The sequence below is a fragment of the Sciurus vulgaris genome (genome assembly GCF_902686455.1).
Source record: "Sciurus vulgaris genome assembly, chromosome: 8".
Classification (NCBI taxonomy): Eukaryota; Metazoa; Chordata; class Mammalia; order Rodentia; family Sciuridae; genus Sciurus; species Sciurus vulgaris.
This window is the reverse complement of record NC_136468.1, coordinates 6,864,188-6,928,334: the sequence shown is the minus strand read 5'-3', so window position 1 is coordinate 6,928,334 and position 64,147 is coordinate 6,864,188. Positions and strand designations below refer to the sequence as shown.

Sequence of the window (64,147 nt, the reverse complement as noted above, 5' to 3'; positions counted from 1 at the left end):
ACAGCACACAGATCAAATGCTACAGTTCCACCCACAAGGAAGGATGACCTCTCCCTTGCATTCCTGGAGCACAGATTCTTATTGACCCTGCTGAATTTAGCTCTGTTCAACCTTGACTGGAAAAGGAAAGTCATATAAGGGAAAATAGACACTTGGGAACTGCCCAGGGCTGATCATCAAAATATTTAAAAATTAGTATGGCAATACACAAAATGTTTAAAATATAAACTATATTTGCTTTATTTTTATTTAAAATTTTGAGTTGGGACTAAAGCATATGTGTGTGTGTGCGCGCGCGCACATGTGTGTATGTGTGTGTGTGTGTGTGTGTGTGTATGAAAGCACATGAAACATAAGCGTATAATTTAGTGAATAATTGTAAAGCAATCATCCAGGTCTGGAAACAGAAAACTTCTCACACCGGAAGCCCTCCCACATCTCTTCTCGACCATACCTGCTTCCCTCTGCCCTAAAGTTAATGTTATTGAGAACTTTATGATACAAAAGTCCCTCTTTATCCAGTTTTACTTTCTGCCATTTAGGCTACCTAAGGTCAATCACAGTCCACAAATATTAAATGGAAAATTCCAGGAATAAACTATTTATAGGTTTTATCTTGTGTTCCTCTCTGAGTAGTGTGATAAAATCTTGCACTCTCTCCATCCAACCCAGGACATCAGTCATCCCTTTGTGCAGCATATCCACGCTGTATATGTTACCCACTCATCAGTCACTTACTAGCCACCTGTTATCAGAGCAACTGTCCGGTTACCACAGTGCTTGTGCTCACATGACTTTTATGTTATAACCTAATGCTGTCACAATGCCTGTATCATTCACCCCGCTTCATCTCGACACATATCATCTCACATCACAAGGATGAGTACAGAACACTGAGATATTTTGAGAAAGAGAAAGAGATCACATTCACATGAAATTCATTAAATTATATTGTTATAATTGTTTTATTTTATTATTTGTTGTTATTGTTAATCTCTTACCATGCCTAATTTAATAATGAACTTCATTACAGGTATGTTACACACAGTATATGTAGGGTTTGGTACCGTCCACAGCTTCAGGCACCCTCTAGGGGTCTGAGACCATATTCCTATGGATAAGGGCAGCTACTATAATCACATACTTACTTTCTGTAGTTTTACTTCTGTGTATACATGTCACCTTCGTAAAGTCACAGGGGAGCTTTATGAAGTGATTATATCTAATTTCACTGGTGGAACCAAGCATGATGGCACACGTTGTAATCCAACAACTCAGGAGGCTGAGGCAGTACCAAACACTAAATAAATAACACATAATAAGAAGGTCGGGAATGCTGCTCAGTAGTAAAAGCTCCCAGGGTTAAATTTCCTGGTACCAAAAAAAGTGGGGTGCTAATTCAGCTGGTGGCTACATGGTATATATATAAAAATACATTGGGGTATGCACTTTACTGTACATGATTTTGCTATTATCATTATAGATATTACATTATAATCTAAATAATAAATTTTTAATCATTTATGTAATTGTATTCTGTTATGGTTCAGATGTGGTGTCCCCCAAAAGATTACGTGGGGGACAATGCAAGAAAGCTCAGAGAAGAAATGATTGGATTAGGAGAGCCTTAACCCAATCAGTGAATTAGTTCCCTGATGGGATTAACAGAGTGGTGACTGGAGGCAGGTGGGTGTGGCTGGAGGAGGCGGGGCGGAGCTATGGGTATATATTTTGTTTCTGGAGAGCAGGTCTCCTGCTTCCCAATCACCAAGTAAGCGCTTCCCTCTAACACACTCATCCACCATGATGTTCAGCCTCACCTGAGCCCCCCAGGAATGGAGCGGATCTTCTATGGACTAAGACCTCTGAAACTGTGAGGCCCCAAATAAGCGTTGCCTCCCCTAAAATTGTTCTGGTCAGATCTTTAAGTCACAGCAACTAAATAGCTGATTAAAACAATGTCTTTTAAAGAAGACGAGAGAAGTGAAGAAGTGTATATTTATAGAGTTCAGTTTTTTGTCTTTTTTTTTTTTTTTTTTTAAGTACCAGGGATTGAAGCCAGGGGAACGTAACCATTGAGTCATATCCCTGCCACCCTCCCCACACACACACACTTTTTTTTGTATTTTATTTTGAGACAGGGTCTCACTGGGTTGCTTAGGGTCTCACTAAGTTGCTGAGGCTGGCCTCGAAATTAGGATTTTCCTGCCTCAGCCTCCCAAACCACTGGGATTAGAGGACTGTGCCATCACGCCTGGCAGTCTTTTGTGATGAGGGAAGTCCATTTGCACTGCTGTAACAAAATACTCCAGACTGGGTAATTTATAAATAACAGAAATTTATCCTCACAGTTCAAGATCAAAGTACCAGTAGGTTCTATGCTGACAGGGTCTAGTCCCTGATTCTAAAATGGCATCTGGATGCTGCATACTCAGCATGCTGAGAGAGATAGATGGGCAAAAGGACAAACAAGTTCCCTTGAACCCCTGCATAAGAGCTCTAATCTATCATGAGGGTGCAGTGCAGGCCCACCCTCTTAATACTATTGCTTAAGGGATTAAGTTTCCAACATGAATTTTTGGAGGGACACACACATTTAAACCACAGCATTTTCCCCTAGCCCCTCTGTCGTCATAAATGGGATCATTGCACCTGTAAAAGAGGCATAAGAGACCTGTCCATCCCTTCTGCCATGTAAGGATACAGCAAGAGGTGCCATCTTGGAAGCAGTCCTCACCAGACCCCAGATCTGCCAGCTTCTTGATCTGGTCTGAGTGAAAATAAATTTATGCTCTATAAGTTTTCCAGTATAGGGCGCTTTATATGTTTCATTAAGGTTATATTGTGTTATAGTTGAAGAGAATGTATAATGTGATGAGGGAAATCCTGGCTGAAGCATTCATTCCTTGAGCAGCTATTTACTGACACTGACTGCAGGTCAGCAAGCCTGGACAGGAGACCCTAGAACAGCGGGTGATTGCGGCACTCAGGACTCGGTGATCACACATCCCTTGAGCTGCGTACATTTGGCCACAGTACCAAATGCTTTGTTATAACAGCAGGAACGGACTAAGGCATCTTCTCTCTTCTGGTCTCTTCCCTTTTAAATCCATCCTCTGGCTGGAGATATAGCTGATGGTAGAGTGCGTGCCTCACGTACACAAGGCCCTGGGTTCAACCCCCTGCACCACAAAAAATAAAATAAAATAAATCCATCCTCTATTTTGCAATAGGACTGATTAACCTAACTTTGCCAACACAGTTCGCCAGCTTAAAACTCACTTCAAACTCCTTAAGGCAGTACACAACAGCTTCCACATCTTCCCTGTGCATCTCCCCAGCACCATTTCCTATCACTTTCTGTTTTACACACTACCTTCTACCTTCCTGGCTATAGTTTTTTGCACCCAATTGCTCTTTCTCATAATACCATTCTTCCCTTCCTGTTTTAGTTTGTTCTAGCAAACTAAACAGAATACCAGAGGCTAGGTGACTTAAACATCAGGCATTTATTTTCTCGTGGTTCAGGAGGCTGAAAGAAATCAGGTTGCCAGCACAGTTGGGTTCTGGCCCAGGCTGTCTTCCTGGCTTACAGATCACCTTCTCCCTGGGTCCAGACATGATGGAGAAAGAGCAAGCTCTCTGGTGTTGCTTCCCTTAAGTATTGGCATCAGATCTCCCATTTTGCTGTCCCTGTATTCTGCCCCCTCAACACACCATTTTAAAACCCAGATTGTTAGCCCATGAACATCCTAGTCAGTCATTGGTCCAGATGGGTAGCCTGGAATTTCTTAGTTCATCATTGTTCCAATTGTTATTATCCCAAAAAATTCCACTACTTAAGAATAACTCCACCACAATTCTCTCTCTCCCTTTCTCTCTCTCTCTCTCTCTCTCTCTCTCTCTCTCTCTCTCTCTCTCTCTCTCTCTCTCTCTTTCGCTGGGCATACCCTCTTCCTGTCAGTTTTCTGGAGTGGTTTTCTGGGTGCTTTCAATAAGGACACTAATCCCAGCATGAGGACCCCATCCTCATGATGACCTCTAAATCTAATTATCTCCCAAAGGCCTCATCTTCACATACTATCATATGACAATTGGAGATCTCCAACATGTATATCTGGAGGAGGGATATAATTCCTTCCATTGCACCTCCTTTACCTAACTCCTATCTCTTATTTTAATTCTGTCAGGCACCACTTCCCCAGGGAATCCTTGACCCTATCCCATATCCCCCTACACCTCACCCTAAGGTAAAAAAGTGTGCCCTTTCATGGTACTCGTCACTTATTTTGTAACTCTTGACTGAGTTCCTAGAAGTTAGGACTTTGTCTCACTCTACTGCGTACTCCCCAAAAGTAGCACAATGCCTGGCACATGGCAGACGGCCAATGATGCTTTTAAAAACATATGAAATTTGCCAGATTATATTGTTATATTGTGTGTATGTTCAAATGCGTAAAAAAAAAAAAAAAAAAGTATGTAACGAAAAGTATTGCCTCCTGATTCAATAAAACCTGGAATCTTCAAAGCTGACGTTGGCACAGTCCAATCAGGGCGCTCTGCCCTTACTGCTTGGTCCACACTCGGCCCCTGCGACGTTGCCTAGTAACCATCGTCCAGGGAGGCGAGAAAGGCCGAAAGGAGCGCTCGAAGTCCAATGAGGACCCTGCATTCCGAGAGCCAATCGCAGCTTCGACAGTCCGTCAGCCAGGCCGGACTACGCTTCCCGTGATGCCCCGCCGCCTTGCTGCCGTAAAGCTATTCGTTCGCACGACGCTGGTCCCAGCTCAGCGCCTCTCCGCGCTCCGCGCGCGCTACCGCCCCCCGACGTGCCCGCGCGAAGTTCGCGGCCGCGCTCCCTCCGCTCCAGGGCGCCCTCCCCCTCCGGCAGCCCGGGTCCCCAAGTGGGTCGCGGCGCTGCATCCTCAGGCCGGGCCGCGGGGGGAGGGGGCGGCCTGGAGGCAGCGGCGGGGTCAGCACGGGCCGCGCCGGCGGGGCCATGGAGCCCAGGGAGTCTGGGAAGGTAGGACTGGAAGGGCCCGGGGCGCCCACTCCCTTCCCGCGGACCCCTGCCTAGGCGCTGGCTGGGCGGGACGGTGCGGGAGAAGTGCCCGCAGACGAGCCAGCCCTGCAGGGCTCGCCCGCCCGCGCTTCCTCCGCACCTCGGCGGCCGCCTCTGGGATGGATGCTGCCCCTCGGGGTCTTGCATCTTCCCGCTCCGCTGCTCTCGGCTGTCCAGCCGCCCTCCGGCCAAGTGACCGCTCTGCTGACGCCGGGTTGGGGGACCGGCCAAGTGCAGCCATGGGAAAGTGCTACGTGTCTCCGCTCACCGTCGTTGCGGTCTTGAGGAGGCCCAGCTTGTTTTAAGGCTTTGGGGCTGGTTAAGACGCCAGTGGGAGCCAAAGGGTGGGGATCGAGAGGCAGGAGGAGAGCCCGGCCCTGCCTACATCCTGCTTCCCAAGAAAGAGCTGAAGAGGGAGGGCATCTGGCATGTTTCTTGCCCACTTCTCTTTCTAGGTTATCTACTTCGTGGAGCATCTGAGCTTTGCTTAGACGCATATGCCACAAACTTGCTTGAGGCTTTGGGCAAGAGGATCTTTGAGTTGGAAGAGGTGGGAGAAAGTCTTGGAAACAGTTAAGGATTGCTGGAGCTCCCAGGCAGTGTCATCCTCAGCGTCAGTAAAAGACCCCTGTGATTGTAGGCACATTGACTTGGAGACAGTGGCAGTCTATTAGGATTAAGATCTTTCTGGATGTTCTTTGCAGTCACTTCCTTTTTTGGAGCGGGGGAGCTCAGGCATGCTAGGCAAATGCTCTACCACTGAGGTTCATCCCCAGACCTTGCAGCCAGTTCTTGGGAATATTTTTTGTTTTGTTTTGTTTTGTTTTGGCACAGGGAATTCAGCAAACATTTTCAAGTGCTTACTTTGAGTCGCTTTCTTAAAAGGAAAAAAAAAAAAAGTGTCCGTTTAATAAACACTTATGCATTGAGCAAGATGCTTGAAGGAGCCCTCCTGCAGCACTCACCTCAGGAACTCAGACAAGCCTGGGAAGTTTGCCCACACACCCCAGAGAGAAGGAATAGGAGGATATTCAGGAAAAACTATCCCTGGAAAGATAGGAAGGCTTCTGACTTATAAAAACACTCCTTGCTTAAGCACCTCTTCCACAGGCTACAATGATGTATTTTTCACACCAAGCCACCTACAGAGTCTCCGGCCAAGACAATAAAACTCAATAGGACCTAAAGAAAGATTGAAAAGAACTATGCGCCAGCATTTTGTTAAGCTTACTGGGGAATATAAAAAAGTAAAAGGAAATGCCCTTACCCTTAGATAACACCCCCAGATTAGTTTAGATTGAAACTGAATTTGGATAAGGAGAGCAAATTTCCTGGAAAGAAGGGTTAAAAAAAAAAAAAAAAAAAAAAGTTGGCAAGCAGAACAAACCTGTAGTCCCTGCACTCAGGAAGCTCAGGCCGGAGTTAGAGACCAGGCTGAGTGACATAGTGAGACCACTGAGGCCCTGTCTGGAAAAGAAAAAAAAAAAAAAAAAAAGGAAAGAAAGAAAGAAAAAGAAAGGGTATTGAATTGGAATTAGTGAATTGAGGTTGATTTCTAAACCCTTCTGGTCAATGGTAGGCTTTCTTAGCCTTTAACAGAAAGAGAGGAACACATTTTGGGAAATGGAGTAGGAATTTGATGTCCTCTTGGAATCCAACCACTAATTTCACCCTTGATTCTAATTCCCTGCCCCCCGTCCTGAGAATTGATGATACCTAGGAGCTTCTGCATACTAGGCAAACGCTTTCCCAATAAGTTTTTTTATTTATTTTGAGGTAGGATCTCAGTAAGTTGCCCAGGCTGACCTTGAACTTGGGATCCTCCTGCCTCAGCCTTCAGAGTAGCTGGGATTACTGGTGTGACCACCATACCCATCTATTCTTAATTCTAATCTTTGATTGCAAGACATCTCAAAAAGATGCTTACCCTTCCTAAGTATGTTTGTTCTCTACCCTATGAAATAAGAATATTACCCACAAATGAAATAAATTGATTATAAAACCAACTGGCAATGTGAGATGTGCTGCAAATGAATGACAAGATGATGGCCTGCATAGACTGAATTTGGGAGGCTCAAAGCTGGTAGCCAGGAGTCCTCTTGAGGTGGTGGCTTGGTCTATTACTAGAATCTTCTGTAGGTGCTATTTTGTGACATCAATTAACTAAAAGCAGACTTGGGCAATTGGATGGCATGTGGGATATCTTACTGTTGTTGGTGGAATGATGGATAGAAGTCACCCAGCACTTTTGTCCCATTATCCTTATTTATTCTCTTCCCAGTCTTGCCACTAAACAGAATTCTCACATTTATTTATGTTTGTTGACTTTACTCTCTGCAGTATCCCCAAGTAGAACAGTAGACCAGTAATTTGGCATTTAATAGGTTCTTAGCAAGTATGTTTTTTTAAAAATGGTTCATAAAATAGCATTGTTATAGGAGCCCTTCTGATGCAAGGTGTGGAACACTGCAGTCCAGCGCCTCCTGGGAGGCCATGTTGGTGCTGCTGTCTGTGTAGGAGTCCGTACACATACTTCTTGCTTATGCATTTATTGCCTCAACATCTCTGATTTCTAGCCCCCTCTCTCTTTTCCACAGAAGTCATTGCTCCCTTCTCGTTTTTTGTTTTGTTTTGTTTTTGTTTTTGAACCAAGTTCACTCTTGTACCTATAGTGTAGTTGTCTGTCACTGCCTGACAGATTTTAATCTCTTTTCATATCTTTGGGTCACCACACAGCAAGCACATAGAAACACTTAAATAAGCCAGGCATGGGGCTGCACAACTGTAATCCCAGCAGGTTGGAGCCTGAGGCAGGAGGATTGGAAGTTCAAAGCCAGCTTCAGCAACTTGGTGAGATCCCGTTTCAAACTTTTAATAAATGAAAAGGGCTGGGGATGTAGCTCAGTAGTTAAGTGCCCCTGGGTTCAATTCGTGATACTAAAAAAAAAAAAAAACCTTAATAAATGTATGCTGACTGAAAAAATAATTAAATGCCTATAAAATTCTTTCTGCATAATGAGATAGCAGAGAGTGGGGTGCTGGTGAAGGAAGTTATAGAATAAGCCAGTCAGCATTGGTTTTCTGAGTGCCACACACTAGAAAGAGAAATAAAGCATTCCCAGCTCAGGGGAAGGAGCAATGGCTGGGACTAGGTGGTTTGGAAATCCTTCATGAAACATGGGTTGAATAGAACTTTGATGGGCAGGTTGGCCCTAAGTAGTGGAAGGAAGTGGCCAGTCATGGAATCTAAAGATGGGTGTGTGGAGAGGAAAGGTGCAAGGTCAGCCGAATGAGTGCAGTGGTACTCATCTGGCTGGAGGGAAGAACCGGTGGGGTGAGACAGCTGAAGTGAAGCAATGGTGAGATGTAGATTGATGCTCTTTGGTACCAAGCTGAGAAGTGAGAGCTTCATCCTATAGATGGTGGGAACCACTAAGAGAATTTCCAGAGCTACTTCTTATATTCTATAGATCAGGAATTCCTCTTATTTAAGCAGATTTGTTTTCTTTGCATTGCAGTCATCCAGAAGCAGAAGGCTCTTGCCATAATGTTGCTTAAAAGAGGGATGCCAGGTTTTAGTGGAATCACTCTCACTGGGACGACACCTCTGTCATCCAGTCAGTCCTAACCACACTCTGGTTGTACAGCCACGATGATGCACCTACTGGCCCTCATTATGCCCACCAGTTAGCCCTGGGGGAAAATGTGAATAGGGAGCCCTGCTTGTCCTTGGTCACAATTGTTTTAACCTGCCTCAGTAGGAGCTGGGAGGACTCTGGTCCTGGTGTGCAGCAGGCATCCTGGGATCTGCCTTCCACGCGATCTCAGGGTCCTCTCCTCTCCCTCCCTGCGGTGGACCTCCTCCAGCTGTCCTTGTGTTCAGTGGCCTGTTCCTGTGTGCCTCCTTGTGTGCAGCCCATTCTGCAGTAGCTTTTAGAAACCTAGTCATATTCTGCTTTGGAAGACTTTCTCTATACAATCGTTATTTAAAGCATACATTTTACAGTATAATTCCATTTCTGTTTTTAAACATGTATTCATAGACAAAATAATACCAAATGTTAACAGTGATTCTGTTTCAGTAATTGGAATGTGGGTGTTCTTAAAACATGTTTTTCTGCTTATTTTCTACATTTTCTTTAGTGAACATGTCTTGACTCCTAAGAAAAATGCTTAAATTTTTTAAAAATTTTATTAGTAATTGACTAGAATTACCCGTATAGTTTTTCTCAACAAGCATATTCCATGTGAGTTAAAATAGATATTTCACTTATTTTAAATGCCAACTGCCATTTCCCAAAATATTTTTCTCTGGGTTTCCTGTGCCTGAGCCTTTTAGGATTTAGTAGTAGGGCTGAGTTGTCTCAGCTTTGCCCTCCACCAAGTAAGGATTGCATTTTCTTGGATCTGCCCAGTTACTACTGTTTTGTCTGCTTTTCACTTTCTGAAATTGTGTTGCTCTTATGTCCATTGTGTTCCCCACCCCAGAACCTGTTTTTTGTTTTGCTTGAGATGGGAGTGTCCTTTTCAATACATAGGGAAGGAACAATCAGATGTGCTTGTTAAAGGGCCATCTTAATGTGGAATTCCCCTAACCCAGAGCTCCTCTGAGAGCCAGACAGATACCCGATCCAGCTCCATCTCAGCTCTGAAGCTTTGGCTGACTTGACCTTCAACTTCATTCAGACACAGTTCTTTCAACTACTCTAGAAATCTGATACATCTTCCCAAGTGTAAACTTACCACGTTCAAGATTTTATAAAAGAGTGTGCCATAAATTGTTGCTGAGCCCTTGTCAGACAGGTAATGGGGAGTGTGGGGAAGCGGGCAGGAGCTGTGTCATGAAATTCCTCGGTCAGCTTTCTTTATAGCTCTATTTCAGTTCAGTGAATGGCACTTTATAGAACAATGAGACTCATTTTCACTGTGATTTGCACCGAGGTGGTGAGAGAGATGGGGTATATAAATTGTGCCTCCCACCACCAACCCCAAACCTGGTAAATTCCCAGAGCAGGGGTACTTCAGGTGGTTGTGAACACTCTGTGGGAGGCAGATCTCAGGAAGAAGCTGGTACTTCACAGGTGTCATTTTTCCTTTCAGGCTCCTGTGACGTTTGATGACATCACAGTGTACTTGCTTCAGGAGGAATGGATGCTGTTGAGTCAGCAGCAGAAGGACTTCTATGGTTCTGACAAGCTGGTGGCACCACTGGGTATGGATTCCTACATGTCTCCACCACTGTCAGTGTAGATCAGTGTCCCCAACCAGGCCAGGACATATTGGAGGATTTTCTGGGGGCATTTTACTACTGAGCTACATCCCCAGCCCTTTTAATTTTTTATTTTAATTTGAGACAGGGTCTCCCCAAATTGCTGAGGGTCTTGCTAAGTTACTGCAGCTGGCCTCAAACTTTTAATCTTGCTGCCTTAGCCCCCCCTAGTCGATGGGATTACAAATGAGCCCCTTTTGTAGGCATTATTACATGACCCATCTGGCTCAGTCTCACACCTAACTTACTTGGCCGCAAACTACATACCACCCTTTCCCTTCTTCCCTTAAATTGAGGAGGAAAGGGAAATCTGGCTTGCCAGTCTTACCTTGAGGTCTACTTCCTGGATGCCCCAGAATAACCCCCCCATGTTAGGTAGAAAGCCTAGTCTGTGGATCTGTGAAGGCAATAAGGCCCTGTGGGTAGTAATCAGTGGTGGGAAGAGCAGCAGACCGTGTGAAATCTGGTCTCTCTCCCAGCTCTTCCACTGGATACTGGCATCCTTTTGCCTTTTTAAGCATTGATTTATTTCTTCTTAGGATTGACTAGAGATTTAATGAGATTAAACAGTTTAAAACTTTGTACAAATATAGGTATCTTTCATCTCTATTTTTTGAATGCTCTTTTCTCTGCTTCAGTAGGTAGACTTTCTGTACCAAGGAAAGAGGTAGTTGTACCTCAAACTGTGTATGCACGTATGTATTGTGTAGCTTGAGAATTCCTAATCCCAAAATCCAAAATGTGAAATGCCTCAAAGTCTGGAACTTTTTAAGAGTCATCTACACTCAAAAGATTTTGGATTTCATGCCAGGTGCAGTGGCACATTCCTATAATCCCAGTGATTTGGGAGGCTGAAGCCGAAGGATCACAAATTCAAGGCCAGCCTGAGCAACTTAACAAGACCCTGTCTCAAAATAAAAATTAAAATAAGAAAAGAACTAGGAATGTAGCTCAGTGGTAGAGCACCTCTAGGTTCAGTCCCCAGCACTGGAAAAAGAAAGAAAACGTTTTGGATTCCACTGCAGTTTGGATTTTGAATTTTCAGATTAGGGGTGTTCAACCAGTAAAGTGAAAACGTTCCAAAATCTGAAACACTTCAGACCCCAAGCTTTTCAGGTAAGGTGAGTCAACCTGTATTCCCTCTCTGCAGTTGGATGACTGTCTCCCATGCCTTTATCTTCTTCCAAAACATAAGAATGAAGACACGGCAAGAGCACACAGCTTCTGCTGGGGAGAGGTTGCATCTGGGCAGGTCTCTCTGTACCTGCTAAAGGCACAGGAAAACCATGGATTCTTCTAAGCCAGAAGTTGCATAGTAGCAGCTCAGATTGGACTCAGATCATACTTGTTTTGTTTGCTTTGCTTTTTTATTTTTTATTTCTTGCTTTTACTGCTTTTGTCTTAAAACTATTTAAGTAAGTTACTAATACTTAGCCATTGAGAATTATTATTATATTTTTTTTTAGAAAAGCCAGCATAAAGCACTTTTATTGCAGTAGTAAAACTTGAAACTTATATGTGGTGCGGGGGAAGCAGGGGACAAAGCAACAATTTCTCTCACCAAATCACACACAGGATAGCAAAGGGTAAGAAGGGGCTGAGGGACAAAAAGCCAGGAAACTCCAAGATCAGCAGAGAGCCAAGCATCAAATACAGGTGATGCTGAAGCTACAACAACCAACAGCATTTTCTGAGAGAACACTCAAGGATGTGTCATGGTAGCCCGGCTTTCGCTGGGTGTTGAAGTCTACAAACACCTTCAATTTAAACTTTCAATTAAAGTTCTTAAAATTTACGAAGTGGAACTTGAATAGCTTTGATATTACAAAAGTTCTGAAAATCCATGAGAAAAACCACAAGATGGAAGAAAGAAAGGAAGGAAATTAAGGGGGGAAAAAAAATCCAAAACCAAAACCAGCCAGGTCACAAAGGCGGCTTCAGAGGTCCCTGCTGGCCCAGCAACAAACACCTATAGTGTCCAACATCACAGTGAAAGAGATCTGCTTTCAAAAGGCAGAGAAAGGTTCAGGTGAGGGTGGTCCGGGCTAGTAGAGGCAAAGGCTCTCCCCCTCCCCGCTTCAGTTTTGGGTGGGCTTTTAATTTAACCCAAGGACATTTCTCATATTGGAGAATAATTCAGCCCTCAACAGCATCTCAAATCTGCTATGGCTTTGCAGCACAGCAACAAGAAAGTTCAATACATAATAGATAAAAATTCTATCTAAAAAATAAATAAATAAATAAAGATTCTTGCAAAGCCCACCCCCCAACACCAATTCTTGTTCTAAAGTTAATCCATCACTAGTGCTGTTAATACCTGTCAAGATTCTTGAATGGAAACCTAGATCCAAGACTGAAACAATCTTCACCCCAAAATGAAAACAAAACCACCAACTTGAGGTTTATGGCATACAGTTTAGGCAACACACATACCAGGAGAAAGGGGACAAGGAGTGGAGGAGTCAGAAGCAAAGCCGAGTGACAGAGCACATCCGGTTGGGCAGATGCTTGTGCAGGGTGCGGTGGACCCAGGAGACGACACGCATGGACTCTCACGCGTCTGGGTAGGTGCTTGTGCAGGGTGCAGCGGACCCAGGGAACACCACGCGTGGACTCTGCACGCGTCTGGAGGCACCGGCTCCCTCCGCGGCAGATCCAAGAACGGCTGAGGAGGTGCCTCTCCCGTTGTTCCAGTTTTAGAAGCTCCATGTGGAAGACAGGAGTAGCGTGTAGTGGGATGACGCCGGAGCCCAGGGGCACCATCGGCTGGTCTGGGAGACGGTCAGTGTGGCTCTCTGCCCACCCTGGCCCGGGCCACCCCTTCTTCCCAGCCTCAGGTCACCTCCAGCTCACCCAGCCTAAACACGAAGGGCCTGTTTCTGTCCTGAGAAGAATCAAATTTCTTTCCATCTTCAAGCATCCCAGTGTAGTGCACCACACAGGTCTGGCCACACTTCGGGAAGGTCGGCCCTTCTCCTGGGGAGATGGTCTCCACCTCCACTCCCATGGCAGTGGTGGCAGATGCTGGGCGGAGCATTGCGACTGGCGGCAAAGGACCTGGCAGCAGTTCCGCGCTCGGGAATTTTCATATCCTAATAGGGACGCCTGACTTCTCTTAATGAATGGGACCTGTAGCGGTTCTGAGCCTGCATTCCATGCGGTAGCCCTGCAGAGTTGAGTAACCACTGCCCGCTTCTGCAAGGTCACGTCCTCTAGGCTGCCACAACCCCCAGGCCCAGTCAGGTTTCCTCGGTTGGAGTACCAGGCTCCTCTCACCACTGGGGTCTGAGAGCCTCCCCTGGACCATCACATGTCACAGCCTTAGCCCTTCCTTGCTTTTGCCTGCACGCCCCGTTCTCTCAGGCTCTCTCAGATAGCAGAGTTTCCAGACCACTGTGCTAAACCACCCACTCCTACTTTCCTGGTCTAAAACGCCAAGAGAACACAACATGTGTTATAACACCAAGGAGTGTCCCCAAACAGAGCCCTCCTTAGTGTTGTGACCTAGAGCCACATCCTCACAGTGCTCTTCTCTCTTCCCAACTCAGGTCCGACCATTGCCAGCCCTGAGCTGTTCAATAATTTGGGGCAAGTGTCCAAGCCATGGCCAGGCCATATCCAGGGCCAGAGGAGTCTCCTGGACCATCACCCCCGTGAGTGGCCTGTGCCCAGAGGCAGTCCTCACTGGAGGGAATAGAGAGGGAGCACCAGGACCAGTCTCCTCAGGACGCAAGTGCTGTTCTTCCCTAGTTGTCACCTTGTCTGAATATGCTCACCTCTCCAGTTCTTCTCTGCCCTCTTAGCTCCCTATCTTTGATTTCTACCCTGAAGTATATGTTTATTTATGTTTTAAGTTCCCAGAAGGTGTGGCTCTCTCATTCCCAGGGCCCAGAACAATGCCTAGCACACAGTGCATACACCACAGGTAATCACCAAATGAGGGAAGAGTGAAGGAATAAAGGAACAGCCATCTGCTAAGTCCTAGAGATTTCTCTTTTCTTTCCTCTTTGATAAGCTTCTCAGCAGTTGGCTTAGCTAGAGACAGGCCAGATGGCATCTTGTTATGCAAGATGAGAGTTAACCCAGCCCCTCCTATGGAGAAGGAGGTGGGGAATAAGAGCCTACGTGAGTTGAATTACAGAAGTTTGCTCTGGCTGTGGTTTCTCTCGGGTGGGCGAGAAGCAGCACTAGACTGCTTCGTGACCCTGTAAAGAATCAGAAGCCAGGTGTGGTGACGGCCACCCGTAATCCCGGCTGTTCCTGTCTACTTGGGAGGCTGAGGCAGGAGGATTGCAAGTTCAAGACTAGCCTGGGCAACTGTCTCAAAATAAAATAAAAACATCTGGGGCTATACTCAGTGGTAGAGCTCTGCTGAGCTCTGTCCCAAGTATCACCAAAAAAAAAAAAAAAAAAAAAAAAAGAATCACAGAGACTCATTCATTTTGTTTGATTTCATGTTTAGAGCCTGCTGACTGTTAACACCTTTGAGCTCTTGGGGTCAGCTACTATTTTATAGACAGGTCCATTAGGTTGGAGCAAAAAAATGCTTTGTTCTTGACCACTGGCCATCTAAACTTATTTTGATGCAAAAGAATGGGCTTAGGGTGTTAGAGTTGTCTAAGGTGCATTTCATGGAAGGAGTAAAAAAAGAAACTTCTAGTTCAGCTCGAAGAAGAAAAATCCTCATGAGATTATGAGAGTTTTCACCTCTTTGAAGAGAGGAAGTTGAGTTTTGCTTGAGCCCTGGATCAGCATTACCAGGTAGAAGGGCAGTAGTCCCCTTATCCATGGTGTCAGTCCCCGCCATTTCAGATACTGCAGCCAGCCATGGTCAGTATAAAGCAGTGAAGTACTCTGAAGGAGAGAGAGACACATTCACATAACTTTTATTATATTAACATTGTTCTACTTTATTATTGTTTTCAGTCTCTTATTGTGCCTAGTTTGTAAATTAAACTTTATCCCATGCATGTATAGATAGGAAAAAAACATAGAATATATAGTTTGGTCTCCATGGGTCAGGCATCCATGGGGGCCTTGGAATGTACTCACTGCAGACAACAGAGACTACTGTGCTCAGAGATGGATCATGGCTTAGGGAACACTATCTGGGAACAAAATTGTGTCCAGGAGATAAGTAGCTCTCTTGTCCTAAAGGTACTAGATAGTGATGCCTCTGTGTTAGGCCTACCACAGTAGGAGGTTCTTGGAGAGCAAGGAGTCATGTTACATGGCTTTAATGATTGAGTTTAACCCTGTGTTGTCTTACATCCATGTTCTTATCCATAAGTTCTGAGACCTGGGGGTGTGGCTTAGTGATAGAGCACATACTTCACTGTGCCCAGGCCTCTGGGTTTGATCCCCAGTACCAAAAAAAATAAGTAAATAAGTAAGTTCTGAACCCCTGAAGACTACACTGCTATCTTAGCTTGTATTGATCAAAGTGCAAAGATCTCCCTTTGGCCAGGTGTATGTGTCCTTTAAACTTTTTAGAGGGGGGTTCACTTAAAACCTGCCTCTGATTTTCTCCTGGATTGGGCAAGGAGGACCTCTCTTGCCTAGTAGTAGTCCAGAGAACTGTAAGTAGAGAATTCAAGTATAGGAGACTTCCTAGAAGAGCACAGGCTGTGTCACTTTGGACTGTGCACATGCTTTCCACCTTTTGTAGCAGATCCACTATAAGTTGTGGTGGCTCTGATCAGAATTTCAAAGCCAATTTCTTTTGTCTCTTTAAAGGAAAAGATCAGATGGGCTACATGGGAGAAACAGATGTGCAGGGTGCCACCAGGGAGGATGGACTATACCGGCCACCTCAGAAGAAAGCCTGCCTTGGCCACTGCCATGTGGAGAGCGGCACCATTGAGGGAGACTGGACAGGGAGAAGCAAGAAGCCTGTGAAGCCCCGATCTATCCAGAAGTCGTGGTTTGCACAGTTTCCATGGTTGATCATGAACGAGGAACAGACAGCTCTGTTTTGCTGTGCCTGCAGAGAATACCCATCTGTCAGGGACAAACGGTCAAGATTAATAGAAGGTTACACAGGACCATTCAAGGTGGAAACTCTCAAGTACCATGCCAAGAGCAAAGCCCATATGTTCTGTGTCAATGCCCTGGCCACCAGAGACCCCATCTGGGCAGCCCGTTTCCAGAGCATCAGAGATAGTTCTTCAGATGTCCTGGCCAGCTCTGAGCACCTCTTCACTACAGATTATCCCATGTTCTACCCCCCGGGGCCTCTGGGAGACTTTGATAGTATGGCCAACCTCCTGCCAAGCTCAAGAGCTGAACTAGAGGACCCTGGAGGGAGCACAGCAAACCCCGCATTGTATCTAGACTACATTTCAGATTTGAGACAAAAAGAAATCACCAGTGGCATCCACAGCTCCTCAGACATTGACATCTTATGTAACAACGCTATTGAATTCTGCAGTCAGGTAATACATTCATAATGATCATTTGTCTTATAAAGAGAAGGGTTCCACATTGAATACAACACGTATCACATGAAAATGAAAAAAGACTAGTAGCAATACTTAGTGCTAACATCACACTTTAGCATGAGCTCACATAGTGTATCTGGTCTTGTTTTAAGTGCTTTACAGACAAACAGTCTATTATTATTAGCTCCTTTCTGCAGATACATAACTAGTGGACAGAACATGTAACTTCTGATATAAGGAACAATAATCTTTATCCAGAATCCACAACAACGACAAAAGTCAAGAAATAATTCACAATCACACAATGACCCTAGAGCTCTTAAATAATCAGTGTTTTTAAAATTTCAACTCCAACCTGGGAGTGATATAGCACTTTTAAACTCTGCAGAGTTTTTTCAAAGGTGCTGTGTGATAGAGTGTGTCTAATGTTGTTACAGGACAGTAGAGCTGGCATAGGTAACTCGCCGTGTCAGGTGAGCCTCAGGAGGAGGTCTTGTAAATGCTGGACTCTGCCCAGAGCCCTGACCACCAGCTCCTGCTTACTTCTGCTTCCTGCAGTGCTCCTTGGGTCCCAAACGACTCTAGCACTCACCTTGTTTATTTCGAATTATATAATTTTCTGGAAAGTGGGTCTCTAAGGAAGCCATGTTCATTGGAATTTTCCCCATTTCTCAACTGTTGCACATACGTAAGATTTTACTATCAGCCATTGTTAGTGCTCCCTTTGGGAGTCCAGCAAGAGTAGCTCAGGGCTGGGGAGATAGCTCAGTCTTGAATGCACAAGCTTGCCTTGAATGCACAAGGCCCTGGGTTTGATCCCCAGCACTGCAAAAAAAAAAAAAAAGAAAGAGTAGCTCAGGTATTCCTCACAGCTCACACCGTAAGGAACCCAGCTGAAGTTAGTGAACTTGAATTTTTCCAGAATCCCAAAAAACAGCAAAGCTCATTTCTCTTCATGTTCTCTTCCAGCTTTTTTTCTGTATTGGAAGCTAATAAACAGGTCTCACCTTTATAATCTGAATTCCTTTCGCAGTAAGACACATGTGAGCCCAGTCACTGATTGTAAGCATCCGTAGTTCTTTTTGATGTCTTTCTTCAAGTCCTATCAGGAAAGCCTAGCCGATGCTCCCAAAGGAAGGCAGTCCCCTCTGTGGTCATGGAAGAGTAGAGGGCACCCCTCTGCGGACTCTAGAAGACAGGGTGCAGTCAGAGGCTCTGCTGGAACTCCTCTTTTGCTGGCGTGTTTTTGTTTTCTCCCAGGAGACCCTAGGATCTGACTGAGGCCTATTTGATCTTACCTAATAATTATAGGCCTCACAAATTTGATTCTTTGACTTCCAGTGAAGAAATTAATTCCTCAGCATGCATCTGGGTCTCTTGGTGGGCTTCTCAGGAGAAAGAGTCTTCAAAGGCTGCTGGAAGTGACGTGTGTGTCTGACTCCAGAGGTGAGTTGAGCAGTGCCGCTCTCTGTTGCAGGACCCTCCTGAAGAGGGGCTGCTGGAGGTTCCTGTGGCATCTGGGGAGCTCCCGGCAGTGTTTGAGGATGTGGCCGTGTATTTCACTCGGGAAGAGTGGGGCCTGCTGGACAAGTGGCAGAAGGAGCTGTACAGAGACGTGATGTGGATGAACTATGAGCTGCTGGCCTCCCTGGGTAAAGCTTCCGTAGTCTCTCTCTCTCTTTTTCTTTCTCCCCCATTACTGGGAATTAAGTCCAGGGTCGTGCAGGTGCTCTACCACTGACTACATCCCCAGCACTTTTTATTTTCTGAGACAGAATCTTGCTAAGTTGCTGAGGCTGTGCTTGAATTTGGGATCCTCCTCCCTCAGCCTCCTGAGTTGCTGGGATTACAGGCATGCACCACCATATCTGCCTTCCTATAGTCTTTTATATGCCAACATCAATTGGCTTAAGAACCCACATGGGCATCTATGGCTTGTTGGCCCTCTTCCCATTTCTGCCCTTTCCTTGTGGACAGAGAGAACTCTGTTGTGTCCCTCAGAACTCTTCCTGCTTTGGAATACTGTACTTTGTCTCCTCTTCATCCATCTACCAGTTCATCCATCTGTCTATCCTCCACCAAACATTTATGGAGTAACTTCTACATGCCAATGAACAAGCATAAACCAAGGCCTCTGATTTTAAGGGGCTTATTTGAGAAACTGTCAAATGATACAAGCTTTCATAAGAACTTCTAGAAAGAGTGCCCTGAGGCCACTGAAGTAGGGCCATGTTAATCTGGGTGTGGGAGGGATGGATCAAGGTCTCTTCTCAGGGAAGACCTGTTTTAAGAGTTAAAACCAGGTGCACGGGAAGAAGGAAGGACATCTAGCATGACAGAGGCTGGGGACAGCAGGAGTGAAGTGAAGGCTAGAGGTAAAAGGGCCTCTCGGGAAGTCCCATGCTGCCCGTCTGCAGCAGCGCTGAGGCTCCTCCATCTCGCCAGGTGCCAACACAGGTCGGCAGCCTCGGAATTGGTTCACTAGTAAGGGTGTGCAGCGTGGAGAGTTGTGGAGGTAGGGGTAGCTACTGCATCCTCTCCTGCATCTGTTTCTTCTTCACTTTGCTTCTTTCCTGCAGACACCCACGGTTCCTATGCAGCATCAAGACGGGAAGACAGCTTTTCATCTTCCAGAGCTTGTATTTTGTTCTTTATTTTACCAAACTGTATCCAGAAGCTTGCAGAGCAGGCTGCTGTGTTCACTTAGGAATGCAGCGATCACCCATGTCAGGCTTCTGCAGATTTAGAAGTAAGGATATTATGACTTCATTGATGCCATGCCCCTTTGTTATGCTGCAGCTAAGATCTGGATTATTTTCTAAATATTATTGCCCTGTGTATTTGTTTTTAATCATTGCTCACCAATCTTTCTGGGTTTTTTTTTGGGGGGGGGGGTGCTGGGGATCGAACCCAGGGCCTTGTGCTTACAAGGCAAGCACTCTACCGACTGAGCTATCTCCCCAGCCCCACCAATCTTTCTTTATAGTGTTAGTGATCAAACCGAGGTTTGCACATGCTAGGCAAGTGTACCTAAGTCACATCCACAATTGTTACTAATTTGTAAATGGCTTCCCAAACATTCAGAAATGGCTTAAGTAATGGTTTATTTTATGGTGACAGAAGCTTTGTATTTGTGTCCAGGGCACTTGAATGTAATGAACCTTCAAAGACCATTGCTACCCTGCTGTGCCGAGAAGCAGTGAGAACCAGGGGAAATCCATGTATAAAATTACACGCCCACTGACAAAAGCTGGGTCTTCCCTTAATGTAACAGGCAGCAGCAGCACGGGAGCTCCTGTGGACAGTAGTGAAAGCAATGACGATGTCATTGTCCTGTGGACAGTACGGTGGGTGCTGACTCCATCTCGCTTAGGCCGTACTTGATCCCGCGGGTTTTGTATTTTGACAGCATGAGCTAAGCATTATAAATTTTCTTTTTTTATTTACATAAGTTAGGAAGTGGGGAAATATTAGCTAAGTGGGAAATCGGGGTATAGTTTAGTCTTGGTTAAGTTTTGTTTGATAAGCAAACAATATAATCAGAAGAAGGAGAGGTAATTCTGCTTGTGGGTTGGGTCAGGAATGAGGAAGGCTTTATGGAGAGTGGCTTTGTCCTCTTGCACTGTCCTGAGATGAAAGCAGTGTCTCGCCCTGGGTCTGAATTGCACCGTGGCATCCCTGTGAGTTACTTCAGCTTGGTGTCCAGCCAGTCGCTCTTCACTCTCCCCCAGTTTAAATAATTTCTCATGTTTGAGAATAAAAGCATGTTAAGGAGCCTGGGAATTATAAACAGGGCCAGGCATATGTGAGTTGTACATTTAAAAGTCACCTTTTAAAAAGCACCAGGTCAATAATTAGGATAGAAAATAGTGTTGAAACAGTGGACAGTCTCTAATCATTGTTTTTCCTTTGAATTGTTTTAGTCTCCTACACTGGAATTCCCTGTGACAAACGCTTTAAGAGTTGAAACCAAGTAGTCTTTTGCATTCTTTTAATTATTTTTTGGCAAATAGAACTTCTTCTTGAAATGAACTCATTTTTTGACTGCTTCTTATCAGAGTTTACAACTGAAAAGACAATTAGTTTCAACTGAAAAAGTTATTTTAGATTTTAAAATTATTGAACCTATTTTTAAACAGATAGTCTCAATTTGATGCAGACAATGTTGATATTAATTTCTTTTTCTTTTCTTTTCTTTTTTGATCCTGGGGATTGAACTCAGAGGTACTTAATCACTGAGCTACAGCCCAACCCTTTTTTTTTTTTTTTTTTCATTTAATTTAATTTTATTTATTTTGGTACCAGGGATTGAACCAAGGGTCATTTAACCACTGAGCCATCTCTACAGTGTCTGACTGTCCTTTCACTTCCATACTTTAAAGTCTGGTTTGACTTTGACTATATTGGATAAGGGAGAATAAGAGTCCCCCCAAAAGAGAAAAATATCAACTATATTCTGCTAATAAGAAACTAACTGCCAATAACAGAAACAGCCAGGCTAACCTAGGAACACCACAGGTAGCCCTTGTTTTTTATTAGCACAGGTTCGTCACATGCCAAGTGACCAAGTTATTTATGTGAGGTAGACAGCCCTGTAACTGCAGCTCGACCTCATATAGCTAGGAAGGAGGTTGTGTCACTGAACAGAAACCAAACTGAGTGGAGAGTTGGAATTGCTCGGATGACATCCAGGAGGCCAGCTTCTCCTTGGCAGGTCCTGGACTGTGCCTCCAAGTGGGAGCGAGAGGGAGGAGAAACGAGCTGGGCTGAGTGGCCCTCTTCCACCTGAGCTGTGGTGGAAGAGCTGTGCTCTGCCAGCCACGCCCTTCCATGAGGTTCATAGAGTGTGTCGGTGTGTGCTCCTGCTCTCACAGTGGCTGGTCCCCTCGGCCTCTTTTCATCACTAGAGCTTAGGAAGTCTGGAGATTCCCTTCTGTGTCACTTGTTCTGAAGGAAACAAAAGGTTTTGATTACCTTGGGGCCAGGGTGCTGGTGGCAGTCAAAGGTGGACAGTCCCCAAGGGAAATATAATCTGAGGCAAAGAGATTTGTGGATATTTGTTTGACTGTTTTCAATTATTCTTTTAAAATATTTCTTCATAATTATGTTTTTAATCAAAATAGTTCCAGTAAGACTTAGCATGCAAATATGACAGTCCCCTGTCCTACCTTGATCCTGAGTCCTCCTCCTCAAAGTCATTGAACTGTTTTCCTGTGAGTTCTGTCCCAATTTCTAAATACTCTGTTGGCCTTTATTCTACAAAGAGTGGCTTCAGTAGAATGTGCTCGGGAAATACTTCAATCTCTCTCGTCACCACAGGGGCATGCTGGTCCTAGGGGGATCTCCTTTCTCACCTCTGGGACAAATCTAGGGCAGGGCCTGTGACTTTTTCTTGTCAAACCCAGATAGCAGAACATCCTCTAGGTAACAAGTGAAATGTCTAGTGCAGCACTCTCTAGAAATGTCCTGGTCAAGAGCGTAAAGGAAGGCTGACAGGCCTTTCCAAACTAAAGGAGGCTAAAAGGTGTGGCCTCCACACGCCAGACACGCCAGTTAGATGCTGGACTAGCAAAAACAGGAGATAGCCATAGAGGACATTTTGGGGACAACCAGAGGAATGTAGTTGTGGGGTATGGATTAGATACTAGTATCATATCAATGTTTAATATTCTGGTTTGGATCATATGCTTTAATTGTATAGGACACACATTGCTATATAAAAAGTCCTGCAAACTCATTCACTGTCTTGCAGCTGTGTAGGTCAGAGTCCAGTGCCACAGCGGGCTCTCTGGCCAGAATTAAGATGCTGGCCGAGGAGTCTCCCCAGAGGCTCTGGGGAAGAATGGCTCACTTAGGTTGGTGACAGATCCTGCTCCTTACAGTTACAGAACCAAGGCCCTGGTGTTCTTTCTGACTGTCACCCAGGGATCTCTCTCAGCTCCTGGTGGCTACTTGCAGGCCCTTTCCACGTGGCCACATCTCTCCTCAGGCCAGCCACAGTGTGCAGAGTTGTCCCGTGCTCTGAAGCTCTGGCTTCCCCATCTACTTCCAGCTGTAAAATGCTCCCAGCTTTTAAAAGGCTCTGGGATGGGACCAAGTCTCCCTGGATGCCCTCCCTTTGTTACCCAACATGAAGCCATCACAGGAGTGATGTGCCCCGTTCACAGATCCTGCCCACACCCACAGGGAGGGATCAGACCAGCATGAGCCTCACCAGAGGCCATGTTTGAGTTCTGTCTGCCTCCCTAGAGGATGTCCTTGAGTAATACACACAGGGTGGAGGTCTGGACAACATTTACTCTTCAGTTGGTTCAGAAAAATTATGTATCCTACATCCACATACAAAGAACAAGTGTGATGTGAGCTCATGAGCATGATAAAGAAAATGGGACAAAATATAAACAGTTGACCCTCCTTGTATCACTACTGAAACTTTTATGTAAATCTGAAATTATATCAAATTTTTACTAAAGAAAAAGCTAGAGCACAAAAGTCTAGTCCTTCATTTAGTGCTAAGTGTACTTCACTTAATGCTAAAGTTTCTTAGCTTTCCCACTTCATTCTGTATCAGGTCTAGAATCAGCCATGTAAAAGGAAGAGAGGGGCTGCTGGGCCTGGTGGCATATGCTGTGATCCCAGCAGCTAGGGAGGCTAAGGCAGGAGGATTGCAAGTTGAGGTCAGCCTCAGCAACTTAGCGAGAACATGTCTGAAAATAAAAAGGACTGAGGGCCTCACTAGAACAGGGCCTCTGGGTTTAATCCCCAGTACCACAAAAATAAACAATTTTTAATAAAAGCCAAGGGCTGTTGTCTTCCTGACCCCAGCTTATTCTGGGATTTCTGGTGCATCCTGGGGTGGGGAGTGAGGGTAGGTAGGAGATGTACAGGAAAGCTTTACCTGGCATCCCCGGCAGCTGACGCCAGGTCTTCACAGCCATGGTAGTTTACAGCTGATTCTTTGGGTGTGTTTTGGGCTCTACAGACCACCTCCCACAACCCTGTCACTGGAAACTTTTTTTTTTTTTTTTTTTTTTTGGGGGGGGGGGCACTGGTGATTGAACCCAGGGGTGCTTTTCACTAACCTACATTCCCAGTCATTTGTATTTTCTATTTTGAGACAGGATCTCTCTGAGTTCCTGAGGGTCTCGCTAAGTTACTGAGCCTGGTCTTGAACTTGCAATCCTCCTGCCTCAGCCTCCTGAGTTGCTGGGATCACAGGTGGGCACCATCATACCTGGCTTCTGGGAACCTCTCGACACAGTTAAACGTCTTCTTTGGCTGTCCTCCTAGTCTTCTTCATGGGGGACCATCACACCAGGAAACAGCTGTCATGGACAGAGCGTCTTCAGTATGATTCTGGGTCTCTCCTCTCCCCTGCAAGACCCACATCTGACCATGGCAAGCCCATAATTACCCTTTCCTCAGACAAACCCTGAGAATGTAGGCAGTTTCTACCAAGGCCCCTGTGAGGGTACTGCTATCAGCATGCGCCTTTAACCCTTCCCAGGCCTGAATTCACGGCCAGCCCCACAGCTCTGGGGGATACAGGTCAGTCAGGATGCATTGCCTACCAAGCTCGTAATTAGGAGAAACAACCCCACTCCATAGTAGGAGAGAGGGACTCATGATCCACTTGACAGCTCTTTCCAGAAACATCTGACACCTAATTCCCTGATCCAATTTCAGCTCCTTGATTCCCTGTTCCTGGGTGAGGGCCAGGGCCATCCTCTTTCCAAATGTGCCTCTGTGGGCCAGCTTCAGAATGGACAGTTGACTCCTACTTTTTTGGGCCTTCAGCCCAAACAGACAGGCAGAACCATGCTTAAACACCTTGCTGCCTGTGCTCACTGCCCTTCCTGGTTTGTTGATGTGGATGTGTCTCTTGATTCCTACCGTCAACGGTGAAGACGTGGCTCCTCACATCACCCGGGCCCACTTCCCTTTCCCCGTCCTCCCAGAACGGGTATTGCACGCTTTGTGGTTACGTCAATGTAAGTTAGTAGCCTGATTGTAATTATGTGTTAGTAAATATTGAGCAAAGCAGTATATTATGATGACATTTTCTTTGTTGTAGGACTGTCTCCCCTGGAATTGGAATTTTTTCATATTTTTTATTTTTCTAGTGTTTGTACTCTCTACAAATCTTCTCAGACTCTCCGGGGGAGTTACATAATTCCTCTGAAGTCTTTCCACATGGTTGAACATCAAGTGATCTGTTGGTCTTCTTCTTTTTCCTTCACCAGGCCTTCCTCTCCCCTGCTCTCTCTAAACTAGTGATCAAACTAGTTCTGGGCCCTCCTGGCCCCTCCCCTCTTCCTGGACCTGTCTCTCCTCTCACAGTGTGTGTCTTCACTTCGGGAAGCACATCCTTGAGTAGCCTCCTAAGGCAGGGTGGGTGGAAGGACATCTCTTTAAGACTACACATCTGGGGCTGGAGATATAGCTCAGTTGATAGAGTACTTGCCTCACATGCACAAGGCCCTGGGTTCAATCCCCAGCACCACAGAAAAATTAAAAAAAAAAAGACTACGTAGCTGAAGATGTCTTATTCTACCTGCACCACTGGTTGATGACTCGATGGCCACAGAATTCCAGAGTGGAACCTGATTTTCCTCAGTGCTGTTGAGAGCATTGCTTCATTAGGTTTTACAGATGCAGTTGAGAAGTCTAATGCCCATTATATTTCTAAATCTTTGAACACTACTTATTTATTCTACTCCAAAAGCTTTTAAAATTTATTCCAGTGCCCTGAAATGTCTCATGATATGGCTTAAATGGGAGTTAACTTGTTGTTTGTTCTGGCTATCTGGTGCTTCCCTTCCACAGGGAGAAATACTTTCCAATTTAGGGAAGTGTCTTGAATTATTTCCTCTATGATTTCTCCCTATCTAGTCTTCCTTTCCAAAACTTCTCTATTATTTAGATATTGGACTTTCTGGATTGAGCCTTGGGTTTTTGTTTGTTTCCTATATTCTGCTTCTGTCTTTTTTACCCTACTTTCTTAGAGTTTCCTCAGTTTTATTTTCTACCAATTCTATTTTTTAAATTTTCCTACTGGATTTTTCTATTTATAAGCTTCTTTTGTGGATGGCTATTATGATTTTTTCACTGTGAATACTCTTCATTTATTTATTTTTTTTCTTTTTTGCAGTGCTGGGGATTGAACCCCATGCCTTGTGCATGCTGGGCAAGTGCTCAACCACTGAGCTACAGCCCCCAGCCTGTGAATATTAATTCCAGGTTGTTTTGAAGTTTTGTTTTGCTCCCTGCGAGACCTTTAGTTCTTCCAGTGCTTCTTCCTACTTGTTTTGGTTTTTCTCTTTCATGTTGGAGTCTTTTCTTGCAGTTTTCTCTGTGTCCATTCCTATCTAAGAATAAACCTTAAAAACGGATGGGAGCTCCACATGTAGCTGGAACTCATCAAGGAACAGGTGACACGTAGAGGACCAGCTCAGACCTGGGTGTCTCAGAGAGGCGTCCACACTCTGTCCATTGATGATTTGGAGGGAGGGTGAGGGGAAGTTCGGTCTCGGCAAAGAGAAACCTTCGTCTCTGCTCGGAGCTACAAGCCGAGCCAGGGCTCTTGGGCCAGCGGCGCCCTCAGCCTTGGTGCATCTTGGCTTAGCACCAGGCTTCTTCGCCTGTCAGCGTCCTGGGCTCTGGAGCCTTTCTTGGTAGGTTTTCTGTGGAATCTGTTCTCCCCCAGGTGAGGTGATGATGTTTCCTGACCTCCTGGGATGGCGAAGAGGGCCTGGGGTCTCTGCAGGCTTTGATTCTATCCAGTTCCCTCACTGCTTGCCCACCCCTTCCCTCCCAGTTGTTGATCTCTCTGGGCTCTTGCGCTGCACACCATCTTGCTTCTCCTTGTTACCCGCCTACAGGTGGGTGTGCATCTGCTGGATCGCCCTCTTTTATTTCCTTTCCTTCTTCCAGAACTGTGGCCTATACGCATACTCAAGTAGATGCAAACGCGGGTAAGTAGATAGCAATGGGCTTTATTTTAAATGGAGAAGCAATTTCTTAGCATATCCCTGAACAATAGTCACATTTAAGTAAAAGGTAACTTTCTTTTAGTTGGATTTCAGGATCTGTTGCAGGTGGTAGGTTTTCAAGGGCCCTTCAAATGCCCCCTCAAACAGCCTGTGCAGCTGGCCACCTAAAGTGCACGGGGACGCATGCATGGGACAGTTGTGGGTGGTGACATCCACTTCCTGTGTGGCTTTCCTTTTCACTCTGCCTTCGCTCCCCTTCAGTTTTATCTTCTCTTTTTCCTGTTTTCTGCCTTCCCTCTGAATGCATTTCCCTGGCCCCTGGCTCCCATGGCTGACCCTTGGAGCTGCAGAAGTGACCCATCCTGGCTAAGGGATACCCTGCCCCAGGCGTCTCTTTGGCACTCTGGGTGGGTGTGCCCTCAACCTGCCCTGGCTGACTGGACTGACTGAGGACAGACCCCAGGCCCTACTGCGTAGACTGGGGCCAGGTCCAGAGGGGCTGCTGAATGGTGGTCCGGAACAGTGGCAGCAGTATGACTCTTCACTCCTGCAACAGGGCCTGCTACCACTAAGCCAGACTTGATCTCAAAACTGGAACGGAGAGCTGCCCCCTGGATCAAGGACCCAGATGGGCTGAAGTGGGGGAATGGCCGGTCCCCAGGTGAGTTCACACCCACTGAATTCTGAAGGTTGTATGTGTAGGGGCCCAAGTAGCCATGGCAAGTCACACGACATTAGTTCAGCCATGTTTATCCTGGACCTATTGTGCATCAGGCCAGTGCTATGCCCTGGGTAGGCAAAGATGACTGAGAGACTGACCCTGCCCTCAGAGCGTGGAATGGTCTAGCAGCTGTGACAGTAAGGAAAAAATGTGGTCCTGTGATGAACAGAAGTGTCAACAGGCTCTGTGGCAGAGCCAGTGGGAGAAGGCACATGGGGACACAGTGGACATGAGGACCAGGTGGCCCACAGGTTGTGGGCCTCTCCTCCGCTCTCCCCTGGGTGCGTGGTGACAGCAGTGTGAAGAGTGAGAATAAGCTGTTTTGTGCGTCTCAGTCAGCCTGCTGGCCAGTCGCTGCCATGCATGCTGTGCCTCCCTTCTTTCCAAGGCTCATGGAAGACTTAGGGACATTGAACCTTGTTTCTTTGTAGAGACTCACAAGAGGATTAATGCCACCCGTTTAATAATATCTGTGACCAAGGGTGATTAATTAAGCTTATTAGCATGTGGCATTGTACCCCAGAGCAGCTGGAAAGATAGATGGGGGGAGGGGCAGAAAAAGAGCCCACAAGGACCAGACACTACTCTTGGGGAGCCAGTTGACCTTCCTTATTTTTTCAGTTGTAAATGGACACAATACCTTTATTTTACTTATTTATTTTTATGTGGTGCTGAGCACCAAACACCTGCCGCACACCTGCCTGGCAAGCACCCTACCACTGAGCTACAATCCCAGCCCACCAGATTGACTTTCACAAGTAATGATGGGGAGGGGTTAAGTAGAAGCCACTAGTGAACTCTAGAAAGAGAGGTCACATTCAGCTTCTCTGCTTTGCATAAGGAGCACTTATTGATTGGGAGTATCTTAGCTGGTAGAAGACTGCACAGCCCTGGCAGCAAAACTAATCACAATTTTATTTTCCCCAAAGGGAGAAAGAAAATGGTAGCAGAAAGAGATGCAGATGCACAGTCCTCAGCTGCAGAATCAGCATCACTTCCAGCTCCTCCTATGGACACTTATGCCTACTGCCCTTCCAGCACGTGTGAAGTAGAAGGAGAAGGACCTCGGAAAATTCAGAGGACTTACAGACCCCGTTCCATTCAGAGGTCATGGTTTGGGCAGTTCCCATGGTTAGTAATCGACCCCACAGAGACCAAGCTCTTCTGCTCAGTCTGCAGAGAAAGACCTACCCTCCATGACAAATCATCTCGGTTAGTTCGAGGCTATACTGGGCCTTTTAAGGTGGAGACTTTAAAATACCACGAAGTCAGCAAAGCACACAAACTCTGTGTGAACACTGTGACCATCCAAGATGATAGCCCTCAGGCTGCCCTGGTCCCAGAGATCTCGAGTGACCTCATGGCCAACATGGAGCACTTCTTCAACGCCGCCTACTCCATCGCATACCACTCCAGGCCCCTGAACGACTTTGAGAAGGTCCTGCAACTCCTCCAGAGCACAGGGACTGTGATTTTAGGCAAGTACCGAAATCGCACCGCATGCACTCAGTTCATCAAGTACATCTCGGAGACTCTGAAGAAAGAGATCCTGGGTGACATCCGGAACTCTCCATGTGTGAGTGTGTTGTTGGACAGCTGCACAGACTCCTCTGACCAGGCCTGTGTGGGTATTTATATCCGCTACTTCAAGCAGATGGAAGTGAAAGAGTCCTACATTACCCTGGCTCCTCTCTACAGTGAGACAGTGGACGGGTACTTTGAGACCATCATTGCTGCCCTGGATGAGCTAGACATTCCTTTCCGAAAACCTGGCTGGGTGGTGGGCCTGGGGACTGATGGCTCCACCATGCTGAGCTGCAAGGGAGGCCTTGTGGAAAAGTTCCAGGAGATCATCCCCCAGCTGTTACCCGTCCATTGTGTGGCCCACCGGCTGCACCTGGCTGTGGTGGACGCCTGTGGCAGCATTGACCTGGTGAAGAAGTGTGACAGGCACATCCGAACTGTCTTCAAGTTTTACCAGTCCTCAAACAAGAGACTGAGTGAGCTGCAGGATGGTGCGGCTCCCCTGGAGCAGGAGATCGTGCGCCTGAAGGACCTGAACGCAGTCAGGTGGGTGGCCAGCAAGAGGCGCACGCTGAACGCACTCATTGTGAGCTGGCCTGCCCTGGCTCGGCACCTCCAGAGTGTGGCAGAAGCTGGGGGCCAGATTGGGCACAGGGCCAAGGGCATGCTGAAGCTGATGAAGGGCTTCCATTTCATTAAATTCTGCCACTTCCTTTTGGACTTCCTGAGCATCTACAGGCCCTTGTCTGAGGTGTGCCAGAAGGAGATCGTGTTGATCACAGAGGTGAACTCCACGCTGGGGCGGGCCTATGTAGCGCTGGAGACCCTCCGCCACCAGGCAGGGCCCAAGGAGGAAGAGTTCAACGCCAGCTTCCAGGACGGGCAGCTCCATGGCATCTTCCTGGAGAGGATGGAGATGGCAGAGCAGCGGTTCCAGGCTGACAGGGAGAGAACCATCCTGACTGGGGTCGAGTACCTCCAGCAGAGGTTTGATGTGGACCGTCCCCCCCAGCTCAAGAGCATGGAGGTATTTGACACCATGACCTGGCCCAGTGGGCTTGAACTGGCCCATTTTGGGAACGATGACATCCTTACCCTTGCCAGGTATTTTGAGCTCTCCCTTCCTACAGGGTACAGCGAGGAAGCGCTGCTGCAGGAGTGGCTGGGTCTGAAAGCCACGGCCCAGAACCTCCCGTTCTCCATGCTGTGCAAAAACACCCTCGCCCAGCACTGCCGCTTCCCCCTGCTGAGCAAGCTTGTGGCTGTGGTGGTCTGCGTGCCCATCTCCACCTCCTGCTGTGAGCGGGGGTTCAAGGCTATGAACCGGATCAGGACCGACGAGAGAACCAAGCTCTCCAATGAGGTACTCAACATGCTCATGATGACGGCGGTGAACGGTGTGGCAGTCACAGAGTATGACCCCCAGCCTGCCATCCAGCACTGGTACCTGACCTCCTCAGGCCGGCGCTTCAGCCACGTTTACTCCTGCACCCAGGTGCCAGTCCGCTCCCACACAAGTAAGTACACAACGGTGACAAAGCAGAGAACCTTATCAGCCAGGTCCCACACAAAGCCAGAAGTGGGAGTGAGAGAGCCCACAAAAGAAGTTCTTCCCCCAGAACCTGTGGGGCTTCCACGGTGTGCCCCCCACTTGCCAGTCAGACCAGTGGGTGCTGGAGACATAAGAGCTACCCTCAGCAGGTGTGTGCCCAACCAGAGAAACCAGGAGCAGGGGCTCGGGCAGCAGGCATGGTGGGGAGAGCATGCAGTCCTGCGGCCTATCGACCACCCTGCTGTGGCCTGGCACAGGCCAGCCTCCTGGAGCTGTGATGGTCATCCAAGAGCAAGTGCATCCACTCAGGACACCGAGAACAGTCTGAGTAGTACCGATGGCATGGAGTGAAGCCACTGCTGGAAATTAAGCTAGAGGACTGGATGGGTCTGGGCAGGGCATCCCATCCTGAGCAGGGCTGGGTCAACCCCGGGCTGTGTGGGGATTGGCAGGAGGGAAGAGGACATTGTGGGGCAGGGTGGCAGTGAAGGGGGTGAGACTCGGAGGCAGGCAGGGCGCCTCAGCAGTGACCATTGAAGAGAACAGGAAGACAGCCAGCCTAGAGGGCAGGGCTCATTTTAGCCACAGGCCTGAGGGCAGGTCAGACCAGAGGGCAAGTTTCCGACGGCTGTGAACAAGAGATTTCCCTCTTCTCAAGTAGTCACCAAGAACCAGGGCAGAGGCGCTAGCTGTGGGTGTTCTCCAGGTTGTTCCTGTTTGCTCAGCGGGGACAGTGGGTGTCTTCTAGCTGGTCACCTTACCACGGCTTCCACTCTCTCTTTACCTCTGTGCCCATGGTCATCAGAGTGGACCAAGGCTCTGCAAGAAGCCAGGTGGCCCAGAAACCACAGCTGGGGCAGGAGGAGTCCCTCCCATATGAGAGGCTGAGAGCCACAAGGGGGCTTCAGTGAGTCCTGCACACACCTGTGGAGGAAATATGGGGTGAAGAGGCAGAGGTGTCATTGGGTGCCCTCCAGCAAGCTGTCCAGCCCACAAGACCAGGGACTCTACCCAGGAGGATGCAACTGGAGATACCAGCAGTTGTATGTTGGCAGGCACCAGGAACCCTTCAGCAGAATATCTCCTGTGGGAGCCTCCATGCATTGTGTGCACACCAGTGCCCCCCCCCCCCAACGTTGTGACAATCAAAAGTGCCTCCAGACATCATCACATGTCTGCTAGGGACAGATTCACACACACATCCCTGCCCAATGCTGAGCTCCCTTGCCAGGGAAAAACAACAGAACAAGAGCAGAGAAGGGCTATGGGTGCAGTGCTTGCCCGAGGCTGTGCTTGGCTGTGTTCTTTTGTGTCTATTTGTCATCCTCCCCTCCTGCACAGATGCGGGGCTCAAAAAGGAGGGGATGGGAGCACTCCACCTGGAGGGCCCCATGGCCCAGAAGCCACCCATCCCGCCCTCCAGGGAGCCATGGAAGTGCTGAAGGACTGCATCATGGAGCCTTCTGAGACTCCTGAACCCAGCCCCAGCCCAGGGGCCTACCTGGTTCTGAGCGAGTGGCAGCCTGGAGGAGGCCTTGGAACCCCCTCATGACCCTGGCCCCTCTCCCATAACGTATAGGAACAGGCCCTCTGCAGATTCTAGGTTGCCTGGTGGACATGGCCCCTCGGGCCCAGAGAGTGGGATGAGGTAATCGGGAAGTGTGCACTGTTGCCCACGGTCGCCTCCAACCACAGCAGTGCCTCAGCCCTCGAAATAGGTCAGGGAGCTGGCACCTCAGAGCATTTCTGTACTTCCCTTGGGTCTGCTTTTAGGATGAAGCAGAGGAGAACCCTTTGCGTGGAGCACCAAGATGGGTTGTCTTGCCACAGCTCCAGGACAGTGAGATGAGTGCTTTCCCTGGAAGAGAGCTCTGTGCTCCCCCGTACCCCCTGGAGCCCTTAGGTGTGGCCAGCATCAGACCAAGACCTTCTCCTACAGAGAACCTGGCATCGAGTTTGACGTTGGGGGACTTGGGATCAGCCCAGCTCTACTGCAGGTAGAGCTGCAGGTCAATCCCTGCCTTTCGGCGCCTCAGTTTCCCTGTCCATGCAGTACAGTAGAGAATCCAAGTGCCTGCTGGCTCCCCATCGGCCGTAGCATTAGACAAGGCCCTCTTCAGGTCCCCATCCTTAGTGGACAGGTAAGTTTTGCCACCAGAGCCCTGCTGTGGGCCGAGGAGCTCTCCATGTGTCCCTTCAGCAGGACAGTCAGTCACGTTTCTGCAGCCTGCCTGGGGGGCTCTGCCGGGAAGCGCCAGGGCTGCCTTTTAGGTGTGCCTCACCGTGACATGTGGAATCACCCTGTCTGGGCTCAGCCACTGGCAGTTTCTAACAGGCTCCTGCAGGAACTTTGTGGGTGTCCCACAGCTTAAGAACATGACCCTCAAGGCACAGAGGGCCTCTGGCACTCCCGGGTCCTTTGTCCTCGCAGTTGTCTTCAGCCTGACATGAAGCACTTTCCCTCCTGGGGAGGCGGCAGCTTGGCCTCTGCCGGCTCAGGGGCTGCCTGTCTGGGCAGGATGATTCGTCCAGGTTCTGCCTTCCTTAGCCCTGGGCAAGAAGCAGGAATGTTTGAGGGGAGGCCTCCCGCAGGGCTGGTCCCTGCTCTGTGCCGCAAGGGCCCATGGTTGCCCCTGACCACCACTCCGCCTGCTTCTTATGCCAATAGGTGCTAGAAGTCTGTGAAATGCTGGCAGCCAGGTGCCCCACCACTATGCAGCTGCCCTGGCTCCTGCATTCCTTCCTGTCACCCCCTCACTTAGCCTTAGCACCCTGTGTTCCTCTGTCAGGAATTCTCCCCTTCTGCCCCTACCCTGTGGAGCTGTCTCTCCATCAGCCCTCGGGGCCTGAGGGCCAGGGGCAGCACAGGCCTTTGACCCTCCTGCTCTCCCACCCACCTGAGTGTCAGTAGAGTTCAGGAATTTTCCAGGGCAGGTGTGGGGGCTGCAGCCCCACCCCAGGGATGAAGTGGTGGTCCAGCAAGTACCTTTCCAATGGTTCTTCCATCACTTCAGAGTCCCTCTGTGCGAGTCACCAGTCTGAACATCGAGGGTGATTTTCTTCAGAGCAGTTCTGGAAGGAGGTTCCGGAGCTGAGGGGCTACCAGGTGAGCAAGTGCCCTGCCCTCTCCACATCAGGGCACTGTGTGGATGCCACCCAGGGCCTCCAACAGATGGAGAGGAATTGGTCCCTGGAGCAGGCAACTGAAGATGCTCTTTGCCCCAGGTGTTTGCCCTGTCCATTTTTCTCGAGAGGCCTGGCCAGCTCTGGTATCCCTTTGCCTGCTCAAGGTGAAGAGGAAAGACGAGCAGCATTCTTGTTGAGGACCCCTGGTGGCCATGTGGCAAGCGCCCTTCTGTCAGAACCTCAGTGCCCAAGCTGGCCTCCTTGTTGTGTCCAGGGCAGATTGTCCAGTTCTAGAGTCTGGCCCTGGAGCTCCTGGTGGGAAAGGCACCCTATGTCTGCCTCACAGGGAAAGGAGCTGAGGGCATTGTGAGGAGGGAGAAGTGCTTTCCTTTTGGCCGTTGTCTCCACCTCCTTCCCTGCCTACAACCTTGATGGCATCTCCAGGTGCACATCCTGGCATGTGGCCCTCCCCTTCCTCGATGACTGATGCCCACAAGGGCTGACATTCCAAGTAACCAGCATTGTCCCTGACACCTTGATTCCAGTAGCCATAGAGACTGGGGGAGTGAGGGAGCTCAGCCCCTGTCCCAGCCAGATGCCTTAGAATGTATCCGACTCTAGACCTCTGCTTCTGTGTGCTGCAGAGGCAGCTTCCTAGAGTGCTTGGCATGGCTCAGGACAGGCTGGGGGCTGCCAGCTCCCTCACACAGCGTCTTCATAGTCAAGAAACCAGAGGCGACCGGCCAGGGACGATTTGCCTCCTCTAGTTTCAACAATGTGCAAATGCGGTTTAAAAAACCATGTTGAATTCTTAACCTTTTGTTATCTGAATAAAGCAGTTTATTTCGACACATGCTTTTGTCCGGTAAGTCCCTGATTAAGACCCAGGAGAAGAGGGCCACTGATCAAGGCTAATGGATCACTCCTCTTAAGAGGAGACAGGGCCCAGAACAGAGGTGGGCGGGAAGCACCTTCAGCATTGTCTGAGTTTCTTTCCTTTGATCCTGGAGGGAGAGCAGAGTCGTGTTTGCCAGTGAGAGTGGGACATGGAGCAGAGTGGTCAGCTGGCGAAGGAAAGCATGTAAGTGCCCCGGCTGCACTGTCACCTGGCGCATCGTGGTTAACAGAGCCTTCACAAATGCCGCCTCATTTGATTTACTGGGAATATCAAGGCCAGACTTAGCGAGAGGAGAGGATCTCTCTACCGGTAGCCTCAGACCTGCCACTCTGGAGAGTTCCTCAGGGACCAGCTCTCAGATGCCCCTGCAGACCACACGCCCTTCCTGGCAAGAAAGAGCAAAGGTTTACCACAGAGGCTGAGGTACAACCAAGTTGCTTTGGTAGAGAAACTCAATTGTATCTGAAGGTGCACTTTTTTAAAAAGACATTAAAGCCACTGATTGAGCAGGGCCTGGTGGCACATGCCTGTGATCCCAGTGACTCAGGAAGCTGAGACAGAAGGATCATGAGTTGAAAGCCAGCCTCAGCAACTTAGTGAGACCCTGTCTCCAAATAAAAAGTAGAAAGGGCTGGGGATATGGCTCAGTGGTTCAATCCCCAGTACAAACAAAAACAAAAACAAAACAAAACAAAAAACCTCTGTGAAAAGAGCTCAGACATTAAATCTAGTGACGGGGATTTGCTGCTTTTAGTCAGTATCACCCTCTCTTCCTATAGTCCCAGCAAGATCACCTCTGAGGGCAGGGTTGCATGGATGCCACAGTGGGGCCCATGTGTGGCTGTCTTCCAACTCAGAGAAGTGGCCAGAGTCTGAGAACAGGTAAGGCTGTCTGGTTTTCACTTCCTACTACCACTGCAACATCTGTGCAGGGATGTCCTCTGCCAGGGAGTCTGGCTCTCACGGCCACCTCAGTAACTCCTGAAGCAGCCGGGGATAGACAAGCCTGCAGAACCTTCTGTAGGAAAACCAGAAAGCATCTCTATGAAGTGTCACAAAAGACAGTGTGTCCTTAGGAAGATGAGTGGACGGAGTATTACCTGGCCCTTCGCTCTTGACTGCCAGGTTCAGCAAACCAGATGAAATACCTGCCTAGGCCAACCTGTCAGGAAATTTTCACAAGGGACCTTCTGCTTCATCCCTCAAGCTGGTTTCTGTCATAAAACCCAAACCTCATCTTTCTTCCTCCTTCAGGCAATGAGGTGGAGGTTTGCAGAAAAGAGATCAGGTGTTCAGCGGCTTATGGGGTGGAATACTTCTTAGTGTAAGATCCGTCCATGACTGCTAGACACGAACCCCTGCAAGAGTGAACTGGAGCTTGCCCTACAGCCCCCACCCAGACTGTCCCTGTCCCTTCAGGAGTAGCTGAAATCAGGAGTTCCTAGATGTGGCCGTGTTTCTCACAGGATACCCAGCTCCCATCACAGAGAGGAAACAGGTACAGAGTTCTGAGGGATGCAGGTGGGCGGGCCTCTGAGGCTCCAGGAACCTGAGGAGCTGTGAGGGAATTCAGATGCTACACTAGCCTGGGGTTCGGGGCCCTGGGGACACTGGGACTCCTTCACCCAAGGCTCTTCTCCCTTTTACAGTCAGCAAACGATCTCTGCTTTGTCAGCAGCATGCGCTGTGGGGAGACAGCCTCCCTCTTCCTAAACCCCCAGGTGTGCACACCGCTGCACCAGTCCTGCAGCTGATTTGTGCTCCCCTTTGAAATGCCATCAGTCTGAACAGTGGGAGTCAGTTTTAAGAGAGCTCCAAAAACAAGCAGGGGAAACAAAGTTTATTTCAATGTAATTTCAAGAGTTCCAGGAGCTACATACAACAATGTCACATTTTCCCACGCTCAGAGGTACCTAAGAAAAACCAAGCTTAACTAGTGACAGAGACAGCTAAGCTAGGAGTCTAGGTCTTCCTGAAACTTCTGGCCTGGAAGTCCCTGTTTAATGACAAGCAACAAGGCACCAGCACGCTCACTCGGGAGATGTCCTTCTCAAACCAGTGAGGTTCCTCCTGAGCCAGGGCCACAGGTTCTCTGGTGAGAAGTATGTGTCACTAGGCCTGACCCACAAAGACAAAGGTCCAGAGTTGTTCCCACCCCAACCCATGTCCTGTGTCTGCAGAGAAGTGTTAGAACCTGTCTATGGCTCCTGTAAGTCTGCAAATTCAACATTTTAAAGAGCCTCTCTGGCTCCTTCTGCCTATGCCCTTTCTGGGAATTCATCAGTCCCCATATCTACAGAAAGTTGAACATAGGTGTCACCAACATCGGGACCCCACTTCCTGGGAGATATTGTGAAAATGTGTCACTGTGCCCCAAAGCACTCACTTGGAAGCTACAGTGTAGCTGGCTAAGCCCCTGTGAAGCGGATAATGAAGCCAGAGGGACACTGGGGGTCTGCTCACACCGTCTCCACCTCTTGTGTCTGGACACAAGCGCCCTTGTGGGGAGCTGCAGTTGTGTGTGGAGACACTGCATTAAGTGTGAGGAGCCGTGGCCCTAAGTTCTGGTTCTGTCACTAATGAACTATGTGGCCTTAGGCACATTACAATATTCTGTCTCAATTTTACCACCTGCAAAGTGAATGGATCACCTTAACCTCTAAGATTCCTTTCAGTTAAAAACAAAATTCTACAAAATTAATATGTTGGGGTGTAGTTCAGTGGTAGAGTGATTGCCTAGCATGTGTGAGGCCCAGGGTTCAGTCCTCAGCACCACAGAAAAGGAAAAATATGTCATGTTGTGGGCCTGTATTTTGGGGAGCTGTTTAATTAGGCAGATAGTTTGCCCCCTGGAAATGGGCACCAGCCCAAAGGTGTCCACACACTGAATCATATTCTAGGGAACAGCCAGGGCTGGTGACATTGATGAGTCTTCTGTGGTTAGAGTAGGTGCCAGTTGATGGTGATCCCCTTGTGGACCCCAAGAACAGATGGTACTGGCAATCAAATGCAAACTCTGGACAAAAGTGAAACAGACCGGGCCAGGTGTGGTGGTGCACACCTGTAATCCCAGTGACTGGGGAGGCTGAGACAGGCAGATCACAAGTTCTAGACTAGTCTCAGCAACGTAGCCAGGCACCCTAAGGAACTTAGTGAGACCCTGTTATTTTAAAAGGACTGTGGATATAGTACAGTGGTAGAGTACAAAAATAAAATACAAAAAAATAAAAGGTGAAGCAGACCACTAAAGGCACAGAGAGCAAAAGCTATAGGCACCGAAACTGAGCTGCTATTTAAACTGAGCACTGGCTTAGGTTCCAGGAAAAGCTGAGACAGAAGGAAATACGTTCCACGATACACCTGTCACTTTATACAGAGAAGTCATGTTCTTTTCTTGTTGTTGCAGTACAGGGGTTGAGCCCAGGATCTCACACGTGAGGTGAGAACTCTACCACCGAGTTAGAACCCCAGCCCAAGATTTTTTTTTTAATTGAAACAAAATACAAGGAAGTAGATCTTTTCTGAACTCTTTTGAGAGAGACGAACTTTCGCTTAGGACTATAGGACCAGACTATTTCATTCCATCCCAGGAATGCCAAGTTCATCCTTATTCTGGGACTGTATTAATGGGGTTCTTTACAATACAGTTAAAATCTCGCCCCCTCTAGGGAGTCTTCCCTGGTATCTCCATCCTCTGAATTCTCATAATAGACACTATTTTGCTCACAAGGTTTTTATCCCAGTCTGACCAGCATGATAGTTTTAACATAGAATATCACTCCTTAACTTGATTAGAAACTCCTCAGTGCTAGGATGGCATTTTATACCAGATCTTTGTGTTCCACCCCTTCCTACCTCCAGCTTGCATGGATACTGAAAGGATGGAGGGTGGGATTTTACATTCCATACCTTCGCGTCACCCAGCTCCACCTCCGACTTCCATGAATACATGTCGAAATGATGGATAAGAAGGTCTCAACTAGAGAATGGGGAAGGTGGATGTGGCTGATTCCTGCTTTGGGAAAAAAGCTAAAACCACACATCACTGGGGGGGGGGGGGGTCAGTTTAAGGACACCCCCACCCATCCCCGTCTGTATCACAGGGGAATTGCTCCGTTCCAGTGCTGTGCAACCATTGAAGCCAGAAAAGATATGTGGCAGGCTGCTTGGGGAGGCATCTACTGCCAGAGCGACCTCTACCAGCAGGTAGAGGTATCTCCACAGAAAACAGATTAATAGATGCTATTAATTTCCACAAAGTCCAAGGACAAAATCGGGCTCATAGCAGGAGGGCCCTACTGTGCTAGGTGCTCTCCGCATGCTTACTTCTCTTAGTCCTCCAGCAAGCTCGTAGGAATTGCCATCCCCACTTTATATTTAAGCGTATGGTAGCTATGCGGAGTCGGAACCTACACAAAGCCGCTGCTGGGTTTCCTAGACTGAAGCCAGGAGAGGGTGCCATCACCCGCTGAGAGTGGGCTGCCCAGGGTCAGACCTCGCGCCTGCCACTCAGCTCTGCGCTCCGGTCCCCCTGGTTCCTTCGCATTCCCCGCCTGCCCCTGAACTCCCGAGCACTGGCTGAGGTCCTGCAGCCCCGTAACTGGGCTCAGCTCCGTCCATGGCGCTTCCAGGACCCAGGGTCCACATCCCGGTCCGCCGCCCCTGGAGTGGGGAGATCGTGGGCTGCAGCGCAAGATCCGGGTACTAAGTAGGGACGACCTCTGGCTGGACCCACGGCCCCAGGGGTGTTCGGGAATAAAAAAGGCGCGTGAGTCCCCGTACACCCTGGAGTGGGGCGTTTTTCTACTCGGCCAATTAACGAGTGGGCTCCTCGGAAGGCCTGTCCTCTGCCGCTGAGTGACAGGATGCTGGGTCGCACGAGTTCCCACCAGGAACGACCCGGAGGCGCGCGTGCGCGGATCGTGCCCCGCGGAGCGCCTCCGCTCCTCGGGTCCCGCTGCGCATGCTCGCTGTCCGCTGCCCGGCCCGGGACTCGCGCTCCGGCAGCATCCGTCGCTCCGCCAGCATCCGTCGCTCCGCCGGGCATCCCAGCCTGGGCACCCAGCGCCCACTATGACGGCGCACTCCTTTGCCCTCCCGGTCATCATCTTCACCACGTTCTGGGGTCTCATCGGCATCGCTGGGCCCTGGTTCGTGCCGAAGGGCCCCAACCGCGGGTAAGGAAGGCGCTCAGGCCCTGGCCGCCTACGGACCCCTCCCCTGTCCCGTGCCTTGGACTCGCCCCTCCACCCCAGGCTGCGTTTTTCTTGCCCTGCAAGTCAGCGTCCACAGCCGGACGCCCCTCTGTGACGCCGTCTCCAGGTCTGCGCACTCGGGCCGCGTCCAGCCGGGGAACAGGCAGGAGGCCAGGGAGAAAGGGCAGATACAGAGGTGAAGCAGGCGACATTGTAGGTGGTTGTCACCCCCTCCTGCAATCGGCGGCGGATGGACATTGATGGCAATTTCCGCGCTTCTCGCCAGCGTTGGGATCTTGAACAAATGTCAAGCCTCAGTTTTTTCGTAGTAAAATGGGGATGAGGATGATCCCTGCCTCATACGCTGGCTGCTAATACCTGAAATGGTGCACTTAAAACAGCAGCGTAGGGCACATTTTGAATAGTGGATAATTTTAGCTGGTATGTTTAGAAAGTGCTCTCTCTTCGCCCACAAATCCATTGTCTGATCGGCACTGCCTTCCCCAGTGCCCAAACAGGACTGGCCCCGGTTGCTAGGTAATATTGAAATTAGGAATCAAATACTAATTTCTCCAGCACCAACTGGAAGTGCTTTAGATCTGAGATCAAAGACCCAGCTTTGGATTAGTTTTAGCCAAAGCTTAAAAGACTGGAGGCTGCTTGGATAAATGAGTGTTGCTATTGTTCTAAAAATCTGCAGGGTCAATCAGGTGCCTGGCGCATGCCTGTAATCCCAGCCGCTGGGGAGACTGAGGCAGGAGGATCACAAGTGCAAACCCAACCTCAGCAATTTAGCGAGGCCCTAAGCAACTCAGCAAGACCCTGTCTCTAAATAAAATATAAAAAAGGGCTGGGCTGGGAGTGTGCCTCACTCCCACACAGTGTAAGTGCCCCTGGTACAAAAAGAAAACAAAATAAAACTCTGCAGGGCTGCAGGGTCCCACCACCTCACTTTGTAAACATTTTAGTGTCATCTTTTCTGCAAAATTCGGTGGGTTCTTTCTTGAGTCAACTGACATCTCTCCTGCTGCATTTTAAGCTTTTGTCTTCCGTTTTTGAGTGGACACAGGTTGCTAGTCCCTGTTCTATGTAACAGTTCAGCCTCTGAAATGCCTGTCTTCTTGCCTCTTGCCCTGACTTCTGCTCTACTTTCTTTCCCCTTGTCCTGTGAATTTTGCATTCCAGAGGCGGCTCCACAGAGTGCAGCTCTGGGCAATGCCTTTTCCCAACCTCTCTGCATTAAGATGGAGGAATCTTAGGTGATGGAAAGGGAGGTGAAGGGAAGTGTTCATCACATGACTTGGATGTGGGCAGTTGGCCTCCCCATGAGGTGACATTTAATTTTTTCTTTTACATCTTGCAGTTCTTACCCTGAGTGGGGGTCAGCCTCCTGTGTCCATGTGGCATCAGAAAGGCCATGGGAACAGAGCTGACACCAGGAGTTCTTTCTCTGGCTCCAGCAGGGCCTCCTGGTGGTGGTGACTCTACCCTCCTGACCTGTGCCCTCTTCTATTGCAGAGTGATCATCACCATGCTGGTGGCCACTGCCGTGTGCTGTTACCTCTTGTAAGTACTGCCCTCCCCAGCTGTGTCCTCCTGCTCCTCCTGGCCTGCTCTTCCTCTGCCTGGAAGCAACCTTCTCGAATAGCTGAATCCATAACACGGGAGTGGAGGCCGTGTGCAGGGGTCACGAGAGCGTCAGGGGCCTGGGAGAGTCATGGACTCCGGCTCTGGTTCTGGCCCTCCGCTCATGTGTCAGCTGCATGAGCTTTGTAGCACCCATGAGCCAAGTTTTCTCACCTGTGAAATGAATGGGGTTGGACCAGCTGGGTGGTGTCTAGACCTGGCTGGGCACCCAAATGGATCCTTCAAACCCAACTTTCAGGCTCCAGCTTAGATCCCGCATCACAGGTCTTGGGTCGGCACTTGGGAATCCATATTCTTTAATGAATGACCCCAGGCTCTGGAGTGCAGCTGGCGTAGAACCAGTAAGCCAGAACACCTCTTCAGACTTGGGAAAGGTACCCTGGAGATACAGGAGACTAAGGATGCAAGTACCTGCACACAGGTTGTTGTGGTTTTTGCTTTTTTGGTTTTTTGAGTATTTTCCCTGGAAAAATCATCTGTAAGTTCCATTTTCTAATGTTGTTTGTTGGTCCCTCAGAACTTGGCAGAATGTCTTCATTTGCTCCTGGGAGGGCCTCAGAGGGCTACATTTGATGGTTCAGAAACGAGGACATAAAGGATGATGGCCAGAAGGGTGGGATGATTATTAATACTGAATCAGCAAGTAGGAAAACAGGCCACAAACTAGTTTCAGAGACATTTTAAGAAAGTGCCACACTTAGAAATTATATTTACGAGACATCAAGTCTGATGATGCTGGTATAAAGCAATAAAATTCCTGATGGCCTCCCTGGCATTGGGCACTCCCCGGGCTGCTGTGGGGGAGTCAGAGGTGAAAAGATGCATCCTTCCTGCAGAAACAGGCAGAGCACCCTGATATGGGCATGTGAGACCCGCCGACTCAGGCACTCTCAGAGTCTCTGGGGCCTCTACTATGGACAAACAAAATGGGAACTTTTATCCTAAAGAACAGGGCCAGACACCACCCAGATGCACAGCTGCTGGTGGGATGCCTTCATGTCCCTGGAGAACAGACTGACCAGAAGGACAGAAGTGGCTCAGCTATAGGCAGCCCCCTCTCTGCCCCCCAGCTCCTCCTGTCTCAGGGTGGTTCCTCCCTCTCGTTCCTGAAAAGAGAGGTTCTGGGCTAAGTCTGTAGCTCAGTGGTAAAGCCCTTGTCCAGCACATGTGAGGCCCTGGGTTCTATCCCACAAAGATAAAAGCCATTCTGGCATATCTGCTCCTCCCACGGCACACTGGGGATCCAGACCAGGTATGTTTGTGGACCCCCCTGGAAATAGCTCCCAAAGACCCTTGAGGCTGCCTCGCTGTTTCCCAGCCCTAACTCAGGGACCTTACAAATGTACACAAAACCAAGTCAAACCAAATCAGTACCCACAAACCCCAGACCAGCGCCCCATGCCTGCTGGAGTGTGGGTGGTTCCCTGGGGCCCTGGGCACAAGTACAAGCCATGCCACCTGCTGGGTTGGCCAGTTTTTCCCTAGGAAGAAAAGAGAAGAATGGACAAGACCCCCCTTGGTGTTCAAGGTGAGTCCCTTCTGAGCCCATCCCTCTTACTCTGCTGTCCCCCCCAGCTGGCTCATTGCCATCCTGGCTCAGATGAACCCCCTCTTTGGGCCCCAGCTGAAGAATGAGACCATCTGGTATGTGCGCTTCCTGTGGGAGTGACAGGCCACCACTTCCAGCCCCAGGTACCAGGGTGTGGGTGCAGTGGCCTTGCAGGTGGGGAGAAAGGGCAAGCAGGTCATGGAAAAGTTCTCTGGATTCAGGAGAAAGAAAAAGGCTGAGTGCCAGCTCCCTGCCGCAGAGTGCCAGCCACCGGGGGCAAAGACTGGGCCCCTGCTCCAAGTCCCCGTGGTGCTTCCCAGGGAGCGTGCACCAGGCAGCCTCTCCGCACACAGCCTCAGCTGTGCAGCAGCCAGGCCACAGGGGGTGGCGGGTGAAGTGGAATCTGTTCAAGTGAGGTGAGGCCAGGTCCCGGGAATAGGGGGACACCCTCCTGGACAGGGGGACGTGTGAGTAGAGCTCAGTGACAGGGCAGGAGCAGGACTGAGGATGCGCTCTAGGGAGGGACGAGTCGGTCGCTAAGCAAGGCAGTGACCCTCGTGTGATGTGCATTTCAGATGCCCCGGCTCTCTGGATGACCCCGACCGGATGTCCTGGAGACCCTTCAACCCCACCCTCCCCACACAGCTGTCCTGGTCCCTCTGTGCTCCCTCCTGCCAGCACCTTGGGGCCCACACCTCCAAGGCCCTCCGGGTTCTAGGACACCCCATCTTCCCAGCCTGTCGGGCCCTGGGAAAGCTCTGAGCTCAGATGCAGGCTGGAGCAGGGGGTACCCTGCCCGTAAGCTCCCACTGCTCTGGAGTCTTCTCTCCCTCCCAGGTGAATCCTAGCTGAGGAGCTGGTACTAGTGGGATCTGTCCCTTTCCAGTGGGGCTGAAGCCAGGACTCCACCGCAGCGGAGGATGGTGGCATCCCTGTGAAGGAGGGGCACCCCATTCAGAACACTGGAGCCTGGGGTGGAGTCCAGCTGGGGTGCCAGCTCTGTCCCTGCCTGCGGAGAAGTGGAGGCTCCTGTTGGATTAGGCCAAAAGCCTTTGCCAGCTCTGTTGTGGAATTCAGAGTTATTCTTTAATTTTCTGACACATGGAGATGTAAAATTTCTGGAAATATTGAAGTAACCAAGAAATGCTCATACAAAAAACAACATAATACTTCGGGTCAAGATTGAAACCTACATGTCCAGGATCCTTTGTAGCTGTAAAGTCGCTTGGTGGCTTGCACAGGAAGCTGTGTCTCCTCAGAATGTTCTCCTCTGCCTTCCTGCCCTACCAGGGCCTCCCCAGAGCTTCATGGCATTACCCAAGTGACCTGGAGCTGGGATGAAGAAAGAAAGGGGAGGCCTGACTCCGGGGATCCAACGAGCCAGGTCTGGCCCCTCGCCCCAAAAACCAAATAGCAAAGGTCACGGTGAACCCATGAGAGGAGCTCAGTCAGTGTGGCTATGCCAGGAGGACACCGGGACACACGTCCTTAGCCCTGTCTTGCAGGGGCTGATCATGACTTTGAGGTTTTATAGAAAGGGGAATGAGCACGAGGAGCCGGGATTTGCAGAGCTGGAGGCTTTGCACAGCCACCAAAGCAGGTGATCTTGACGAGGTGTGATCTCTCCAACATTGTCCCAGGACTGGTGCCGTGGGACCTTATGGATCATGCAGAAGGTGCTGTTGCCTGTGGGTAACTTGGACTCAGCACAAGATGTTTATCAATCAGACCTGTTGTTCCTGAAATCCAGAGTGACTGTGAGCCAAGGAGGCAGGTGCAACATGGACCAAGTCTTTAATCCTGTTTTTTGCTGTCCCTGGGATGTTTGCAGGCAAAAATGAAGAGTCTATCCTTGTTACAGTGCTGCGGGTACCGGGCCTCCCCTGGCTCCTGCCAGGCTTTGCCCCGCAAGTGCTCCTGGCTCTGTACTAGGGACAGTGAGAGAAAGAAGCACAGGTCATATAGAGTGAGACCAGGAAGGACCAGGAGAAACCTCCAGCCAGTGTCCTCCTCAGGAGAGAGTGAGGGGACATCACACTCTGCCCGAATATCCAGAGCTAGTTAGGACAAAGCCTGGGCTTTTTTGTTTGTTTGTTTTATTTTTTGTTCTTTGGTTTTTGGTAGTGGAGGTTGAACCCAGGAGCACTTAACCACTGAGCCACATCCCCAGCCCGTTTTTGATTTTGAGACGGGACCTCGCTAAGTTGCTTCAGGCCTTGCTGAGTTGCTGAGGCTGGCCTCGAAGTTGCAGTTGTCCTGCCTCAGCCGCCTGAGCCACAGGTGTGGGCCACCACACCTGGCCAGCCTTGCTTATTTATTCACTATTTATTTGGCATTTCTTCCTTCGAAGTGGCAGGAGAATATGATGTGTCTGACCCAGATTCCCTGGAGCTGGGTTTGCCAGTCACTCAAGTTGGGGCCTCCCATGCATAACCCTCCACATCCCTTCCTCCCCAAACCTCTGCAGCCTTCCTGTGAAATGGAGCATGGTAAGCACGGCTTGTATTGAAAACCCTATTCATGTCTAATAAATAATTGTGATGCCAGATTACTGTTTGATGGACCACCCCTGGCCTCTGCCCAGTTTGCTGCCTACCACCTCCTGCCCACCTGATTTCCATTTCTTTGGTGGGTGGATCTGGGGAACCCTAAACGGGGCTAGCCGCTAATGCCCTTGGAACTGCACTTCTGGAACAGGGACACAGAAAACCACATTTTTCTGACACCTGGAGGAAAGTGGGCCTCTGTGCCCTGTCCTGGATTTGGTCCAGAACCAGGGCTCGCAGGATGAGGAATACCAGTGCCTGTTAAAGTGGAATTTGGATCACTCCCCCCCCATGGCCCAGATGACAGAGTGCAGGGCCAGGGCTATGCAGTAGAGCAGGTCCCCAATGTTTGTGCAGTGTGACCTTCCTCCCTAAGCATCCAAAGACTGGAATCATCTGCCTGGCTTTCTGCACGGATAAGGAAGGGGGAACAGAGAGGGCCAACCACTTCCGGGCCAGGGCCTGTAACCAGGATGTGCTGAAAGAAGTCCTGAGGGAGGAGGAGGAACTGGGGACAACTGAGGCAGAGCAGACCTGGGGGGCCTGTGGCTGGTCAAGGGGCTTAGGTTGATCCTGGGGCAACTGGGAGTCAGAGCGGGTTAAAGCAGAGCAGGGAGACATGACCCAACCTGATTTCCAGAATTCTCTCTACAGGATGCACAGAAGACAGGAGACTGGTTGAACATCTGATGAGAGGGCCAGGTACAAGTAGTGAGGACAGAAGAGTAAGTGGGAGCTGGACAGGACCTGCTGGCTGTGGGAAGGGCAGAGGCAGGGCCTGATCCGCATGCACCGTGACCCATGGTGACAGGATGCCACCTCCCAGGCTAGCTGTACAGCTCAGAGGTGAGCACAGAGCAGGAGCAGGGGTGAGGAGGGGTGTTACGAGCTGAGGTTTTCCTTTGTTTCCTGCTGAGTTGAAATGTCCAGGCGGTGGTTGGGTGGGTGGGCTGGAAGGTCAGAGGAGAGCCTGTCTGGAGATGCTGGATCGGAGTCCTTAGCATAAAGTACCTGATGATCCCCAAGGGATGGGAGGAGCCCAGGGGGCCTTGGAAGAGCCCAGAACAGGACCTCCAGGAATGCCAGAGTCTGTGGGGTGGGCCCATGGAGGATGGTGGGAGGGGTCTGGAGCCAGCTGAGTAGGACCCCAAAGAGTCCAGAGAAAGCGGATTCAAAGAGGAGTGCCTCAGGAGTGCTCCTGAGTGTCACACGCCTCCATTGCCCTCTGCAGCTTTGGTGACAGGTGAAGTGAGCCAGGAATGAGCAGGCAGGTAAAGGGGAGTGACAGCGAGGGGGAGGAGCTGTGGGCCCTCTTAAAGCTGGGCCTAGCGCTCAGAGGGAGCCGCACAGGAAGGGACTCGGGGCCCATCTGCCTGGGTCCCTGTGGGTCAGCTGGGCCTGGGCACCACCACAGCCCCTGCCACTGTCGATGCGGTCACTCGGCCAGCCCCAGCCTGCTGCATGCCCACTGCTAGCACCTTGGGTCTGGGCTGCCTCAGAGCCCTGGTGGCTCTTGGTCGGGGTGGGAGGTGGGGTATCAAAACGGTCGCTTCCTCCAGCAGGTGTCTGTTCCCTGGATTCTTACCTTGTTGGTGCTGAGGGTCTTCAGACATCTGGCACTTGTGTGCTGCTGAGTCCTCCCTGAGCCGCTTTGGCAGCTGCTCTTCCTGGTGGAGTCCTGGGGAGCTGCTGGCCGCTCAGGCTGGGTGGCCTTTCCCACGTTTCCTTCCTTTCTTCCGGGGCAACCATGGCTTTCATTTTAGGACCCTTGAGGTCAGGGGAGGGGGCGCTCTTCATGGTTAGGAGACACACCACAGAAACAAAAATCGTTCCATGTCCTGGAGGGCTACCGCACACCCGAGGCCACACACATAGAGGTCAGTGTGGAGAGACAGGCGTGGACCTGGGCATTTGCTTTTGTTATTTGTATTTATTTATTTATTTATTTATTCATTTATTTATTTTTACTTTTGAGACTGGGTCTCACGACTTTGCCCAGGCTGGCCTTGAGCTTGAGATCCTCCTGCTTCAGCCTCCAAAATTGCTGGGATTACAGGGATACACTACCACACTTGCTGTAGACCTCAACACAGCTGGTCAAGGAGAGAGGAGAGGGGGCCAAGAGCTATGTCCCCTGCACCTCCTTACAGGATCTGGTCTCCTACCCCCCTGGCAAGAACTCTGTTCCATCAGGGGCTTCCCATGCTTCATGTTCAGGGCAAGGAGGTTTTGTCAAAGATAGACAAAGCTGGATATTAGTTAAAGCTATGAAAGCCAGGCACAGTGATCCCTGCAGCTCGGGAAGCTGAGGCGGAAGGATCACAGGTTTGAAGCCAGCCTCAGCAACTTAGTGAGACTGTAAGTATCCTAATGAGACCCTGCCTCTAAATAGAAAACAAAAAGGGCTGAGGATGTGGCTCAGTGGTTAAGTGCCCCTGGGTTCAATCCCCAGCACACACACACACACACACAAAAAAAAAAAAAAACTAAGAGAGGGATTTTATTCAGTACTACTACCAATAGGGAGAAGAGGGCTGAACCTCATTCAGCTTTGCAGAGGCAATGGGGACCTTCCAAGGGAGGAAGGAGGGCATCGCGAGTAGGGTGATCAGGAGCTCAAGTGAAATCAGGGAAGTATGAAATTACAAAGCGTCAGTAAGTGTGAATGAGACCAGGCCAGGTGGGTCCGCTAGCTGTCCACAATGGAAGTTAGGACAATGTCCTCCCCAGAGGGTCCTCCTAGTAAAAACATCTCAAAGGAACGACTTTCAGGTCCATGAGGAAGACACTCCTGGGTCTGAGTTGTACATCTCAAAGGGACAGAGAAAGGATTTGCTACTCTAGGCCTTTTTAGTGGATGTTCAAAGGAGGAGGAGTGTGGTCAGAGTCCTAGAGAGGTGCCAAATTCTTTGGCAGCCTTGAGCTTTCAGAAGGAACTCACATCAGGGGCTTGGTGGGCCTAGGGATGCGGCTGTGCTAGGTTTGGTGTTCATGTACCAAGGTGTCTTTATAGTTCTAGTTTTGAGCAAGGCCCTGCCCCACATGGGAGGGGGCCCCAGTAAATGTCAACCTGTCACAGATACTCAGAGAAGCTACCTGAAGCAAAGATCTCTACAAATGGGCAGTGGTCAAGCGCAGGGTACCCCTGAGCCATACCCAGAGGTGGAGAGGGAAGCAGCCCCGGGAAAACAGAAAAGTAAAGGCAGCCAAGGTCAAGTGAAGCTGCACGCTTTGCCTTTGGCCAGCAGAGGGCAGTGCCTGCACGCGAGCGAAACCTCCCCCTACGCTGGGGCGAATCAGGCTGTTAGATGTGGAGGTCTCGGAGTGGGGGCAGCAGTAGTTCTCCGGGGGCAGGACCACAGCCTGGATGAAACGCCCTTCAAGGATAGTTACCTATAACAACAGCTGGCTGGGCACGGTGGTGCACACCTGTAATCCCAGCAGCTGGGGAGGCTGAGGCAGGAGACTCCTCGGTTCAAAGCAGACTCAGCAATTTAGCGAGGCACTAAGCAACTCAGTGAGACCCTGTCTCTAAATAACATACAAAAGAGGGCTGGGGATGCGGCTCAGTGGCCAAGTGTCCCTGAGTTCAATCCCCAGTACTCAAAAAGTTAAAAATAAAATAATAATAATAATGGCTAACATTTAGGAGGTCCTCGGAGTCAGGCACTGCTTGGGGAAACCCAGGGGTACCCCGAAATTTTATATTTTCTGGGTCCAGCCCCCACCCCCAATAGTCTCCTGTGGCTTTTTTTTTGTCTCAGTATTACTAAGAGACCTGGCACATCCCAATCAATAACAGGGACACCCATCTGCCCACACTCTCAGAGTCAGGTAGGTACTGACCATTTCCTGCTGAGAACCTGGAGCACGGCCCTTAGGTGATATCGGTTGCTTTGCACAAAAACAGGGTCATTTCACAGAAACAGAATCATAATTCATTGATAATTCATTGATAATTCTGGAAATGTGAAACCAGGTGCCCCCCTCCCCCCACTTTCTCCTCTTCTGTGTTCTGGAAGTGACCATCTGTTAATAGACCCAGGGGTTTCCAGGAACAAAGTCCGTTGGCAGTCACCACAGTTTTGTTTGACTTAAATAATAGAAAAGTGAGGGCAGATGACCAAAGTCCAGTGGGAATTCAGGCCACACTCCAGTTAGCCAATCTCAATAAGAATCACTCACTGGGGATGGTGGTGAAGGATACAAAATTCCAACAAGACAGGAACACATTGAAGAGACTTCACATACAACATGTTGAGTAGAAAATTGTTGAGAGTAGATTTTAGTGTCTTCACCTTTAGCCATTCCACAATGTATATGGATGTCAAAACATCCCCCCGTACATGGTAACTTTTATATCAAAACATCCCCCTGTACATGGTAATTTTTATTTATTAACTTAAAAATAAATAATAATAGAAGAATCACCCGAAGCAAAACAACCCATGGAATGCTGGGATCCAAGCCAGGTCTATTGCAATAGAAGCTTCCAGCATAGAGCAAACTTGAGACAGTTCTGGGTGGTTCTTCTGCAGGCAGGCCCACACAGGTCCGGGGCCGACTTTGGAGACATGCTCTACATTTGGTCTGCAGTGTTATTTCTCAGTGTGGAGCATGGTCCACGTATCATAGGGTGAACGGACTGAAATGCCTGAAGATGCAGGTCTCTGCGTCCCATCCCCACCCCACCCCCACCTGATTAGAGTCTCACTGTCCTGTCGGGACTCAGACAGCTTTATTTATTTGTTTGTTTATTTATTTATTTTCTGGGTGGGGATGGAACCCAGGGTCTCGTTCACACCAGGCAGATAATCTGCCTCTGAGCCACATCCCCAGGCTCAGACTGCATTTTACACCAGCTCTCCAGTGCTCTGATGCCCAGATCCTCAGGGTCAGGCGTTTCCCACCTTGGAACCATTGACAGTTTGGGCTGGACAATTCTTTGATTTGGGGAGGTCCAGGAGGCTGTCCTTTGTATTATAAGATGTTTGTCGGTGCCCCTGAGCTCTACCCACCAGATGCCAGCAGAGCCTCTCACGGCTCCCAGTTGTGACTGCTGTAATTTCTCCAGTCATTCTGAAATGCTTCCGGGAGAAGTTCCATGCATCCGCCCAGAATCCCTGCAAAAGAACATAGGAAAGCCCCAAGAGAAAAGGGGATCGTGAGCACCCAGAGTATCTATCACCTTTCTTCTGGCTCTCCCAGCAGTGAGCCCTGGGAGAAGGAAGCACCCCATACTGGATACCAGAGGAGGCGCCCATGCTAACACCAGGTGACCCTTCCATAAGTCAGTGGTTCCTGGAGACCAGGAGGACGTGGAGCTCACCCTGCAGCATCTCCTGGGGCAAGTGGCTCTGGTTGGGTTGGGTTGGAGATTCTCAGAAACCTACAGCACCACCGCCTTGACCCACACCCTCAGGGTGAAGGCCACAGCAGCAGCAAGGGTCTTCCTCCCTACTGGAAGCTCAGTGTTCTGCCCCTGGTGAAGGCCTTGCACACACTGGGGTGCTGACCCCACCTCCTCATTCAGTGTCTCCTTCACCAGGAACCCAGGACTGAAGAACCACTGCAGATCCTCAGCCTTCCCCAGCTATGAGCCCTTGGTTGGTGGCAGCAACTGATTCTGCAAATTTTTTTCTCTTTTTTCCCTCTACTCAGACTCCAGGAGCAGTTCCCCCTCAGGTAGAGCCCAGCTCAGCTTTGGGGGTGAGACTGTAGAACCTAGAACTGGGTTCTAGTGAAGCCAGAATTGGGAACAGGTAGTTAGTGTAGAAATAGGGGATCGGGTCAAATCGAGGAAATGGAGGCCATAAAATCATCTGCCTCTGGAAGTTGGAAACTGCCCCTGGAAGGATGGAATGTCAAGGATCTCCGGAGCCCATTGATTACCAAATTTACCTGCTTTTATCAAGGACTGCAAGCCAGGAGCTGCTAATTAATGCCCCCTGGGCCCTTGCCTGCCTGAATCACCCTGGCCCTCCCCCTGCCCATGGCTTCTCACTTAATGCAAAACCAGGCCTAGTCACTAGGCAGGAAGGAGAGATAAGGGGGGAGAGAACTGGAGAACAAAAGAGACCTTAACCTATAAAAGATGTAGGGTGCGCTCACTTCTTGGGACTTTAGAACATCAGCCATGGCCCCCTTCTCCCTGCTGGGAGAAGTCTGTATTATTACCTTTAAATAAAACCTGCTTAATATGCTTGCCTTGGCGTGCTTCTCTAGTGTTCAATCTTCAACATTAGAAGGAGCAGAACTCGTCACCGGTAAACGGCGGTATCACTAGTTCCGGCTGCACTGATAGTTAGCCGGGCGACAGTGACAATCTTTCTGAGCATCGGTTTATTGCTGAATCATGTAATAATAGCAGCGCCTGCCTCCTAGAGGCTGTGATAGGAGCTGAGATGGTGGACTCAAGTGCCCAGCTGATCAGTAAGTGCTATTTATCACACTATTTTTACATACTAGCTCTTTAATTCTGTGCCACACTTTGTTCTTCCACAGTCGCTGATCCCCCTGGTGGAACAGGAACTGCCAGCATCCTGTGGTCTTTGATATCGAGACAGGACCTGGGAAATGAGTGCTGTAAAAAATACCCAGGGCCTGTTTGTGTGTCTGCACTTCTATGTTTTGAAGAAGTGACTTTAATACATAAATGTAGAGTCCTCTCAATAAAAAGTCAAGTGCTCTGGGAGGGCAGCCGGAGGGTGAGTACTGGAACTGGGGAGTAGATGCTCAAGCATTCGGGGAACTTTAGCTTTTAACATGTAGGCTATGACCAGGATATTCTTGGGGGGTGGGGAGAGTATTGAGAAGAACATTGGTACTTCCGGCTATTAAAAATATGATAGGTTACAGTTTGCAAGGCTGAAGAAATTAAGTCAGAAGGGTTGGCACAGGACAACCAGGCAAACCAATGGAGATAGATCAGTGGAAGAAAATAAGAGCCCAGAAAGAGATTTAAATTTGCTGGGTGTGGTGGCGCACGTCCATAATCCCAGTGACTCAGGAGACTGAGGCAGGAGGATTGCAAGTTCAAAACCAGCCTCAGCAACTTAGCATAGGCCCTAAGCAACTTAGTGAGTCCCTGTCTCAAAATGAAAAATAAAAAGGGCTGGGGATGTGGCTCAGTGGCTAGGTTCACCTGGGTTCAGTCCCCTGGTACCAGAAAAAGAAAAAGAAAGAGATTTAAATAGACCTCCCCAGCAACTTAAGAAAGGCCAAATGGATTCGAGATTTAGCAAACTTAAATGAAGCTATACATGTGCTATAAGAAACAGGAGGATTTTTAAAAATTATTATGTAATGGAAAAGGTATCTAAGGGGAAAGAAAAAAATAAAAAAGAAATCCAGGAGCCATGGATAAAAAGCTTGATATAAAGCTTGAGAAATTTAACTAAGTTAAAATTTCAAGGCTCACGCCCTTAACCCGGGTGACTCTGGAGGCTAAAGGCAGGAGGATTGTAAATTGATGACTGAATGGACTACTGGGACCTGGCTGGAGGAAGCAGGTCACTGGGAACCCCACCCTGGAAGGGCTGGTCTTCCCGCCCCTTCCCTGCTTACTCTTCTGTCTTCTCTCTTTTCCCCTCTCCCTCTCCCCTCTCCCCTCTCCCTCTTTCTCCTCTCCCCTCCCCTCTCCCCTCTCCCTCTTTCTCCTCTCCCCTCTCCCCTCTCCCTCTCCCTCTCCCTCTCTCTCTTCCCACACTCTGAGCCTAGAGCAATGAGACCAGCTGATCATGGACTGAAAACATCTGAAACTATGAGCCAAAGTAAACCTCTCCTGCTCTAAGCTGTTCTTGTGGGTATTTTGGTCAGAGCGGTAAAAGGCTAACCCAGACACACGTCTAGAAACCAGAGAGCGAGCAACATTACAAGATATTGCTGAATTCCTCTCCAAAATGTCTGTTTCAGCCTCCATTTCTACCACCTTATGAGTGCCTGGACTCCATTGCTATTCATCCTTTTGGATTTTTTCAATCAGATGGTGTGTGTGAGATGGCCTGTTTTAATGTGCATTTTCCTAACCACTAGTGAGTGTGGCTGTCACCCGTTTGCTGCCTTCTGAGTTTCTGCTTCTCTAATTTGCCTGTTTACTTCATTAGCTAACTTTCTAGTATATTAGTGTTTTGTTTGTTTGCCTTTTTTTTTTTCTTTTTCCTATTGATTTATATGTTTTTCATATATTTTGACTACGAGTCCGAGTCCCCCAGATCCTAGACAGTTAGGTCCAGGAAGAGAGAAAGAAGAAGGTAGGGAGGGGGGCAAGATCAGACAGCCCATCTCTCCTTCTGCTCTTCAAAATAATTAAGAAAATGAAAGGCAACCACGAATTGGAGAAAATGTTGCAATGTCTACATCTGTCCAAGAACTTGTATCCTGTTTTCATTAGCTTTTGCATCATTGTGACCAATATACCCAATAAGAACAACTTAGAGAAGGAAAAGTTTATTTGGGGCTCAGTAATTCAGTGGTCTCAGTGCACAGACAGCTCACTCCATTGATCTGGGCCCGAGTGAGGCAGAACATCATGGGGGAAGGCTTTTTCAAGGAAGTCCAGGAGGACACTATTGCAGTATATGTTACCTGGTGATTTCCCATCCATGGACTCCTACCGGGGCCCTGGCTCTAAAGCTCCACTTGCCCTGGTTGCATTTGGAGTTAAGAACTCTCCTACTGTACGACCCTCATGGCAGGCATCGCTCTTGGAGAAAGCTGCCTTTGCCATCTTTAACAAGTGTTTAGATCGTTTTTCTTTAACAGCTTATGTCTCCTATTGTGTGACTGAGTCCTGGTTTCCTTGTCTGTATAATGGAAAAAACTACCGCTTCATTTTTTTTTCATTTTTGAGGTGTGGACAGGATCAAGCGAGATTCCCAGATAACTTTGGTAAAGGGTGAAGCTAAAGTGTACGCACACTCTTGTTCCAGAGGCCCCTGTTTAAAAAGTCCTAGGTGGAGGACTGTGCAAGCCTGGAGTTGATTTGTTTGGGACAGGAGGAGAAGGCCTTCAGCGTTGTCTGATTCGGGTGGTGAAAGAAGATAAGGTAGCCTGTGACGCAAAAATTGTGAACTTTGGTGCCCCCAAGCAGCCTCTTAGGCCCTTGAACAGTGCGGTTTGTAGAGGTAGCAGTTTGCAGAAGTACAGATACTTTACAAGGTTGCTGGAGAAGAGATGTCTCCGGAGAAGGGTCAGAGGAGTTCCTAGAGAAAAGGGGAAACTCGACTCAGGACCAGTGGGGTTTGGGACATACTTGAAGGAAAAGAATTTCAGCACGTTCCAAAGGCAAAGGCAGAGGTTTATTTAGGAAAGTAGACACACATTCAAGGGAGAAGTTGGGGTGGGGTGGGGGCAATCTCAAAAGAGAGACACCTCTGGGTTTAGGGAATACACACTCAAGGGAGAATGCGTGCCATCGTCAGAGGGAGAGACAGCAACCTGTTGCTGTGGGGTGTTAATACCTACAGAGCGCTGGTGCTAGGCGCTGGATTAGAGGCGCAGGCAGGGTGGAGCTACACGATTTTGCACCAGTTTTATCCTTTGCTCGCATATTTCCCTCATTTTATAAAGTCAGGGGCCAAGGGCAAGTTGCTCAAGCTCAAGATTTACAACCGTGCTTTCTGCCATCTCAGTGGCTTGTGAGAGGTTCCTTTCTTTATCCTAAATCCCTATCTCATTATCATTATGGCCTTCCCTCTGCTGGGACGCACGGAGCGGCTCTCGGGGTGGACAGGGCGCACTGGGACCACTTGGGGAGGTCTGAGCCGTCACAGAGTGAGCTCCAACACAACTCGTATTAGATGAGGGCACAGACAAGCTCTCTCTAAGGCCGTAGTACACCGGTTAGCGCTAAGCAGTCTCCCGCCGAGCGGTGCACGCCTGCGCACTGGAGGCGCCGCGCGCAGGAGGAACGTACCAAGCGCCGGGCCGGGGGTGTGCGCGGAGACCCCCGCGGGTGGCGGTTCAGGGAAGCAGCCCTTGCGGGCTCCGGAACCTGGAGTCCCCCGGTCTCTGCCCGCCCGTCGACGCGTCCTGGGGACTCCCGCCCTCGGCGCCGTGAGGAGCGCGGCGGCGGCTTGGCCTGCGCGTCTCTGCGGGCGCACAGACCCAGCCCTGGCACCTGGCCCCAGGTAAGCCACTGGGGACGCTACCGTCCCTCTTCACGGTCGCGGGAGCTGAGGTTCGGGGCCACCTGCGGGACCTACGCTGCGGGCGCACGGCCTGAGCCCTCCGCGGCCGGCCCTGCCCGGCTCCCTGAACTCCGACGCCCGGGACATCACCCGCTCGGAGCCGCGAGCGGCCCTGGATGCTGTTACCGACGGGACTCGTTTAACCCGCAGCGGCCCCCGGGGTGGGTGCTGCCCTCGCCCGCGGCGTAGAGCCGGAGCAGGGCGCGCGCCCCTTCCCAGCGCAGCGGCGGGTGGCGGAGCCGGGGCCCTGGACGCGGTGCTCCTAGGCCACCGGGAACCGCACTCCACCTCCCGGGAGAAAGCGGAACGTTCTGCTGCTGCGTTGTTTCAACAGATCTCATTTTGTGTCACTTGCATAACTGATGATATCTGATTCTTATTTAAAACGTCTCCCTTTCGGTTTTGTAAGCTGAATATGTATGTGGGACAAACCCCCAAATATCTAGTGGTTTTCTCTATTTTCCTTCCAACACATTCCTCCTCTTCCTCCTCACCTTTCCACCTCCTCACAGGTGTGGGGGGCCGTGAGAAGCCCAGACTCTAGGGCCCAGCAAGAGCTCTCAGATCCCCTGGGAGGTGGGAGGGTGAGAGGAGGGGACTAATGGGCCTGGGGAGAGTAAGAATTGAGAAAGATCTGGCATAATTATGACACCTTAGAAATAGAATTGTGGCCACTTCCCTCTGGGCATGCTCAGGGAAAGGATTGGTAAGAGCACTCAGAATCAGAAAGCCTCAGATTTATTAAGCCAACACATTTATCAGTGCTCCTGGCTTCCTCTGGGGGAACCCATAGGCTCTCAGGCATAAAGGACCTCATTTGCCTTCCTGCCCCTGATCAAAGCCTCGCCTGCCCATACTGTCCTTGCTTCTCTGTAAGAAAAACAAGATTCCTTCCCAACTCTGAGGCCGATCCCCTCCCCCACCTGTGCTCCCAAACCTTTCCCTTGGGAAGCTCCTGCCTTGGGTTTAATCTTTTCCCTATGTAGTTAGCTTGCCCCTTTTCCCATTGTGCTTGTTCTTTGTTTAGGGACGCAACCAAGTCTTTTCCTTTCCATCTCCATCTCCAGCATTTGAAGTATAGTCAGCCTTCCGAAGCTGCAGATTCTGCAACCGATGGGAGATCATAATTATCAGGAAAAATAAAATGTGGGACTGGGGGTATAGCTCCATGCTACGGCCCTGGGTTCAATTCCTAGTACTGGGGAAAGAAAGAGGGCTGGGGTTGGGGCTTAGTGGAAGAGCACTTGCCTAGCATGTGTGAGGCACGGGGTTCGATTCTCAGCCCCACATTTAAATAAGTAAATAAAATAAATAAAAAATTAAAGAAAGAAAAAAATTGTGTCTGTCCTGAACATGTGCAGACTTTTTTTCTTATAATTACTTCTAAACAATATGGCATAACAGTTATTTACATAGCATTTACATATACCAAGTATAGGTAATCTGGAGACGATTTAAAGTATATGGGTTGATGCATGTAGAGTATATACAAATGCTACTCTGTTTGATCAAAGAGACTTGACATGCACAGATTGTGGTGTCTGCAGGACATCTTGGCGTCAGTCCCCTGAGACGCCCGGGGGTCAGCACCCACTTCTTCCACTCCTCTCATGGTACTGTGTAGGCTTCTTCATCCACTGAGGTCCTCTGACCCTGTCAGCCACTCCTTTCTGGATGGTCTCTTCCCTTTGCCTCTCAGGTGTCCTTGAGATTGCTCATCCTCTGCCCTCCCCAAATTGTCAGTGTTACCTGGGACAACGACCTTCCACTCTCAGTGTTTTCCCTCAGTTTCTGTGGAAACAGGTTTGTTCCAAAAGAACCTCCAACTCCGTTATTCCAGAACGAGCCTGTGTGAGTGAGTGAGTGGGATCACAAGGAGTCACGGTCTGTCCTTCCTCCTCCATCTCCCTACTCAGCACTGTCTTCCCTGGGATGGGTCTTCAGGCAGCCCCTTCTCCGTCCTGAGCCTGTCCTGCCTCCTTACTCTCCGGACTGCCTCTCCTGTGGTCCCCCTGTGGTGCTTTCCAGATGACTTCCCGTGTGACCTGCTCAGGCTGCATCCTTGAGGCTCTTTGGCCTGGAAGCCTTTCCACAAGCCCTGCCGTGCAATCCTCCAGTGTGTGGGTCGCCTGTGGTGATGTGTCACATGTGACTTCATACCTGCAGTCAGAGTACTGGAGTTCTTGGATGATTTTCTTTTTAAAATTTACATTGTAGAATCATTTTGGTTCACAGTTGGCTCCCACCAGCATCAGCCTCATTGCCATCCTAAGGTGCTCCAGTGGAAGAATGGGGTGGCACTAACCTTGTACCAGTGATTGCCTGTGATCCCACCTCTACCCATCGGGCTGTCAGGGATTTCAGATCCTGAGTCTATAGCCCAAGGTAAACAAGCCCCACAGGACCAAGTCCAGGCTCTTCGCTGCACAGGCACTTTATCTCGAGGTCAGACTGAGGCCTCTAGAAGCTGTCCCGTCTCACAGCACTTCACCCACTTTCCCACGCTGCACCAAGATCAGCCTGTTTCCAAGATTTCCCACCCCGAACGCCCAAGGGGCACTACTCTCCTGTATTTATTTTTTGGTCCTAGGAATTGAGCCCAAGGGCAGCTTACCACTGAGCCACATCCCCAGCCCTTTTTATTTTTTTATTTTGAGACAGGGTCATGCTGAGTTACTCAGGGCTTCACTGAGTTGCTGAAGCTGACTTCAAACCTGGGATCCTCCTGCCTCAGCCTCCCAAGTCACTGGGATTACGGGTGTGCACCACGGCACCCAGCCCATATTTTAATCTTAAGGGTGCAGTGCTGGCTCCTAGTGAGTAGTTCATGAATCTTTATTGAACAGTTGAATGCATTGAGTACAGCATCCTGATGGGACAAAACTGATTGGGAAGCAACAGGATTGGTACCCTCAGGTACACTAGTGGGTGAAGGTTTTGGGGTGTGCCCTGGGCTACAGCTCTTGACAGACAGGTGTTTCCCATTTCTGTACCATTATAGGTACCATGTTGCATACCATGGCCTGGTTTTAATGTCCTGTCCTGTGTCCTCACTGATAGTGATACAGCCTACAGACTGCTTCTGGAGGTTTGAACTAACTGGGTTGCAGTCTTCAGTCAGTAAGAGCCGAGGTAAGTCCCCTTCAGTGCTGACATCTGGGAGTAGTGTTCTGGGCCCAAGACAGTATCCTGTATGTCATTCCCAACTTTATCCAGCCTCTTCACAGTGTCACCTCACATGGGCCTTTGTTCATTTGATGTCTGGGTGGCTGGCTAAGTTCTGTGAGATAAGCTTGTGGCTGTTACCTGTTAAGCCTTGGAGACTGCTAGCTGGAAGGAGCTTCTCCTGGCAGAGTCTCAGACCCACTTCAGGTTACTCGTCACCTGTGAAATACAGTCCTGTCATCTCCAGGGATCTGTACTATTTGACAACACTCAGTGTCAGGATGTACAGGTTTTCCAAATTAATCCTCCCACTTAATCTCATCTCGTTCTGCTCTGAGAGATGAAGCCTGCTGACTTCCAGGTACTGTGGGTGGGTTTTTAAGTCATCTTCCTCAGTCTTGTCCTTCCCAAGGATGTGCATCCTGGCTCACTAGGCTCTTCCTCCTCTACTGTCTTCTCTCTTCCTATGTCTCTTCTGACTTTGGGTCTTTTCACTTTATAGCCCTGAACTTGACCTAACATCCAGGAAAATGAATGAGGGGGAGGAGTTGAAGATCACAGCGAGGTTTTGGGCTTGAGCCTCTGGGTGGCTGGGTGTCCCATTTACCGGGATGAACGCAGGGAGAGCAGGTGAGGGGAGCTTAAGAGAGTCCTGAGCCCAGGGCAGACCTGGGTTAAGAGCAGAGCCACCCTGGCAAGGCCGGGTGAGAACAGGGCCTAGAGAGGCAGCCTGAGGATAATCACCCAGGGGACATCCAGAGTAAGAGGACCAGAAAAGGGACTGAGAAGGCACCAGAGATGGGAGGAAAACCAAGAAAACCAGTTCCTGACTGAGGAGAAAGGGCATTTCAAGGGGAGGAAGCAGGGAGGGACTTTGGGTATTGCAGAAAAGCCATTTGAGTTAGCCCCAAGACAGTCACTGGTGCCTTGGCCAGACCCCTAGAGGAGCAGGTTTTGAGAGCAATGGGAGGTGAGGAAATGGCCCTTCTGGAGGTTTGTCTGTGACAAGGAGCATGAGAGGGCACTGGGGGCTGCTCCATCTATGTTCTTTGCAGAAGGCCAACTTCAGAAAAGATCAGCAACACCTGGCTCAGGACTAGGCTTTCTTTTTTAACAAATTTTGAGCCACTGTGTACATTTACTGTGCCCTCTGGCTGCCAGGTGCAGCCTGGGTGTTCAGACACAGCTTGGGAGCCCCTCTCCCTTCTGACCAGCACTCATCAGCGCCTCTCCCCCTGGAAAACTGCCAGGACTTGGTGAAGTCCTTCCCTTCCATGGGTCACCCAGTCCACGCAGTGCTTCACGCCTTCTGCGCGGCTCTGCATGTTGGGAGTGAACACAGGGGTCCTGTCTACCTTACTTTGTATCTACTACGACACATAGAAAAATCACAAGCGCCTCCTAAGTTCTTAGACATTGAAAGAAAAAAGGAGAAAATCTGTCCGTGCGTCAAAGAAGATGCACACAGAAACCTCTAACGTGCAGAGAGCTGTGGAGACCGGCCTCTGGATGCCCTGTCTGGCTAGACATTGGAAGTCGAAACTCACGGCGGAGGTGGCGGCCTGGGGAGTTCCGTCCTGGGCCTGCGTTCACTCCCTTGCTCTGCCTCACCATTTCTTTCTCGGCCTCCTTTCTCCTTTCCTGTCTGGGCCATCCTTTCCCCTGGGTGTTCCCCGGAGCTGGGTGGGGCCACTGCCAGCCATGCTTTTCATCTTGCCTTGCAGCCTGGGCCTGTCTTCTCATTTCCCCAAGCTTCCAAGCATAATAGGAATGGAGAGAATCAAAAGGCCCCCCAAGAGGCAGATACCCTCCGGATTAGTGGGACAGGAGCCCCCTGTGAGTGCCAGCTGCCCTGTGACCAGACCCAAGAGCCCAGCTGCCACCTCAGCTGACCCCAGCCCGGACTTTAATACCAGAGCCACCAACACTCCTCGGGGACTTTGCCTGCCAGAGATGGAAGTCAAGCTCGAGTTTATGGACATGGAGGAAAACACCGGCAGTGGCCATAGGAAAATCAGATCCCTCAGCTCCCAAAAGAAATGTGAAAGGGACTTGTCCCTGCAAAGGAGCAGCTCCTGCCCCCTACCCAGTGGTACAGTGATCCCTTCATCTGACCTGGGCCAAGCTTTCGTGGAGAAGCAGGTAGAAGCTGCCTTTGGCCCACCTGCCTACTGTGGGAAGAGAAAAACCCGCTCCTTGGGGAGGCCTAGTGGTCACCCTGCCCCCTCTCAGGCAAAGTGCCGGTCTGGCCCTGAGCAGAATAAGCCAAAAAAAGACTCTGGGATTCAGGGCCTCAGACTTGTGCTTGGGCAGGAGCCCCACACACAGCCTAAGAAGAGGAAGGTGTCCAAGCAGAAGGCACGTACCTACGGAGGGGAAGGAAAGCAGACAGGAAGGAAGGCAAAGTCTTCGGCACTCCATGCTAGATCTGCCCCCTCTACCCCAGCTCTGGTTCTGCCCCGTCCCCCATCCCTGCAGATGACCAGTCCTGACAGGTTGGAGGTCAGCAAAGAGAACAAGGAGGCAGTGCAAGCCGACGTCCTCACCACGCATCTGGCCACAGAGGTGCAACACCCCAAGAAGTGGAAGAAAAAGCATTTGCTTCCTGGAGTGAGGGAGAAGTTGGGGCCCCAGCTGAGCCTCCAGGAGACCCCCTGCTTGAAAAAGTTGGTTAGAGCTATGAAAACAGAGATGCAGAGCTTGAATCCTGCCCCGCATGCCACGGGTCTGAAACCCGGGTCAGACATCAGGCAGTTCTTCACCATCGACTTCAAGAACACCTGCCAAGTCATCTGTACCCTGTGTCATGCCAGTGTCAGACAGGGCAAAACTGAGGGGCGGTCCCGAGCCTCAGGCCTCATCCGTCACCTGGCCAGCGAACACGGGCTGGAGTGGGATCGAAGGCTGGCTACCAGCAGTGCTGGCAAGGGGATAGAGGGCATGGAGCAGGCACAGCTGAAGGCCTTGCCCACGGGTGCTGCCAGTTTTGCCTCAAGAGGGCAACTGGTGTCCTTGGGAGGAAGTGACAGGGAACCAGACCCAGGCAGACCTGACCAGCCACTTCTGGCCTCACCACCCCTGCCTACTTCTCCTGCTGCAGTCACGGACAGCCTTGGTGGCACGGATGCCCCGGAACAGTGCCGCACACAGGTCTGGAATCACAGCATCGCAGAGCTGCTGTGCAGCCTGGCCTTGCCCTTCTCCTTTGTTTCCTCCCAACCTTTTAAGAGGTTTATGGCACAAGTGGACCCTCGGTACCACCTGCCTCCACCAGCCTTCTTCTCCGACAAAGCCTTGCCCCTGCTCCACGAGGCTGTGGGTGAGCAAGTCCTTCAGGAGATGCAGTGGGCAAAAGGAGGCCATATTCACCTCACGGCCTCTGTGTTGACCCAGGACTCCGTGGCAAATTATGTGGCTGTTACTGCCCACTGGGTGGGGGCACAGTCAGGCAGCAAGCCAGGGGCATCAGGGAACCTGAGGAAGAGAGCCCTACTCTGGGTCCGAGGCCTGTCCCTGGAAACAGGCTCAGAGGACAGGCAGCCAGAGCTGCTGGAGCAGATCAGCCTGTGGCTGGGCCGTGGCTCCCTGAGGGCAGGCTTCCTGGTGTCTGGTGGCTGCCCTAGCCTGGAAATGGCCATGAAGGCTGAGGGTTACACCCACATCCCTTGTTTTGCCCACTGCCTTGACTCTCTAGTGAGCAACTTCCTGTGTCACCATCATAGTGTCCAGATCATCCTGGGCACAGCCAGGGCCATCTGCAGCCATTTCCAAGGCTCTGCAGAGGCCCGGAATCTCCTCAGCCAACTCCAGCACCAGTGCGGCCTGCCGGCTCAGCAGCCCTTCGAGGCGCTCTCAGACCACTGGGGTTCAGCCTACCGCTTGATGGAGTGGCTGGTGGAGCAGCAGCAGGCCCTGCAGGAGTACGCAGAGAAGCAGCAGCCGGGCAAGGCCAGCACCGCCCTGTCGGCCATGTTTTGGAGCCTGGCAGACAGTCTCGTCAAGCTCCTACAGCCCTTCCAGATGGTGATCCGCGAGGCCAGCACAGCACAGGCCTCTTTAAGCCAGGTATTGCCCCAGCTGCGCTACCTGCACATCTTCCTGGAACAGGTGCATCGGCACTTCCAGGAGCAGAGCGTTGGGGAAGTGGGTGCAGCCTTGCGGCTGGCTGAGGGCTTGGCTCTGCAGCTGTCCACAGACTGTCAGCTCAATGATCTCTTCCACCGTGAGGAACTCGTGCTGGCCACTTTGCTGGATCCCCGCTTCAAGGGCAAGGTTGAGGCCATCCTTCCTGCAGGGGCTGACATTGACCACTGGAAACAAGTCCTTGTGTACAAGGTGAAGGAAATTATGGTTTCCCACTATTCCGTGCCTACCCCAGGCTCCCTGCGGCGCCCCAGGAGTGTGCGTGTGACCACCAACAAGATAGCCAAGGGCCCAAGGGCCCAGGGGAGGGGCCAGAAGGAGGCTTTGCAGAAAGACGGCGACTCCAGCTCTTTCCTGCTGGTCCAGAGAGAGAAGACCTTGCTGGAGCGGCTGGAAAGTGTGGGACTGATAGCCTCAGAAAGCAGTGGGGCCTCGCTGTCCACTGAGAACCACCTAGCCAGCATCATTGTCAAGAGGTACCTGCGAGAGAACGAGACCATTGGGGCTCAGGAGGATCCGCTGTCTTACTGGGAGAAGAAACATGAGACCTGGCCAGCCCTGGCCCAGCTGGCCACAGTCTATCTGTCTTGCCCACCCACAGGAGCCTTCTCTGAAGGCGTCTTTGCTGCCCTGAACAGCCCCATCATCACGGAACAAGCCTCCCAGCTCAAAGTGGAGACTGTGGAGCATCTCCTCTTCCTGAACACCAACCTGGAGCGCTTCCCCCACTACGCCCCACCGCCCCTCATCTGCTCCAGTGCTGACCCTGCTGAGCAGCAGCAGACCCTATAGCCTGCAGACTTGGGTGGGTACAAGTAGGTTCCAGGAACTCAGGAGCTTGAAGGTGTTCCAACAGTCTGCTGCCTTCAAAACCTCAGGGAACCCTGCAGCAGCGAAGAGAAGAAGACATCAGCTTAATCCTGTGCAGTAAGGATGGGGACAGCCTCTTTGTTCCTGACAGATTGCCATATTCCTTTCTGCATGAAGTCATCTTCCATGCCCACATCGATCCATTTATGTTCAGCAGTATGCATAGAAGGGTTAATATGCTAGGGGCTGTCATGCACACCTGTAACCCCAGTGACTCAGGAGCCTAAGGCAGGAGGATTGCAAGTTTGAGGTCAGCCT

General features: G+C 49.9%; 3 protein-coding genes across 11 annotated transcripts in view; all 3 read left to right on the top strand.

Moving 5' to 3' along the window:
- The first annotated feature begins 3,499 nt into the window (after positions 1-3,499).
- On the top strand, positions 3,500-32,316 carry ZNF862 (zinc finger protein 862). 5 transcript variants are annotated; one of them, XM_079149271.1, is made up of 8 exons: positions 3,500-5,023; positions 10,163-10,274; positions 13,880-13,984; positions 16,068-16,765; positions 18,249-18,423; positions 27,320-27,424; positions 28,414-30,525; positions 31,902-32,316. In XM_079149271.1, the coding sequence occupies exons 1-8, from the start codon at positions 5,000-5,002 to the stop codon at positions 32,000-32,002; spliced, it is 3,432 nt and encodes a 1,143-aa protein (XP_079005397.1). In that variant the 5' UTR covers positions 3,500-4,999; the 3' UTR covers positions 32,003-32,316. The 5 variants fall into 5 exon arrangements, with proteins under 5 accessions (XP_079005397.1, XP_079005398.1, XP_079005401.1 ...); XM_079149272.1 differs by having other exon boundaries at positions 31,366-32,316; XM_079149275.1 differs by lacking the exon at positions 31,902-32,316 and having other exon boundaries at positions 28,414-30,035; positions 30,139-30,320.
- A 7,264-nt stretch (positions 32,317-39,580) lies between these two features.
- ATP6V0E2 (ATPase H+ transporting V0 subunit e2) lies at positions 39,581-45,519 on the top strand. 2 transcript variants are annotated; one of them, XM_079149336.1, is made up of 4 exons: positions 39,581-39,761; positions 41,298-41,345; positions 43,002-43,070; positions 43,551-45,519. In XM_079149336.1, coding segments are annotated over exons 1-4 (222 nt in total). In that variant the 5' UTR covers positions 39,581-39,657; the 3' UTR covers positions 43,552-45,519. The 2 variants fall into 2 exon arrangements, with proteins under 2 accessions (XP_079005462.1, XP_079005461.1); XM_079149335.1 differs by having other exon boundaries at positions 43,002-43,118.
- Positions 45,520-54,648: 9,129 nt separating this feature from the next.
- Positions 54,649-64,147, top strand: part of LRRC61 (leucine rich repeat containing 61) — a 16,300-nt gene continuing 6,801 nt past the window's right edge. The window contains exons 1-4 of one of the 4 annotated variants that reach the window (XM_079149282.1): positions 54,649-55,651; positions 57,929-58,096; positions 58,713-58,843; positions 60,601-64,147. The exon at positions 60,601-64,147 is cut by the window's right edge and continues 982 nt beyond it. In XM_079149282.1, the coding sequence (XP_079005408.1) occupies positions 60,647-63,811 (3,165 nt within the window). In that variant the 5' untranslated portion in view covers positions 54,649-55,651; positions 57,929-58,096; positions 58,713-58,843; positions 60,601-60,646 and the 3' untranslated portion in view covers positions 63,812-64,147. The remainder of the gene's footprint in view (positions 55,652-57,928; positions 58,097-58,712; positions 58,844-60,600) is intronic. The other 3 variants (XM_079149283.1, XM_079149284.1, XM_079149285.1) reach the window with 3 other exon arrangements.

Bases quoted from the DNA above. Each gene is read 5' to 3' on its own strand.
- ZNF862 (XM_079149271.1), top strand. From the start codon at position 5,000: ATGGAGCCCAGGGAGTCTGGGAAG. The intron at 10,275-13,879 runs GTATGGATTCCT...TTCCCAACTCAG, and splicing joins CAAGCTGGTGGCACCACTGG to GTCCGACCATTGCCAGCCCT. The intron at 13,985-16,067 runs GTGAGTGGCCTG...GTCTCTTTAAAG, and splicing joins TCTCCTGGACCATCACCCCC to GAAAAGATCAGATGGGCTAC.
- ATP6V0E2 (XM_079149335.1), top strand. From the start codon at position 39,658: ATGACGGCGCACTCCTTTGCCCTCCCGGTCATCATCTTCACCACGTTC. The intron at 39,762-41,297 runs GTAAGGAAGGCG...CTTCTATTGCAG, and splicing joins CCGAAGGGCCCCAACCGCGG to AGTGATCATCACCATGCTGG. The intron at 41,346-43,001 runs GTAAGTACTGCC...TGTCCCCCCCAG, and splicing joins GCCGTGTGCTGTTACCTCTT to CTGGCTCATTGCCATCCTGG.